General features: G+C 40.9%; 2 protein-coding genes across 4 annotated transcripts; both read right to left on the reverse strand.

Moving 5' to 3' along the window:
* Nucleotides 1-4,756: 4,756 nt before the first annotated feature.
* Nucleotides 4,757-28,737, reverse strand: LOC148034008 (uncharacterized). Of its 3 annotated transcripts, none has more exons than XM_087682024.1 (7): nt 28,451-28,737; nt 16,241-16,331; nt 15,503-15,840; nt 15,318-15,367; nt 14,787-15,218; nt 5,817-6,076; nt 4,757-5,679 (listed from the first exon to the last, which is right to left on the reverse strand). In XM_087682024.1, the coding sequence occupies exons 1-7, from the start codon at nt 28,554-28,556 to the stop codon at nt 5,448-5,450; spliced, it is 1,509 nt and encodes a 502-aa protein (XP_087538150.1). In that variant the 5' UTR covers nt 28,557-28,737; the 3' UTR covers nt 4,757-5,447. The 3 variants fall into 3 exon arrangements, with proteins under 3 accessions (XP_087538150.1, XP_087538151.1, XP_087538149.1); XM_087682025.1 differs by adding an exon at nt 17,298-17,438 and having other exon boundaries at nt 15,318-15,840; nt 28,451-28,735; XM_087682023.1 differs by having other exon boundaries at nt 15,318-15,840; nt 28,451-28,735.
* On the reverse strand, nt 23,190-27,232 carry LOC148034009 (uncharacterized). The gene is made up of 2 exons (XM_087682412.1): nt 25,165-27,232; nt 23,190-25,032 (listed from the first exon to the last, which is right to left on the reverse strand). Exon 2 carries the CDS (start codon nt 24,956-24,958, stop codon nt 24,446-24,448), a length of 513 nt encoding a protein of 170 aa, XP_087538538.1. The 5' UTR covers nt 24,959-25,032; nt 25,165-27,232; the 3' UTR covers nt 23,190-24,445.
* Nucleotides 28,738-72,089: the final 43,352 nt, after the last annotated feature.

The raw sequence follows: 72,089 nt of genomic DNA on the forward strand, positions 1-72,089 counted from the left end.
CTAAAGGTGTCAGTGCATTTAAGTCTTGAGAGTTTAAACTTCTCAAGCACAACCTCTTCCTTTAATTTCCTAATATCAAACTCCTTGACCTTTTTCAATTTTTGCATGGACTCATGTACCTAATGTGGGACACCCTCCCTAAATCTTTATGTCTCCATCCTATTAAGTTACCCTTGGTTTGCTTCTAGATTTGCTGGTTTCATTATCATATTGATGAGTTGGATGGGAATTTCTTGACTCCTAGTTGATCTTTTGAGTGTAGAAGTCTAAAAGACCTTGGAGTTGGAGCCTCCACTCCACTTCGTAAGTGTATCAACTAAAATGATAGCCTCTACCCAGCTAGATGAGTCACTTTTGTTCTTCCTACACATTTAAGTTTCTTGCATGTTCTAGGGTTTTTTTTTTTTTTGCTCTTGCATATGAGTTTTGATCTTGATGAGCTTGTTTGTGTGTGCTTAGGTTATGTGTTCAAATTCATTATATGTGTAGTCTTTTCCTTTTTGTTCTTAATTTTTCCTTTGAGGTTCCATAGGGCTTGGTAGTATTTCTTCCTTGTTTCCATCTTATACAACTATTGTGTCGCTTATCTAATTTTTTTCTTTCATAAGTTTTTCATTTTGGTTTTAAGAGTCTCAACTTGTTCCCTCACAATCCACTTTAAATTTCAACTATGATTTACCCACTTAAAGCACAACCAATCCTTGTTCTCTTTATGCTTAATGCACTACATGTTTGTGTGCTAGTGCCCTTATGCTCAATCATTCTTTTATCTTTTGAAAATAAAGTGTTTGAGTGTTCAATTAATTATTTTCAATAATATGTGAAGGAATATAGTCTCTTGATGACTTGGAGTTTTCAAGCTATTTAGTCACACAAGGTCCAGTGTAATCTATTGATTCCTTCTACCCTAATTTTAGTTGGTTCCACAACCTTTGAAGGAAGCTAAATTGGCTAGATAGCCAATTAGTTCTAAGCGAGTAAAGTTTAGGTGAAAATCTTTTTGCATTAGTCAAGCAAGTCAAGAAATCTTCAAGGTTCATTCATCATTGGATCCCTCTCCTACATGTGGTACCTCAAAGATCAAAGTGTGTTGCTCATCAAAGTCATTATCAAGGACTTATTATCTAAAAAGAACACAAAGACCCACCCTTAAACAATATTCATGCACTCTATAAGCAGCAGCAACGAGTCAATGATCTCACATAATACAACCTTGGATATACTACACCCACTTAGTGCCAAGGTCATGGGGAAAAAATCCTTGTATTATAAACAAAAACCTAGATTTTTTTTAAAAGAGGCCAATGTAAAAGGATATGCCCATGTATCTTTTTCATGTGAATTTTCATAAAGCTAGCTATAATCAAGGTCCAAAGTGCAAACATTTGACTATAATTCATGTGAGAGATCACCCCTCACTAAAATGCCGCTACAAGCTAAGATTTATTAGGTCCTTTATCATCAAGAGTCATCTAGATTGCAACATAAAGAGGAATACTAAAGTCCAACTTCATAACTTCCATACATATTTTGCTCACAATGCATCCATGTCATATGTTATTTAACATTTGATAAATATGAGTACATATATATGTGTTTTATGTATACGTTTCCATGTCTTAGCTAACTTGACAAGTTTAAATGATAAATGATCTTTGATCATTTTTAGTAGGGTCTCCAAAAATTATCCATTTGATATGCCTCAACTTAGCCTCTTTAATTTTCTAAAGGGGAAAATGTTGTTATACATTGTAGCTAGGATCGAAGCATTGTACAAGTGAACGGAGACATATGTAATATCTAATGCTAGGTGACATATCCTTATGTAGGTAGGAGTATACACTAGGTCCACAACTATCTACATACCTGATCTCCAATGGTACTTGTTTATAAATGTAGGCATTCTTTCTATGTAATGCCTGACCAACCTTGTCATTTTTTAACTTATCTATCTCATACTTTCTCTTGTAATATTCACATCTTGCCTCACAACCTTAATGGCTTCATATAACCTAGGATGAGATTGGTTCAAATAGCCCTCATCACATATGGTCATAGAACCACTTCTTCAACACTTTTCAATTCATGGGTCACTTTTCTATATGTTGTTTGAGTACCAATTCATCAATGATCAAAAAAACACATTGTTCTTTGAGTGTTTTAACAACTCGAATAGAGAATTGGAAAAGATTTTGTGATATCATGCTCATTTTGGCAAAATGTCAATCAAGGAACCTAATCCACCTATATTACACCCTTGGCAAAGACGAACATCACATTCCTTCTGCGTGTCTTTAGTGGATGTTACCTCTAATAACAATTCAAATCTTTTTCAAAGAATGTAATATACCTTGCTTCTCAACAAGTATATACAAATCACAAGTGGGATAGTTCAACCCACAAAGCTTGAGCTCCACAATGGTGTGAACCATTCATTATCCCACTTTGCCAAAAACCTAGACAATTACTAGAGAATCTAAAACACAACACACTTAATTGCTTCTTTAGTATAAATGTCATTTACAATGCTAATTAGCATCAACTTTGAGGAAAATAACCTACTACACAGCATATTTAGCCATCTTGTATAATTTAGATGTCAATGGAACTACTAACTTGAGATATTCTCAAGAAAAGAACCTCATCTAGAACTACTAGCTTGGTATATTCTCAAGAAAAGAACCTCATCCATCTCCAATATGAAAACTCTAATCACAATAGAGCCCTTTTCTTTTTATAATCTATTTTTACATGTTCAATGTTGCACTGCTCATATACTTGTTGAACATCTAGATAAGTCATATACTTATTGAACATCTAGATAAGTCATATGTTGATAAATAGATGCTAAAAGAAACAAATACTTAAGGATGTATTTGGGTTACATGTTAATGTAGCATTTCCTAGACAATTGATCACAAAATGGAATTGATAGATAAGCATCATCCACACACGAGAAATCAACAACCTTTAAGAATTATGTAAGTCTAGCAAAATTATTAGGTCTCATCTTTGGAAAAAGGAAAATAGTTCTAGGACACTTTTGAGTTTGTAGAATCTTTCCAATAGTATTTTGGTCAAGGTGTTGGTATTTTGACATGACCATTGTTTTCAAAGTGGCCAAATTCCTAAAACGACTTCTAAATTGAGCATTCAAAAGATAAATTGAACACTCAAAAGTTGCAATTAAAAGGAACCCTCAATGGCAAGATGCACCTTTAGGGTAGCCAACCAAGAGTAGCATATAATTATTGAAAAATGTGCAACGTGACGAGGGCAATAAAAGTTGAGAGCCACTTCAACAACTTATCATCAAATTCTCTTCATGATAGTATATGTCAATTGCACATTCAATGAAGGTATTTTTCTAAAGCACTTTCAACTTAGATACATGAAACAAACCAAGAATGAGGCTGATTGCCCCTACATTTAGGATTAAAAGTACTATAATTTTGTCATGTAACATGGGATTTACTAACTTTACAAAAAAGTTTAGGTGGACTCGTTAAATAAACATCCTACCATCATGATTTTGATTCTTCCCTTCTATCTAGATATGTAAACTCAAACCAATATGATTTGATGCAAATCTATCCGTCCAATGCTTTCGAAGAGCTCATCATTTGCACCTTCTCCATTATAGTGTAGGTTTCCCAAGCAAGCGACGAATGAACACCAACTATTCCTTCTAGAAGCATTAATATGTTATTCTATGTGTTTACAACTAATAAAATGCTTGAAATGTTTATTTTTCTTTTTTGAAGCACATTTAGGCTGATGGATTTCTACATAAGAACACATTCTTGTAATCATGTGTTGTATGCATAGGTTTTTAGTGTGGACTTTAAAGATTTGTTTACTCAAGCATGAATACATGATTTATAGCCACATTTGAAATCAAAGCCAACCTTTCAATGAGGTGTCCTACCCTATTCCCCAAAAGAGGTAAAACCTAGAGCCAACCATACAACCACAATGACGATTGCCTACCTAATCCTCTAAGTTCAATCACCAACACCTTGAATGAAGCAAACATTAATCAACTCTCCCTGCACTTCTACATTTTCACTCCATAAAAACTCTTAAAGGGAAAAAAGCTAATAGTTGTACAGAAGCATATGCATGCTTTTCACTGATAAATCTGTTATGATGAACTTGAAAATATGGCACATGTTCATGTTCTGCAGAAATCTGAACTACGATGCTCTTCTTTGAGCTACAAAGGCTCTGACCAAAGTAGATATGAAACCATGTGCTAACAGTGCAACTACCTCTTAAAATGCTTCATGGTATTTGACAAACCAGAAGTTCAACACCTCTTCGTGCCGAGTCTTTATACAATTGTATTAATTTGAATAGGCCTTTGCTTTGAAGTTAGTAGAGTTGTATTCGACCAAGTACTTAAACAATGGTGGCCACCACCAGGAGTTCAACACCTCTCCATGCCAAGTCTTTATACAATTGTATTAATTTGAATAGGCCTTTGCTTTGAAGCTAGTAGAGTTGTATTCGACCAAGTACTTAAACAATGGTGGCCACCACCGAAATAAATTCCAAAATTCATTCCCACTCGTGTTATATGTAGCTTCATGTTTGCCCCACACACAGCTTCAGGGGCGCACTCACTGTTCAAGACTGAATGATATATTTATTCTACGCACATCCCTCTACAAATCCATGCAGGCTACATTAGCAAACGGTGCAAACAAGCATTGTCAAAACTACCTGTTGTGACTGTGATCCAGACCAAATAGGGTGAATAACTTCCTAATGACTTCCCACATCTTCACTTCCCATATCACACACATTGAAGAAAGTTCACCAAAAAAACAGAACTCCAAACTTTGTCAGCTTTACAACTGTTAGCACCACAAGATGGCAAAATATTAGATAAAACACATGACCCATACTACATGGATGCGGGTATCATATGGTGCCAATTTGGCCTTTACCACAACAGTTATGTAACGAGTGGATCTAGGCATCAGAGAACCAAACAAAATGCAATCTCATAGCTGGAACTGAATTTTGTAGACTCGACCATGAAAGGACAAAATGCTTCCATTGACGGGAAACAGAGATCTACTCAGGGCCCACCGAACTTGATATGAATTCCTCCCAGCCTTCAGACATAGCTTGAACTGTTCATTCTGATCCACAGATGTCAATAACTGGGCCAGAGTAAGTAGCTCCCTAATGAAGAACCAAACATGTAAGGCAAGGACCCGTTTCTACTTTTGGCTGGGCAGACAATTTTCCATAGACAGAAGTCCCGTTCAAGAATAGAGAAGATCCCAATAGAAGCTTGCTTGAAAGTCAAGTAGAAGGCTAAGCTTGAACATTTCCAAACCATCAACATATTACCCGAAAATACAGGCTAAAAGCCCAGTAGACAGATAACGTCCATGCCTGCATAAAATTCAGATGGTGGTGGGCAGCAAATAAAGCTACTTATAATGTGGGCACCCCTCATCTATTGAATTCAGTACTTTCAAATCCTCAAATGCAATATATGCATTGTCTATTGACCACTCAATTTTTTGGAGAACACGGACCATTTGAGATACTTGCCATTCCTGCCCATCTCTTTTTTCCAGGAAATTCTTCTTTTCCTGAGGGTGAAGAAGTGGTGCAGGTAAAGCTGTCCATCTACGGTGGTTTGTGATCACCTCATTCAGACTGCATTAAATATGAAAGTTAGCCAACCACTTCCAAGAACCCTTGAAAAGAAAAAGAGCTTAACAGCAGAAAAAAGACTTCAAAGCCCATCTGGAACACACAGTCAGAAAATATGACCTTTCTCAGACTTCGCATACCTATTCAATATACTCGGAATATTTGGAAGCTCGCTGGGTTTGTAGTACACATCGAACACACAAGTACATCGTCTTCGGATACTATCAACACTTCCTAACTTTTCACAAGCAAACAAAATTTGATTATCAGTCGTTTCTGGGCTGACTTTGCTGATTCTAACAACAGTGGTTGCCGGTTGGTCTGCTCTAACAATTGGGAAAGATTTGCCCCCAATCTGCACCCATCGTGCCGTTAAGGCATCCACCATGCTTTCTTCATTCTGTACACCAAAAAAAAAAAGGAGGTGGTTGTCACACAAAGATACATAATACGTATGAGCAAATCAAGTTTTTAAAACACTACAAAAATGTCATCTTTGCTTTATATGATGCAGTTATGATCAAGTTTTCCCTGTTGATCCAAAGCACAGTAATATGCTGTGAAAACCCCCTAATTATAAACCTGTATAATCTCTAGAAGCAACTCATCACCTAGAAAGATATTATTGAGGTATATATATTGTCTGCAAACTTAACAGTGTACCAGAAAAATCAGAAGCCCATCATAACCATCAGATTTGGTAAGCATGCTAAATTGTGATGCTCAACTAATCCAATTAATCTCTCTCTCTTTTTTTTTTGTAATGGATGTTATATTTATAAAGTACTAAACAACAAAAGAGTTACAAAAGTCATGGCAAAGACGCAGGTCTCTCTCTCTCTCTCTCTCTCTCTCTCTCTCTCTCTCTCTCTCAACAAGGAGAAAAAAGTATCTCTATCGATAGATGCATGTCATCTACACGATCTCTTCCGATAGAACATGGTTGCAAACCTTTTGGGTAATATTGTACCTTAGGAGAAACATTTGGAATACCGTTCCCCATTCCATGTTACTATGGTTTTAGTTCAACCTTGAAATCTGCAATTTTATGCTCTTTTGGTCCAATGAGCAACATATCATCTACATGTAGAATGATAACCCACAAGGCCCCCCCCCCCCCTTCATTACTAGAATACAGAGTGGGTGCAATTGGACTATTTGTGAACCCAATGCTAGCCAAAAAAGCATCAATCTTAGCATACCATGCACGAGGAGCTTGTTTCAAACCATAAAGAGCTTTATGCAACTTGCAAACCAGGTGCTCTTTGCCTTTCACCACAAACCCTCGAGATTGTGATATATAAACATCCTCATGTAGGTTACCATCCAAGAATGCCATCTTAATGTCCAACTGATGTACCTTACATCCATAATTTGCAGCCATTGCAATAACATAGCTAGCTATACTCATACAAGATGTAGGAGCAAAATGTCTCCTCATAATCAATGCCCTTTTTCTCCGCATATCCCCTGGCTACCAAATGCGTTTTGTACATGTCTATAGTACCATCAACCCTGCACTTTAGTTTATAGACCCGTTTGATTCCAATGGCTTTCTTGCCATGGGGCGACTCAACAAGATCCCATGTATGATTGGTGGCAATAGAATCTCATTCTTCATGCATGCCCTACATCCTGTCAGAAGTGGAGCAGCGGTGGAAGCATAAACATGTGCTGAAATAAACTGCTGAAACACAAGACAAAAAGAGAAAAGAAAAGAACACGATACAGATGAGAACTCAGATGTATGCACGGGAAATGGAATCCATATATCTGAACACGAGACAGTCGCATACAACAGTGAGTCACTGGCTGCGTGGGCACTGGCACTGGCTCCTCTCTCCACAGAGTCTGCAGATGGTGAAATGAAGTGACTGACTGAGGAGGAGCCACTGAGTATAAATAGGCTGAAAAAGTGGGGAGCAACAATGCTGGTCGGACAGCATTAATGCTGGCCGACTGGTGCATAAAATGTCCCACTGGCATAAAATGCCACACCAGAAAAATACCTAAAATACCTAATAAAAATGTCCAGCCCAGATCAAGCTCAGACTCACACATGAGCTGACAAATACTCTGCTAACACATCCAATGTACATCCTCCTAGGCTTCCTCCAAGGAAATAGGCTCATCATCATCTAACAGTGAGCTCATAAGAATCTACTTCCTAAAAATCGGCCAAATGAGCTCCCCTTGCATGATGTGATCTAGCAACCCTACTAGTGTGCTATGGTAAGGGAGCATCCATTTTACTCTCCTCGAGAGTCTATAACAGCCACCTTGTGACTATTTTTGCTGCATTTACAGCAGCCCTTTCTTGCTATATTGCATGGTGCATTGTTGGGGCAGAGCATCATAATATCCCTGCTGTTTGGGAGTATGTGGTGCAGCAATAGCTTGCTGTAATAAATCTGTCCAGACATTTTCAGCATGCTCAAACCCTAAGGAAAGTGATAGGAGGCCTTCAAATACATCACCAAGTCAAAGGTGGCTGGCATTTCAAACTGATCATGCAAAAAGGTTGCATTTTCAGCAAATATCACATCCCTACTGACAAACACTTTCTTCACGCGTGGATCACAAAGCTTCTTCAGTACATGTGCATAAGCTATGCATCCAAACACTCCAAACTAATTAACCTTGGATTTCTTGCCATGCCAAGCCCTCTTGTGCCTTCACGTATAATGCGGCCGTTGAGGGCCACTTCAAAGTTATCACGGCACAGGTTATGGCATGTGCCATGCAAGCCAAGCGATTCAATGCTACACATTTGACAGTCCTACTTGCACCCCGTGCCTCAACACGAGAGCTGGCCACCAAGGACCCTAACATACATGTAGGCACAATATGGAAAGATCTGCCTAAGGGATGCCTACCGAACTCATGTCTGATAACTGTGTATCTAGGTGACAAAGGCCCAATGGTTTTTAAGGCAAGGGAGATGACCCTTGCATTGCAGGCGCGGCAATTTGATGTGACCCGTCAAGTCATCATGCTTTGGCCAGGTGCTCCAACTACCGAATCCATGCAGGAGAAGCTCACTCCTCACCTTTCGGCGTCCAAGTTGCTTCCACGGGAGGAAGGGTGCTCAATGCAGGAGAAATGGATCTCTCGTGACGCGCAAGGCGACGTGCAACATCGCATGTTCCTCCTCCAAGTGCTCTCGTCCCTCAAAGGTCCAAGTGAAATAAGACGAATGGTGCGGCATGCTGGGATCGCGCCTTCTGCGCAAGGAGACATGCCACCTTCACAAGATGGCAGTATGGGCTCTTCTTCAAGAAAATAGCTCGAAGTGCCGAACTAAAGATCTGGGCAACTAAAGCCCAACTCTTTTCAAGATGAGGTGCGATCTCACAACATACCTCTTGGAAGATGAGGCACGCGGCTACCCCATAGTGCTCCAATGTTGCCTCACGCAGGTGGGGAGATGCGACCACTCCAGCGTGGTCAAATGCTCTCTCCTTAATCGCGTATTGACAAATCTGACCAATCGAGGCCATCCTTCACAAGGCGCCTCATCATGGGCCCTTGCCTTCACGGCATGACATGCTCCCCATTGAGCTTCCCGCCTCACCTCCTAGTCCACTAGCATGTTCTACACACTCATGCTGCCAGGACTTCGTGCTAGGGCAAAGTGCACATGACTTGTCTTAGCAGGGTTACCCTCCACTTTATTCTTGTAAATATGGTCAGCAGGTGGACGAATTGAAGTGCACAATAAAATCTATCTTCTGTATGCTGAGGCCACTCCACACTTGTAATTGAGTCAGTGGGTGGTACCTTACTTGTAGTCTGAAAAGACCATGTTCCACACTTACAATCGAGCCAATAGGCATGGCACCTAGCGGGTAGACCGTAGCCAGCCTGAAGTCAAAGAGTCTAGCGCGTAGACACTCGCCGCCTTGATAGTGAGGCACGTTAAGACCCCCGAATTTTGAACCCATACTGCCACCCCTTGGGCAACTTGTTGGTTTTTGAGGACTCGATGAGGACATCGAGTTCTTTGGGGGGGGGGGGGCGGTTTTGTGGGGGGTGGTGGGGTATATATATGAGGGATGTGAGCCTCTTGAGCTAGTCCCTCACCCACAAGTCGAGTTCGTGTTGGAATGCATGTTGATAGCGCCAACCCTTGCACCTTTGGCGCCCTTGTAAATGCTTCCTTACCTTCATGCGATCGTGCAATATAACTTCGGACTCTTAAGACGGGCCCTCGTTTTTTAAGCCCCTCTCACTTGTATCCTCGTGCCGTGTTGTGTACACTTCCGCAAGCCTATGGGCATGCGGAGTGGTGGATAATACCCCATGAGGTAGGTTCCATGAGACAGGTCACCCCTGCCCCAAGACGGACCCCGAGTTCATCACACTTCTACACTCGGCGTGCCCACAGGCTCACGGAAGTGTAACACAACATGGCATGAGGATACAACAAGTGAAAGGGGCTAAAAAAACGAGCGCCCCTCTTAAAGGCTCAAAGTTATATTGCATGATGACACGAAGGTAAGGAAGCATTTACAAGGGCGCCAAAGGTGTGAGGGACAAGTTTCATAGGCGAGGGTTGGCACTATCAACATGAACTCAACATCGTGGGTGAGAGACTAGCTCAAGGGGCTCAAATCCCTCGTACACCCCCCCCCCCCCCCTTGAAAAACTTGACGTCCTCGTCAAGTCCCCAAAAACCAACAAGTTGCCCAAGGGGTGTAGCAGTATGAGTTCAAAATTCGAGCGTCTTAACACGCCTCACTATCAAGGCGGCCAAGTCTACCCACTAGACTCTTTGACTTAAAAATTTCAAGGATCTTTGTTGACTCGCTATCAAGCTCGCCAAGGTCTACCCATTAGGTGCCATGCCTATTGACTCGATTACAAGTGTGGAACATCGTCTTTTCAGACTACAAGTAAGGTACCACCCTCTGACTCAATTACAAGTGTGGAGTGGCCCCAACATACTAACTAGTAAGATAGATTTTATTGTGCACTTCAATCCGTCCACCTTCTGACCATATTTACAAGCATTGAGTGGAGGGTAACCTAGCTAAGACAAGTCACACACACTTTACCCAACACAAGGTCCTGGTAGTACGAGTGCGCAGAACATGCACTGGACTTGGAGGCAAGATGGAAAGCTCAACAGGAAACATGCCACGCCATGAAGGCAAGGGCCCATGATGAGGCACCCTGTGAAAAATGGCCTCGATTAGCCGAATCTGTCAGTCCGCAATCAAGGTAGGAGAGAGCATTTGACCACACTGAAGTGGCCGCATCTCCCCACCTGCGTGAGGTAGCATTTGACCTCCACGGGGTAGCCGCATGCCTCATCTTCCAAGAGGTGTGATGTGAGGTCGCACCTCATCTTGAAAAGAGTTGGGCCTTACTTGCCTAGATCTTCATTTTGGCACTAGCTTGCTTTGTTCTAAAGAATAGCCCATACCGCCATCTAGCAAAGGTGGCATGTCTCCTTGTGCGGAAGGCACGATCCCAGCACATTGCACCATCCCTCTTCTCTCGCTTGGACCTTTGAGGGACAAGAGCACCTAGAACATGAATGCGCGAAGGAACACGCAGTGCTGATGCATGTCCTTGCACGTCGCACGAGATCCATTGTTTCCACATGCAACATCCTTCGTCACGTGGGAGCACACCTGGACACCGAAAGGTGAGGAGGAAGCTCATGTTGCATGGACTAGGTAGTTAGAGCACTTGGGCAAAGCATGGCGACTTGACGGGTTGCATCAAATCACCACGCCTGCAATGCAAGGGTCATCTCCCTTGTCGTCAAAACCATTGGGCCTCTGTCACCTAGATGCACCATTATTAGACACGAGTTCAGTAGGCAACACTTAGGCAAATCTTTCCGTGCTATGCCTACATGTATGTTAGGGCCCTTGGTGGCCAGCTCTCGGGTTGAGGCCTAGTATGCGAGTAGGACCGTCAAATGCATGGCATCGAACTGCCTAACTTGCATGGCATAGGCTATAACATGCACCATGACAACTTTGAATTGGCCCTCAGCGGCCACATTATACATGAAGGCAGAGGAGATTAGGTGTGGACTCGCATTGTTCCCCAACACAAGTTTGCCCACATCTCGTTGGGACCTTGTCATGTCCAGATCTGTCTGAGGGGTGCATGCGCGAGCTAAGTCTCGCTCCATGCTGAGTTACATCCATCGTAAATGACCTGGGGGGTGGAGCCTCCTTGGAACCAACTCGGGTCAACAATCATGTAGCCAGCCAACTACCTTGATCTTGCCAAGAAGATTGCATCCTTTTGGTCTAGAGTTTGGAATGGGCTTGAATGCATGAGTAGGCCTTTTAGGCAAAGGAATCTCCTTGAAATTCACCTTCATGGTGAGCACGGACTCTCAATCGACGTGTAACTCAATCACTTGGGATCCATTGACAAAGACCCAATCACCATGATCAATCCACACAAGAGACACCCCAGCAGTTGCCTCTACTTTGCTGTGTGAGAGCTTGGTCCCCTCTAATTCAGCCAATATAGCACAAAGGGTTATCTCCTCATCGCGCTCATAGGAGTAGATGGTCACTTGCGTAGCAAATGTCACCCGATTTCTCCTAATCACAGACTCAAATTGAGATTCGGGAGTCGACATGGCAGTCTCATCCTTCACCTCTAGACAAGGAGTTAGAGTTATCTCATTTCACCTAGGCTTCGATCTTCTTTCTCTTCTTGGTGCTCAACTTGGCTCCTGTCCTTTCTACTGCTGCAAGGGCCGTTGCTTTATTCTACCAGCACAAGGAGATTGCTAGATAACCTTCATTTGCATAGGAGGTGGCCGTTACTTTAGTCTCGTGGCTCTGTGAGTCTTCTGCACGACTCTGAAGTCTTATGGCCTCAGGGGTGGTCGTTTCTTTAGACTCCTAGCTCAAGGAGTTATTTATCCTTGTGATATTCGATGGGGGCTCAGGGTGGGTGGTCTTTTGTTTATCCTCCCGAGGCAAGGAGCTTGCTAGGTATCCTTCATTGGCATGGGGGTTGCCCGTTTCTTTATTCTCCCGATGCAAGGAGTCTTCACGAGTCTCATCTTGGAATGTGGCCATTTGTTTATCCTCCTGGCTCAACGAGTCTTCATAGGTCTCGGCATGAGAGTTGGCCATTCATTTATCCTCTCTGCTTAAGGAGTCTTCTCGGGTGATCGCATCGGGGTAGGCCATTGGTTTACCCTCCCGGCTCAAGGAGACTCGTTCACCCTCCGCATCATGGGTAAGAGTTGTTTTAACGTGGACGTCATAACCACATGTCCGGCCTTGTCGACAAGGTTGCAGCGGGAGGGCAGCATTGCTAGAAGAGTAGTCACAAGAGTTCGAACCTGGCTCCGTGCCAAATTGGGGGTCACCTCCACATAAGCTCGAACCTTGCTCCATGCGTACTTGCTTCTTCATCTGTGCTTGGGCGTCAACCCACCGTAACATGGCCATGGCCCTTGCAGCCTTCTTGGAAAAAGTTGGGGCACTTGGCCCATCTTTATCTCCACTTGACTCCGTAGAGTCTCCTATGTAGTCATTGAAAAGATCGTCACTCGAGCTAAAATCCGGCTTAGTGCGATGGCGGGCAGCACGCTGCACTTTGTGGGAAGTCGAGGTCGACATGGTCGCATGTTTTTGAGTTGGAGGAAGCATGTTCACCTTTTGGGATGCTAGCTAGACTTGGCATGGCGCTGGCCGCAATCTCCACACTATAGTCTCTTGCAATCCCTCTCTTGAGGGTGCTCTCATAATCCAAGGTATCCGAATCATCACTTCGATGAGGTGGCTGCAACATTCCTCAATTCTAGCATTCGCATTTTTCAAATCAGCTCGGTTCCATGCGAGGTAGCTAGTAACCTTATCAATGTGTCAGTCCAGGTCTAACAACCCCGCCCAAGGGGCTTTTCACTACCTTTGAGCACATCCACCTCTTGGTTTGCCATATTTCCCTTCTTTTATATTCCAATGTCACGTGATCTACTAGGAGCTGCCTGTTTTCGGCATATATCGGTTCAATTTCTTCTTTCAGCACTGCAGCTTTAGACTTTAGCATAGGGGCCGTTTTCCTTGGACCAAGCTCTAGCTCCCGGGGGCCAACGTGCACCCACCACGGAGTTTGCTCTGATACCAAGTGTGATGAACCTGCCATGGGTCCATCTTGGGACAAGGGTGACCCGCCCCGTGGAACCTGCCTCATGGGGTATTACCCACCACTCGGCGTGCCCACAAGCTTGCAAAAGCGTAACACAACACGACACGAGGATACAACAAGTGAGAGGGGCTCAAAAAACGAGGGCCTCTCTTGAGGGCCCAAAGTTATATTGCATGATGGCATGAAGGCATGGAAGCATTTACAAGGGCGCCAAAGAAGCGAGAGACAAGTTTCACATGCGAGGTTGGCACTATAAACACGCATCCAACACGAACTCGACGCCATGGGGTGAGGGACTAGCTCAAGAGGCTCACATCCCTCATAGTAGGCAAACAGTGTGAAGGCTGTGCTCAGCCACAAAAACAATCACTCACCTGTAAACAAGGAGCAAAGACATAAAAAACACAAAGACCAGCAGCTCCAACACCATGCAAACACAAGGATCAGACACACCAAAGCAAACCAGTCAATCCAGCATGAAAATGCAGCTTATAAAGTCTTGCAATCAGCCCAACCACTAGCAGAAAAAACACCAAGAACTAGCAACCTAGACGTCCAATACCATGTGGGAGTGCACAACAGAAGCAGAAGCAATAAACTCAAGGCACGAACACAACACAATGAGCAATGAACTTGGAGAGAACTCATGAACAGATGATGGAATCCATAATTGAAAGCACGAGAGTAAAGTGCGCCGCCACCAGGGTAGCCAGCACCGAGATGATAGCTACAGTGCCTCCAATCTCCTTCTCTCCAAGGATGCCAGGCAATGCAATGATGATGTGAATAGGAGGAATGGAAGCCTATACAGGCAATGGTGGAAGAGACCTGAGAGGATCAGGTTGGCCAGTGTAAATAGATGCCCAATTGTCTAAATGCGGTGCCCAGAAAAGACCATGAAATGCACAATAAATCAATGCTATAACCATGAGAAGCATAAAACCATCAAAAACATTGGACATATATTATACCTGAAATGCCACATAACAACACCACAGACCATTAGGACTTGACCTCCTTGTCGAGCCTGTCACAACTCCAAAGGTCGCAACTGCATTTCTAACAAGATGAAAATTACTATCAGGAGGCAGATTCTGAACGCAGACCATGTAGCCTTTCAGCCTGCCAATCCTTGAACCCGGGTTATGCTGATCAAGGCTGTTCTCATTCATAGTAGCACTTTCCTCCATGTCATCCGATGTTTGACTGATACTATTCGCACTTTTGTGAGAACTTTGTTCTCGATAAGTGGAGCCTTGCCCTGTCATGTCTACTTTACTTTTTGCGTTATTTGCATCGAACAGACTTGAGTGTGGAATAAATGGCTTCTTTTCCCCAGGTGGTGTCCACACATGAGAGGCTGCCTTGTTGTTTGGTGGATTTCCAAAAGCATTCATAAGCAGCTGAAAACATAAAAACAAGAAGATAATAAAAAAGAATTGATTGGAACGACTTAAAACATGAGCAGCAGACAAAAATAAGACAAGATCATGGTTACTTACAGGACGCATATTCAAGTCATTTGAGTTTTTTGCATCAACAGATTTGGCACCTGCTTCAGGTAGATCTAGATCAGAAAAATCATCTTTCTTCTTTGAAGACATCGTCTCTTGCTTTTTTTGGCCAGAAATTTCACGTATGGATTCAATTACATGCTCCCAGCTTCTTCTATAATCGGTGCTTTCACCTGATGAGCTTTTTGGTTTTGATAGTGAGGATCCCGTGTTAATTATGCGCTCCAAGCTTCTTTTATCGGTGCTCTCGTCTGATGAGATATTCGGTCTTGATAATGATGAACCCATGTTCTTCACCGAGCTGTTGCTCTTTACATTTGTAGCAGTATGGTTTCTAAACCTGGAAAGAATGAACTCACTCAGCTTGGCAGTTCTTTCTGAGGAAGACTTATGTTCTGCTTCTGAACTCTTTGTGGTCGCCACAACTGGGGTCGAGCGAGATTTAAAAGCCTCCTTGATACCCTCCATGAGATTACTTGGCCTTTCTTCATCCTTTACAGTCTTATGTATCCTGAAAGAAAACACAGTAGCATAAATCATCTAGCCATACCTGGCATGATATTTTAACTCCTGCAGCCCAAATCCTAAACCGTGTAATGCTTAACAGATATGGCAACAAGACATCTCGACGGACGGCAGAGAAGGAGCAGAAAGTTGCAGCAAGGTGTCCAGAAACAGACAAGAAGTTTAAAACATCATGCAGCTAGCCAGGTTTCATCAAATTGGAGTCTTTGCTGGCCTTTTTAAGCACAATGCAGTGAGCTTTCTACAAAATCAAATGTTTAAAATCTTGAAATTCACTTCTCCAATTTGTTACTAATCACATAACACAGCTCCAACACATGCACTGCATGTAACCAAAGTTTTGAGACCAACTGAACATGTGCTAGAAAAAGTATAGATATTCATACCCATTAGATTCCATTGAAGTCTGATCACAGGTACCCAAGTCTTCCAGCATTGCATTTCCTCCATACAATCTCTTAACACTTTGACTTGCCTCTGCATGCCACAAGCCAACACCTTCACTTACATAAATCATAGCACTTCAACAAGGCCTTCTGAACATTTAATATCCAACAGCTGTTCAGAAAGCAGCTTGCATTGTAGGTGGCTAAAGAAATATAATATATGGTGTTCCTAGAACACTGCAATACAAGTCTCAGCTACTATTGTTTATTCACAATGGCTATCTACAACTAGCTTGTGACTACTAAAGCTTTCCTGTTGTAGTGATCCAAAATGGGAAAAGATTCTCCATCGCCACCATCGCCCAAGAAACAACCAAAACTTTTCACTGTTGAATTAAACTCATTTAAAATACAAATGACATAGTTGAATTGAAACTCATTTCCCAAGATAAGAAACATAGGATATGTTTCAAAAAAGCTATTTCATACAAAGCCCCTTTCTTATTTGATAAGAGTTAAAAAACCTTCAGAACCAAAAACTTTTCAAAACCTTCAAAGTTCCAACTCTAGTAGTGGGAGCAAGGATGAGGATCATGAAGAGATAGAGGACGTGGAGGATGAGGAGAATGAATCATGATTAACTTATTAAGATAAGTTTTTAGTGGTTAATATAAATATAATGGGATATTTGCCTATGTTCATGGGCACTGTTTGGTATTTTTACTATATATGTCCCTGTTGGACACTTTTATCACACGTCTTTGTTTGAAACTTGATGTTTGTGAGTTCTCTTTTAAATCGTTTACTTTTCATATTAAATCTTTTACCTTTCATTTCATAAACCACAATGTAGTTTACAGCTGGCAGGCAATGCCTTTATCCTTTAAGATTTAAAATTATTTAGAGGTTTATATAGTGCAATTTGATCATTCATCATTGCTTTGAATGTTTGATGTATCCAAGTCTTATGACTCATACTTTTTGAGATGATTGTAAGAAACGTTTTTCTGAGATTTCTTTAAAAAACCAATGTAGGAAACTTGTTTGAAACTCATACCTACTTTGTTGTTTCGAAACTTCTGGGTACTATGATCTCAACCCTCACAACAGCTCTAAACGTGCTGACATCATAAAAATACTCTTTTTCACAGCATTTTTCTATCAAGTGGAGATTTTCTCAACATGCAGGTTCATCATGCTGTACAAAATACAAACAATAAAAACACCAACTGATGAACGAGTTACACTAGCTTAAGACAACCATATCATAATGCATACAACTTTGCAACCTAAAAGTTGTATTATTCTCTACAGACATTAAACATCATCCCCTTACATTCTATTATTTTGTGATGAGCATGACAAAAGATTGAATGTGTGTCATTCTTTATACTACATATTTTGAGGCAAAATGCAATGGCTGAATCAACAGTTTCCACCTAACGTGCCCATGGTTATTGCATACCCAATCAATGTTCCCTTTGAATGATATTGTGAAATACCCTATTGTCTAATTATGTATTTCGCACATGAAATTTCTCCTCTCTCAACCATAAGAATGTAGACTATTGACATTCTTAGAGGTTAAACAGGAAGCAAGCTGGATTTGCAAAAGTTTGATTCACAAACTTGCTACCAATCTGAACTTTTCCAAAACTTCCATTGACTTTCAGAAATTCCATTCAGCATTTTGGCTGTAAGAAAGATTTAATAATATTAGGCTTACATGACAAGGAAAAGCATCCAATAATTCCAATCTGCCAAATTGCCTATGATTATTTAAGTCTAAGCACTGTGAAGCAAATAGATATAGTGGAAGCATTACTATACACATAGATGTGTGTATAGATGCACAGACACACATGTTAAGCATGATACAAAAGCAAGATGAAGGGAAATAAATACTCAAGAACGTGAAAAGAAATAAGCACAATGAGCAACCCCATGGTATGCAAACATAGCCAACCTCTTGGCTACTCAATAGTATCCTCCTGGTATTTCTAGCAATGAGAAGAAAAAGCTTCTGTTGGAATCAACCCACTACACCTTGTTAGGTGGTGCCCTATATAAGAAAGGTAAGAATAAAGTACTGCAAAGATGTATTGCAGGAGACAAGATTGGAACCAGTGGTAAAAGCATGACATGATGAGCCTTGCAAAGGCACTTTGCGAGAGAAGCGATAGCCAAAAAGGCCTTGCTCGTAGGACATTGGTGGCGGATCCTCACAAGAATGCCTATGACTACTATAAACATGATGCTTGTCAGCGGATGGGAAAGCCTACCAATGCTATACATGGTCTCCATAAAATGAGTATGCTCCTCCTGCTCCATCTCCCACTAGGTAAATGGATCGGCCTGTGATGTAACACTTCTGCAAAGCATTCTCAAGTTGGCACTAACAAAGACCAAAACATTTACTTTTTCTACTCCAAGGCGATTCCTCTTCAGTGAAGTAATATGATTGTAGGTGCTCCATAATTGCTCCAAGCAAGAGGAGCTCACTGCTTGACTTAAGATACGAACATCCAACTTCTGCAACTCTGGCCCATCTAATCCAAAATCCTCGCACCACAAAGATGCCCCAACCCCGCATCGGTCATGTAGAGCATCCGCACAGCCATAAGAGTTTTTTGCTCTCCTATAGAAAGCAAGCTAATCTCTAATTTTGCACCTAGTGTCAACATCGCGCACCATGCGCTTAAGAATTTGCCTCCAACGGAGATTGACCTCGGTATCATTTTCTTGATCCTTACCCTGAAACTTAGGGTCCAAAACAAATGCAGTTGAATGCAAAGGTGAGCTATAGGCATTCCACCTCTCAATACACAAATCATGTATCTCCTCATATTACTCAACATCGTGCACTAAATCCTTTAACTTTTCAATCATCCTATCCATTGCCTCGTACACTTTGCCAATACTATATGGCTGCATACCATCAATGAGTCTTAACAATTGTACAATAGGCACAACCATTGCATTAATTTTTTTTACATTATCCCAAAATTCATTGCTCTCTGCATTTTCTTTGCATATCATGCCCACGGGAGTGACTGCCAATGAAAAAGTACTAAACTCATCACTGACAAACAACTCTCACTGCACCCATCCACTCTCTGAGGCGTCCCAACATTAAAAAGTTGTAGGCAAACCGTGTGTATGAATACTTCAAGAACATCTTTTTTAATCTTTTTGTAAACTCATAACAAAGGTATTGGTGATTTAAAATAAAAGTAACCATTTGATTTGCATCATGTATCACAGGATGGACCCATGATAAATCACCAATATCATTCAAAAGGTTATTCAAGCAATGTGCCATGCAATAAGAAAATATGATATGCTTATATACTCCCTAAATATTGGCACCTGCTGCCCTATTTGTGGACTCACCATCAACCACAAAACCAACCGCCAAATGTGGCCCAACAATCTCAATGGCAAAGATCCACTTTGTTGCAAGCTGATCTGCGAACTTCCCAGTCCTTGAAGCATCATGGGATGACATAAAATACATCTCCCCTCGAGAATAAGCTACAATACCATGGATAGATCTCTTTCTCATATCACTCCACCCATCAGCAATAAGTATGACACCATTTTTCTCCCAATCTCTCTTTATGTTTACTATAGCTTGCTCCACAACACGCTTTTCCTTATCGAGCAAGGTAGTGCGTGAGTCTCAAAAGAGAGGGACACATAGTTAGACCCACACTCTCCAACCTTCTTCAACATGGCTCTAAAGTACTTTGACCTAGGGACATAAAATAATAAACACAATAATTATCATGATGACATGATTTTAGAATAAGTTATAAATTTATATTATATAAGCTATAACTAAGTTATAAATTTAAAAATTATATTATTCAAGGAAAAAAAATGTAAATAGTAAAAACTCAAGTATATCATTTTGTCAAGACTCAAAACCTGACTATATGAAAGGTAATATGGTCGTGGTAGAAAAAACAAGCCACTGCAAAATCTGTCTTCTCTTTTTTTATTGGGTTCCAACTTCCATCAAGAGTAGTCTGGCATCTAATGGTCAAGATGAAGGCACTGATGGTGAATATGGACTCAAACCAGCGACTCCATACGGTGTGGATGCCACACTCGCTATTGTAAATGAAGCTCTAGGCTTATCAACTATTGTTGCTACTGCCGCTACCGCAAGTGTAGTTGGATTGACAACCACTCTTACACGCCTCGATAGAAATAGAGCCTCTTGTCCAACCACACAATCTAGAAGCTCCCTTCTTTTCTCCGACGTCACATTGGGACAAAATTGCACTTTCAATCTTGGCTCGCGCAATAAATGGGCCCTTATTTTATTTGCGCCACTTGTACGCTGGTATGGATACAACTTGCATGACCAAGGGTGTGATTCGTCTCCGCTTGATGGACATTCAGCATTTACGGAGGGAACGACCGTCCCCTTGTGACACTCCTAAACAGGAACATTCCTCATTTCACCTACACATCCCGCATAAGTATCCCATCTCAAGACAGCATTCTAGCATCCTGGGGGCTTAGGACGGGCATCCCCTGTTACTATGATCTATACCAGACCACTTTAATTCCTGAAGCATATAGTCTCTGACACTACCAGCCTAATAGAGACAAAGCCACCCCGCCAGACACCTTACAAGCCACGTCGTGGAGTCACATTGGATAGAGCCATTTCCCTTCGTCGAGCACGATGACCCCGTCTACCAAGACCACGTCCGAGGAGACCACACCACAATCGAATTAGAGTCATTATCACGAGATACCGAAGATTCACCACCAAGCATATTAGTGAAGCAGCTAGGGACCGCATCATAGCTGAGATCATGTGTAGATCGTGAGATCAACTACAGTCCATAGTCTCCACCACACTTTTATACATGGTTCTATCAAATCCGGTTCTTCTTTTCTTTCCTTTTCTTTTCTATCGATGGAACAACACTACACATGGTTCAACCCTAGTATAGTTCCATCATATAGTAATTTTCAATATTGTTTCATAGACCACCTACTTACTTGTAATGTTATCTTTACCTTACTAATGAGATGACATTAGACATAGATGTACTCTGGATTTTGTCTCATAGGCCACATTGGCCTTATGTAGACGTTAATCTCTCTCTCTCTCTCTCTCTCTCTCTCTCTCTCTCTCTCTCTCTCTCTCTCTCTCTCTCGCAGTAAAAAAGTTTTTTCACTTATATGAGCAAGTTTTACCAAGTAATAGTCTTCTAATTTATTTTTCAACATTATTCAACTTATTAAATTAATATTTTAAAATATTAATTTTAAAAATAATCTAGTGATTATTTTAGTGCCTAAAAATTTAATTTCACCGACTAATAATTGAATTGTTTAAGCCACTTTGACTTTCAAGTATATCTAAGTAGTTATTGATTCTTGGACCGACATTAACTAATTAATTAATGTCTAGTTTCTATGTCGCCATTGACATTAGTGACTAACAAATTAGTCTAGGCCTAAATCTAATGCATTTCATTCTTAAATTCACAACTAAGCAAAGGTAATGAATTGCACTCTTTTGGATATAAGTGAAAGCTTACATTAGTGAACATAAATCACAATGAAAGAAGTATCTTCCATTGTTAGAGTTTGCTTACAACAATACAATATACTCGTCCATTAAAAAAGCTCGAAATGAGATAATGCATGTTAAGTAATTCCTCCTTTAATCATTTGATCTGAAGATAAGATTTTTCCTACAGATTGGTTTGCTTCAATTTTAAAAACAACAATGGATTAAGTTCAAGTCACTATCATCTACCAATTAGCTACAAAATAAGCAAGCAAATAAACGAAGAAAACATTTAGCTTTTCAAATTGGTTAATATATCTTATTGAAATTTGACAAAAGCAAGCTAAAATAAGCTTCTAACCAAAATTCATCTTTTTTAAAGCTCTTCGATAGATACTTTAAACCCTTCAAAGTAATTGACAAAATAAATAGAGTTTCTTCCTTCTCATTCAAAATTACACAATGTTTTTTTTTAAGTTTACTAAAGCTTTACACGTGACCAAAATCAAACAAACCCATTATTAAAGACCATTCAGAAGTCAAAGCAACAAATCAACTCTTGTAACCTGAACAAATTTTGTTTCACAAGGATTGAACTACAAAAAGTGACCTTAGGATGAAAAAATCCTTACTAAAATTCAAAATTTTATCCACAATAAATACGTAATGAATAGATCAAAAACTTATGAAAAATCATCCAAACATTCTCCAACCATATGAAGAAGCTTTTCAACTAAAAACAACTACATAAAAGTGAGAGAGCTATCATAGCACAATAAAAAAAGAATTTATATCATTTCTATTATTTTGTAGATTTAATTGTTTATTAAATTTGTTTCCTTTGCTATTATTAGAAAAAAAATACATTAGAGATGGCCGCTGATTAATAATCACAATTCAGATGTGGATTTTTTTTAAAATAAAACACACTTTCATCTATATGATTCAATTGAACGTGCTGCGCTTGTGTTTGGAACTCAAGCATATCAAAGTCAAACTTGCATACAAAATATATTAATGTCTGAAAGTACAAGCTAGATCCGTCATAACGAAGATTTACAATCAACAAGATGATATAATTATAAAATGTTTATACAATATTTATGTATAGATATGTAGACTAGAAGCTTAGAACACACTATCTTTGCATAAAAAACTTGTCTCAAGATTTTAATATTGTTTTTATAATGCACTCATAAAGAGCTTTTATATGACACCCATATTGAAAACCTGTAAATTTTAGAAAACCTCTCAAGTTTAAGAGATCCCTAAATTTTAAAATTCTCAAATTGGTCTAAAAATACCAATTCTAAAAAGCAAGAATAACATTCTAAAAATAGTAAGTTCCAAGTCTTAGCAATGCTTACTAAACTGAAATATTTCTATTATTCACAATTTCTACCCCAAAAAAGGAAAACCATCGAGAAGAGATAGCTATCAAGGCACTTATCACAAAAGTTTTCAAGTGTCCTACCACTTATTGCATCTCATAACATATAGTTAGCAACTTATGCTACTCTATTTTTTCTTTTTACACTAGCTTTCCCATTTCTTCTCTAAAGAGAGCTCATTTTTCCTCATTCTAAATCGATTTTCTTGGTTGTAAACTCTCTTGCAACAACTAAAAAATAGCCTGAACTTAGTCTCATCTATCTGTCAAAAGTGGAGCAGCGGTGGAAGCATAAACATGTGCTGAAATAAACTACTGAAACACAAGACAAAAAGAGAAAAGAAAAGAACACGATACAGATGAGAACTCAGATGTATGCACGGGAAATGGAATCCATATATCTGAACACGAGACAGTCGCATACAACAGTGAGTCACTGGCTGCGTGGGCACTGGCACTGGCTCCTCTCTCCACACAGTCTGCAGATGGTGAAATGAAGTGACTGACTGAGGAGGAGCCACTAAGTATAAATAGGCTGAAAAAGTGGGGAGCAATAATGCTGGTCGAACAGCATTTAATGTTGGCCGACTGGTGCATAAAATGCTCCACTGGCATAAAATGCCACACCAGAAAAATACCTAAAATACCTAATAAAAATGCCCAGCCCAGATCAAGCTCAGACTCACACATGAGCTGACAAATACTCTGCTAACACCCTCTCTCAGATCATGAGTGATCATATACATACAATAGTACAATGAATAGGGATCAGAAACTATAAAACATAGAACCACCAAGTAGAACCATGGATACCCAAGCAGTGGGTGATCAAGCCACCACCAAGGTGCCTCGTAGAGAACCTAATGTCGATGTCGATCGTACCAAACACTTGAAAATAGAGAAGATCATAGCATGTCTCTGTGTCCATCACCAATGTCTCGCAGGAGCATACAAGACCATCCTGTCAAAAATGCCTCTGAACATAGGTGACCATGAATTCCCGCCTTTGGCCAGACCGCCAAAGTGTCCCCTCATGTGAGCTCCAGACGAAAGCCTCCCGCTCTCTGTCAGATAACCAGCTCATCATGAACCTAGATGTCAATCCCAGCTCCAGGATTTGATTCCGCCAGACTGAAGTCGATGCGTCAGGGACGTCCCTCTCTGGAACCTGTGCACCTGTATAAAAATATAGATGAGGCGCGGCTACCCCATCTGAACACCCACTCACACTCCCTCTCTGGCACGAGAGTCGTGAGGGATGACCTCATCACCATCACTAGAAAGCAGCTGAGGAAGGGGCCACCAAGCCCTTCTCGCGATCCGAAGAAGAGGAGCCCTTCCGCACCTTGGACTTCACCTTGGTCGGAGGAGCGGAGTCGGAGTCTGATGAAGGAGAGGACTCATCGGTAGAGTCAACATCCCGCTTCGTCTTCTGCTCCTTCTTCCTGGAAGCCGCTAACTTCTTGCAGTCCTTTCGCAAATGTCCCTTCTTGCCACAGTGGTAACACTGGGCCTTCGACTTCTTCTTCCCGTCACCCCTCTCTGAAGCTACATAAGCCTCACCTCCATAATGTGCCGGAAGCCGCCCCTGTAATCTCAAGGATGTCTCATGGTTGTCCTCATCAAAGTCTTCAGGAAGAGGAGGAAAAGGACGGAGAGGACGAGGAGTAGCTCCACAGACGATGTACCATAACCGCTTTTGCATAAACCAAGCTTTCATGACAGCACTCCATGTGAGATAATCAGGTCCATGTAACTTATCATCAGTGGAAGTGTATGGAGGAGCCATAAGGAGAGGATAAGAAGAGAAGTAGAGAAGAGATGGAATTTAGAGAGGAAACACAGCCAAAACACAAGCACAGACTGCAGAAAATGAGAGTTCACATGCAATATAACCCAAAATCTGATCAATAGAAGACAAAATCTGTTGCAGAAAGTCAAAAAATCAGTCAAAAACTGCCAAAAACAGAGAAAACGGCCTGAAGTAATAGTCACCCAGCCATGAGAGACGCTGAATCAGCAAAACGTAGGCTGTAAACTGGAGAAAAGCAGGTAGAAAACTGTCGCCAGCAGCTGCTGATGAAAAACGCAGGCAGCAGAGGGTGCGTAGGCAGCAGGCGATGGCAAAATTGCAAAAAACGCAGGCTGAAAACAACCCCAAAACAGGTCGCCTGGCTGCGACAGCAATCATCTGATCAGCAGGGGTACAAAACAGTCCTGAAATCAGCAAGAAAACACAGCAGAAACACAAATCCTGAAAACAGATACCATGTCAAAAGTGGAGCAGCGGTGGAAGCATAAACATGTGCTGAAATAAACTACCGAAACACAAGACAAAAAGAGAAAAGAAAAGAACACGATACAGATGAGAGCTCAGATGTATGCACGGGAAATGGAATCTATATATCTGAACACGAGACAGTCGCATACAACAATGAGTCACTGGCTGCGTGGGCACTGGCACTGGCTCCTCTCTCTACAGAGTCTGCAGATGGTGAAATGAAGTGACTGACTGAGGAGGAGCCACTGAGTATAAATAGGCTGAAAAAGTGGGGAGCAATAATGCTGGTCGGATAGCATTTAATGTTGGCCGACTGGTGCATAAAATGCTCCACTGGCATAAAATGCCACACCAGAAAAATACCTAAAATACCTAATAAAAATGCCCAGCCCAGATCAAGCTCAGACTCACACATGAGCTGACAAATACTCTGCTAACACTATCTCCATCATTATCCTCTAATCCTCCATTATCAAATAGCTTCATATTTCCTCTTATAATTCTATTTCACTATTGTTTTACAGCACAACAAGCATATAAATTCATTGCAATACCTCCTTCTTAAGCTTTTTTTCTATTTCAAAAAACAATAAATAGCCATATTGATATATTATTGTTTATCAAACAACAAGAAATGCAAATTTTTTCTCATATATTCTCATCTTGTAAAAAAATCAATTGTTTTAGTGGTATACTAAGTGATATTGTTTCCTTAAGAACTAAAGTTGAGCGGAATTACACACCTTCGGTCTCCAAAACAAAGAAACATAATAATTGTTAAGCATACTATGTTGTTTGGGATACATATATACATACATACATACATATATACACACACACATATATATAAGTGGATTAGACATCTATTAGCTTTTTTCTTTTAGAAAATGCATTATCTCTATATCTCTATATTAAGGAAATGATTCATACAAGTGAGATTGACTCAGTGTGACTAAACAGAAAAGCATCGCAAATATGCTCTCAAAAGCCTCTTTCTAAGTCTAATTCTAGGTTTTGAGCTTGGTTCTCATTAGGGACTAACCTTTATATTATCCCTCAAGTTGTATTATTTACTCTTGAAGACATTGTTATATCCAAGTAGTCTCCTTTTAACGTCATTTCAATACAATTGCATCTACCAAACAAGAAATTTTAAAAAAAATTCTACTTGCTTAGGATGAATTTATACTTTTATTCCATGATTTCATGAGTCTAAGTCAAGGTAACATTTTAGCTATCTTGTCTTTATATACCCATACTCCCCTTGTATGTATGCTTAGTTATTGTGTCTAAGCATATGCCATTAATTCTACCAAGAATAACTAGTAGATATAAACTAGCCATTAAAAGATGGCTTTATTTTTTTTCGTATGTTTTTTTGTTACCAAAAAAAAACATTCAAGCTATATTTTGTGTATTATTAGATGATATAGTTTATTATCATTTTTATGTCTAAAGATCACTTCCCTTAATAAATTATAATATTATTGTTTGTAGCCCAATAATCACTAGATTTTTATAACCACCCCATTTTACGAATCTAAAAAACATGTTTGTATGTCATTTTAAAGTCATTGATCTAGCCAAATTTTGTTACTAACGCAAATATATTTACACATCTTTGGCAAATGGACGACTAGCTAGTTTCAAAACATATGGCAATATTGCACACAACAATGTCATAAAATGAGTTTTTTAATATACACATTTTTACTTATTTTTCTTCTTCTAATATTTATGGATTTTTTCCTATATGATTTTATCTAATTTTATCTATCAATATAAAATATCACAAGAGACAAGTGATCCATATGTCTTTATATATATGTCCAATATACACATGTATATATAACTTATACCCAAAAGATCTGTGTATAACTATGTATCAATCATCTCTTTCTTGTGAACTTGTGAACACTACACCACATCAATGGGGCTATCAATAGCAATGCATATATAGGTCATATTTTGAGCTTCATCTATCTGGTATACTTTTGATTTTGGTTGTCATTCTAAACTCACGTCTTTTGCCAATTCTCAGCCCACCTACCAAAATTCATTATGATAACTCATCTTCTTCACACTTAAGCCTAGCATCCTTCCAATCCTTCATCCTTATAACTAATGTGTACCACACCTCATGCACTTGTCTTTGCGTAACTTGACCAACTATACAGTCTTGTTTGGGCTTTTATCTCTTTCTACTTTTCCTAGTACTTCCATGTGCATTCTAACATGATACTAGTGCAATAACTATTCTAGTCTTGATATGCAGGGCACACACATGCATTTTGCTGCAGCATTTCTTAACTTTAGCTAGTGTAGAACAACTTTTTGCTATGAGTTGGATGTTTGATGTCAACTTGTCGTTGTGATTTCACCAGTGCATATCAGCAAATACAATGTCAGACCCAAACATGGGATTCTTAAGGTTAATAGCTTGTGCATGAGCATGCATGAAACTACTGGTTGGCCAATCTCCACCACAACCACTTCCATTCCACTCATGCAATTAAATATAGTGCTGTGCTCACTTCTGTATACCTTCAAATTGTCACTGTCGGCTTCAGATCAAGGGGAAACTAATGAGGGCACAAACACGAGATGCAACAGATATGAAGCAATGCATGTTGCCATTTGCACATGTTTTGCATCTGCGATCAACGCCTATGATGAGCTGATAGCCACCCCTATTGCATTGAAGCAACTAAGACGTATATAACCAGTTAAACTGTGAAACGTAACCATGATGTTGATATTTCTCCCTCTCGCAGCTGAGGCGCAAAAGACCACTTAAACTATGATGCACGGCTGTGACGATGATAGTCCTACCTCACGTTGGAGGCAGCTGAGGCGCACAGACTATGGAGTAAAACATGGCTATATGGTGACAATCCCCCCTCTCACATTGAAGCAGAGCTTGAATGTCCATGATGCAATCATATCGTTTTGATTTTTGGAGAATCTGAGGGAACGTTCACAAGTTCGAGAAGGGCTTACCTCCTGAGAACTTGAGGAGCCGGAGCTGTCGTACTGTCGGAGAAGAGAGGAGGTGCGAGCTGTGAAGAGACCAGAGGCTGCTCTTGATCTGCCGCGCCATCGCCATCAGCACCTGTTTCACGAGCGCGCTACCGCTTCCATTAACAAGGCTCGAAGCTCTTTCTTTCTATCTCACTGCCTGTCTGAAGAATCTATCTAGGGTTTTAGGAAGCTTAAACCTTCCCACCTGAATTGGATAGGCCTTTCATAGTTCAACTATCAAACGTGTAACAAAGTCCACAACTAGGACATACACTGGCAAGTGTAGAGATGTGGAGATGGTTTACTTAACCACACGTAACCTTAGTGTCAAAACTTTTGGAGTTGGTGGAGTACCTCCAAAAAATGGACGTACTCCGAGAACTAGTCAAAGTTCAACATATAGTGGTCATTCATTGGTATGTTTTGCATTCTCTCTCCTCGAGTCTCCTCTCAATGACTACCCATAGTCTCTCTCTCCTAATTGGCAAAGGTGGATTCTAGGTCAAGTTTAAGTTTGGAGCCATCTATGCTTACATGAGGTGTACACGAGGAAAGTCCATGGAAGAAAGCTCTTTCAGTGTGACAAAGGTAAGAATCATTCCACCTCCTTTGATGTGTTCCAATGGACATAGAGTCATTGCCCTCTACAAGAATTGGTTTGTTTATTTACCTCATTCTACTTCAAAACTTTGCCAATACCTGGTATAGAGAAGTATTTAGAACAAATATGCTTCTCTTAGGTACTATGAAGATTTCGTAAAGTTACACCTATACCTGAGTGTTGAGCATATCTATTTCATACCAATATTCTCCACAAAAAGAAGACTTCTACATGACAAGAGGCAAATTATGCAATTGACATGATCATATTGCATTGTCTAGTATTATCAAGGGCTAGCAACGCATGACATATTGATATGCATGAGACAATGAAGTATTATGGGTCATCTTTCATATCATCATGAGGTGTGAAAAAGATCATTTGTAGACAATAAGTATCCTAGTACCCTTTGTATGTAATCAAATGGACATCCAATTACAAAAATATGGATAATCCTAAGAGGACCCAAAATTGACTTGAATATCATACTTAGCATGGTTGGCACAAACTTTAGCTTGTGGCAACTTGTTGCTTTTTTTCAATAGTCTTTATGTTGTTAAGATCTTCCTAAAATTCTTCTCACAACTTTTTTCCTCATTGTTTAAGGGTAGATCCCTCAAAAGTCATATGAAAGTATTGCAAAGGTGATTGTGGTTGTGGGTGAAGGGATATTGGATATTGCAAATGTTTTTTTAAGAAGGGGAATGCTTGTTGCAAAAGTAGGTGCTATTTTTAACTCGATCGATGGTTGATTATGGGGTTGGTATCAAAATGGAAAAATGTATATATAAGTATAGCATATGCTATCGTAGTGATGGTGGGCACACTTAGGAGTCACTACAACCCATGTTTTTCCCCTCCTTAAGAGGTTTTTCTACCTTGGGCTTGTACAGAGCTTATATTGGCCTGATTCAAGATTATGTACTTGTCCTTCGTAACTTATTTTCTTTCATTATCTCGAGTAGTAGAGCTATGCACTTCCTCTTACTCCTCTATTACTCTTCCATCGACACTTGCATCCTTGCTTCATTATTTACCATTTTCTCGAAGAACCTGTATAAAAGCTTCATTCCACCCCCCTTTGCAAGGGTCTCTTTGCATAGTTGCAAAAGTCATAAAATTCTTGCATCGCTTGAGATGGACTTGGGCCTTGATAGTGTGTAGTCTCTTGATTTTGCAACTTGTTTCACAAAAAATGCACATTCTGGGCTCTACAACTAGTTTTTATACGTTTTCCCCTACCCCTAGAAAATTTGATATTTGTTCTATTGCAATTATTGCTCCTACGCACAATTTTTATCATAGCTTCTAGCTTTATCAAATTCACTTGTCTTACTCACACAACATGTGTTTTTCATGCTATATACAATTGTTAAAAATGTGAGAATACATGTACAACAACTCCATAGTAGTCATTCCCATGTTGGAAGCATAAGTACTGCTTTTGTGATTTATAGGTAATTTGCACTTCTACCTTGGATAGTTTATGGATGCCATTAATGAGAAGTTTAATGGGATCAACGATCTATTTGGGGGCAATTATGTGTTCAATAATTTGTTGCTTGATAATGAGATGTTGATGGGATGAATTATCAATTCTAGTATTGTATGATATATCATGTGTTGGTTACCAAAGAGATGTGAAATATTACTGCATGGATCGAGAAGTGGCATAAGTCTCCTATTGCAACTATTGCATTTGTAGGCATTGTAAAGGATGAGAGAGGGTCAAGTATTGTTGTGCCAAATGTATTGCATGTTGAACAACAATCGAGATGGGATGAAAATGATGCACAAGTTCATGTATTAATGGCCTTGTTTGTCATAATTGTAATTGTGCTCATGTAAAGCTACCAAGTAGCTCGGAATCCACATCTAGCTCTATCTAGTGCATAAAGAGGCATGTGTTGCCTACCTACCTAAGCAATCAAATTCATCATTTTGTTATTGTCCAACTAATCAAAGAAATTTGCACTTCAACTCATGGGAAAGGGAAACCCCAATGCCTTCACTTTTGATGAGTTGAATTCAATTTTACTACACCAAGAATAGTTGAGGTAAGATCATTATTTGATGCATTCAAGTGATTGGGCCTTTGTTGCAAGTCATCATAAAGGTAAGGTAAATGCCTCTTTTAGTGTTGGTTCTTCAAAGCTCAAGTTTGATTATTCATACATTTCTAGTAAACAAATGATCAAGGTGGTAAGAAGAATAATAAGTTTTTTTGTTGTTATCACAAGCATGAAGGTTACATTACTACGGATTGTCAAAAGTTGTAGGCCAAGGAAAAGAAGTTGAAGGTCACATTATTAAGATCTATCAAAAGTTGTAAGCCAAGGAAATGAAAAAGAAAGAAAAGGATTTGGTAGTCGCTTATGTATCAAATTATAGTTATAAGAAGAAGGATGTTGTACATTACATTCAAGAGGATTATGTTGAAAGGTGAGAAGGATCGAAGCTTACATGGGAGAGCTATGGCGAGAGCACGAGAGAGAGAGAGAGAGAGAGAGAGAGAGAGAGAGAGAGAGAGAGAGAGAGAGAGAGAGAGAGAGAGAGAGAGAGAGAGAGAGAGAGAGAGAGAGAGAGAGAGATGCAATGTGGGAACTCCAACAGTCACTATGTGTGACCGGCCTTCCCTTTATTCATCTGTTACTAAAAGAATAAAGAATAAAGTGACGGTGACGGGTGCCCGCCGCCTGCAGTGTGCATGTGTGGGTTCTATCAGTGTAGTAATACACGGGTGGCTATGCAGAGGTGCCTTTACCCCCAACAACCTCCCACTTAAAGGCGAATCTGCCCCAGTGAGGAGTGAAAAAGAAAAAGAAAAGGCAGTATATGTATACATGTACAACAGGATGAGGAAAGATGTCATCTCATCCCATGCCCATCAATCTCCTGAGGAAGGCAAAGTGCTTTGTAGAGAGGCTTTTGGTGAGTAGATCTACAGGATTCTGGTTAGTCGAAATCTTGACAAGGTCAGCAAACTTGCCCTCAATGGGGAAGTGATACCTTACCTCAATGTGTTTTGTCTTCGCATGGAAGACCAGATTCTTGGCAAACTGAATAGCACTCATAGAATGCAGTGTAGAGATAGAATCAATACTAAAGTCATGAACCAAACGGACTAACCATATGGCCTCCTTGCAAGCCCTAGTGGGGCTGCAATATACTCAGCCTCAGTGGTGGAAAGAGCCGTACACTTCTGTATCCTGGACATCCAATAGACAGCACCTCCAGCATAGGTGAACACATAGCTAGAAGTGGACTTCCTACTATCTACATGTCTTGCATAATCTGAGTCACTATATCCCACGACTCCTGTATCCTGGCTACCATAGCATATGCATATATCTCCAGTGCCCTTTAGGTACCTCATGATACCCTTCACGGCATCCCAATGCTTCTTGCTAGGTGTAGCCATATAGCATGCCACAACACCAACTGCAAAGGCAATATTTGGATGAGTGGCTATCATGGCATACATAAGACTACCCACCACTGCGGATGCATAGGGAATCTTGGCCATCTCGGCCCTCTGCTCATCTATCTCTGTGGACAATTGACCTATGATACCTTCACATAAGAAGGCAATGGACAGCTAATAGGCTTCGCGTCCTGCATGTGGAAGCGCTCAAGGACTTTATGAGTGTACTCCCTTTGTGACAAGTAGAGGATTCCTTGATGCCTATCGCATCTAATGCACATACCAAGTATATGAGAGGCATATCCCAAATCCTTCATCTCAAAGCTCTTATTGAGTTGAGCCTTAAGAGCATCTAGCTCATCATGAGCTTTCCCTGCTAATAGCATGTCATCCACATAGAGTACCAAAATAAGCAAAGAATCATCACGGGATTTCTTCATGTACAAGCACAAATCCATAGCACTACGGCTATAGCCATGTGACTGCATAAAGACATCGAACTTATGATATCATTCCCTAGGTGCCTGCTTCAAGCCATAAAGACTTTTCTTCAACTTGCACACTAGGTGCTCCCTGCCAGGCTCTGCAAAGCCCTTAGGCTGCTCCATATAAATCTCATCATGCAAGTCCCCATGTAAGAAAGCCGTCTTAACATCCATCTAGTACAAGTCCAAGCCAAGTTGTGCAATCAAAGCCAAGACTAAGCGTAGGATGGTTATCTTAACCACAAGAGAGAAGACCTCATCAAAGTCAACACCATGCTCCTGCTTAAAACTCTTTGCTACTAATCTAGCCTTGTATGCCAGCTTGGGATGTCTAGGGGTACTTTTCAGCTTATACACCCACTTGCATGGCAGAGCCTTCTTGCTAGTAGGCAAGGATGTTGGGGGTAAAGGTGCCTCCACCTAGTCGCCCGTGTATTACTACACTGACAGTACCTGCCATTGCACACTGCAGTGGCGGGTCCCCATCATAGTCACATTCTTTATTCTTTTAGTGACAATTTGAATAAAGGAAGGCCCGGCCACACATTGTGGTTGTTGGAGTTCCCACTTTTGAGTCCCTCACTCTCTTGGCTCTTGCTCTCCATCTGCCATAGCTCTCACCGCCAAGCTTCTTCCTCCTAGGTTCCACTTCTCTTTCAACTAGTATCAGAGCGAAGGCATTGGAGCTTACCCGGCATTCTCTTTAGCCCAGATTTGAAGAGCTTTAACCCGAGCTTCAATGGCAGCCATGGCACCTTCATTTGCAGGTATGTTTTGATCTCCTGCCTCCTCCTCGAGCTTCCAGACCTTCATCGGCTTCTTCCCGAGCTGCATTGGAGCCCCCTCGACATTGCCACATGCCCTCGAGGACTGTTGAAGACCCCCCAGTCCCCAGGAATAGCCAGCACAAATTTTGATGCATTTTTAGGGGGATGGGTTGACCTACTCCTAGCATTTCCATGCTCTTCCTCGGCTTTTCGGCACTCTTGGCAACCTTCCCGATCATTGTTGATGCCTATTGATGCCCAATGATGCCCTGATGTTATGGGATGCTATGTTTATGCTTTGGGACTGATTTGGGCACTGTTTGAGCTTCATTTGACAGTAAATATGCTGCTACAATATAGTGGGCTGAAGCTCATTTACTTAGTGTATGCATTGGTTCTTGGATACAGGGTGCTTACTGGAGATGTGAATGATCATACCGATACATTTGGAGACAGTCAAATGCTTCTTTCTGGTTCCGGAATGCTTTTGAGCTTGGAATAGGCTCCGCCTTGGTCGTCATTCACTGGCATTTGGCTCCAATTGGCATGCTTTGGACCGGTTTATGCCTATTGTCACTGCTTGACATTTAGGCTTCTTGCATTTATGCTTTGGTCAGATATGGATGCCACTTGGTTTGCCCATGCTTGACTATTACTTGAGCTTCGTTTTCAAATGTATTTGAGCATTTTGGATCTACTGGGCATTACATTTGGTTGTCAGTTACATATTCTTTGAATGCTTTCAGGCTTATGCTTTACGAGTCTGAGATAGCTTGGGATTTATGCTCTGGATGTACCCTATTGGGATTTGGCATGTCTGATGCTATGTATTCGATGTATTAGAGCGTCGCTTGCTCTCTTTGCATCTGACTTCACTTCCTGTGGGAGCCTCTTGGTATATTTGGATGTACACAGAGTCTTATTTACACTTGAGCTTGAGCTTGTGGGACATCTATATGCATTTGCTCTCTTGGGAGCTTTATGTTTGCAGTTAGTCTGTAGTGGGCTTATTTGATACACCTATTGGGACAGGCACCTATCTCTATCACAGGTTTGTCAATTTTGTATGCATCTTGGATGGTTGTGCATTGAGCTTATTGCTCTATCAGTTGTGCTTGTGCTTGGTCTCTTCTCTTACCCCGAGACCCATTACATGCGTGACTTCTAGACCTATGAGATGTCTCTTGCCTGATAGGTTATTGGTTTGATAGTTCTTGATACCTTCTTGCCCCTTGACACTCACTGTTGGATGTATCTTGCTACCTGGCAGTTGCAATGACATATGTATCAGTGATTGCTTCATTTTGGGATAGTTTTACATAGCTGCTGTCATTTATTACAACAAGCTGAAATTTGCAAATTTTGAGCACTTCTATGAGAGTAATGCTTACTATTTGATGTTATCTTGGTCATATTTGGTGGACAGGTGCTTCTCTTGGTGAAATCCACTCTTTCAGCCAATTTTAGCAATGGTTTTAGTGCATTTTTTGCTAATTACAGCAACCTGCAATTTTGCTTTTTTGCATTGATTTGGGACAGTATGGTTGGTCATCTGAAAGACATAGCTCTCTTTAATATTGCCAAGTTGAATGGCACCAAAAATGGGTATTGGAAGTCCCAAATATGATAGGTTTTGGTGTAGAAGTTGCAGATTAAACCCTTGCATTTCAAGGGTGTTAAACCTGAGGATATGGATGATGATGTTTGGATGGAAGTTGATGAGTTATGCAAGTCTATCATTATTTTGTCACTCTCAGAAGAGGTCCATCATAATGTTGTTGAATATAAGAATCAGAGTGCATGGGATTTATGGGAGAAGATTCAGGAGCTCTATGTGCAACAGAGTCCTGCGTCACAGACGTATTGGCTGAAGCAGTTAATGGGCCTTCGCATGAAGGAGGGGACCTCCCTTTCATCTTATTTCAATCAGTTTCATGCTATCATGAAGAGTCTGTTGTCATAGGGTATTGAGTTCAAAGACAACTTGCACCCGTTATTTTTGCTTGGCACCTTGCCTGAATCATGGGATGTCTTCCGTACTGCCATATGCACGAACAAGCTTGATGGGGTGAAAATCAAAGATATTGAGAGTGCTTTATTAATTGAGGAAATTAATAGGAAAAACAATGATGCTTCCTGCTCTTCACATGCATTGACCATTAGAGGTGGTAGACATGGTAGGCATGATAATGATCATAAGGGCAGGGACTCTCAGAAGTCCATGTCCAAGTCATGTGGTCGTAGTAAGTCCCGTGGATGGAAGTCTGATCTTACCTATCATTATTGTGGGAAAGCAGGACATATGAGGCCACAGTGCCATAAAATGCGCGATGATAAGTGCAAGGAAAAGGGAAAAGAAAAACCGTAGGAAAAGTCTTCTGAGCGCAGTATTGTACTTGCAAAGTCCAGTGTAAAGATAGAAGAGGTTAATGTCATACAGGCCACTGATTCAGATGATGATTACATACTTGCAGCTTCTTCATGCGATGCCTTACAGGCTTCTGAGATACATTCTATGTATGCGCAATGCTAGCTCTTGGATTCGGGCTCATCCTTTCATGTGACACCCTGTAGAGATTGGTTTCATACCTATCATACCATGTTTGGTTCTGTGCATCTTGGTGATGACAGGTCTCTTGACATTGTGGGCATTGGAGATGTTAGGTTGTAGTTTCCTTCTGGCAGTTCTTTTATTTTGCACGATGTACGCCATGTACCTACGTTGACTCGTAGCCTTATGTCAGCTGGATAGCTTGATGATGTAGGTTATTTTGTGTCTTTTGGAGACTTTGCATGAAAGATTACTCGTGGCATGCTTGTACTTGCAAGAGGTGCCAAGTCTGGCAGCCTCTATCCCTTACTTGTATCTGGAGCTACATTGGATTATGTTTTGTCTGTGGGTTCTATTCCCTATGTATCCCTTTTGGCATGCGCATTTGGGACATATGTCTCTTAAAGGAATGAAAATGCTCCGTGCTTTGCAATATCTTCTGCCTTTTGACTCTTCGCATTTTGATTCTTGTGCTCATTGTTTGTATGGCAGGCAGACTAGAAATACACATAAAAATTCTGGTAAGAAACGCATGGGTGAGCCCTTGGCTCTTGTGCACTCAGATATATGTGGGCCCATGCCCTGTCAGTCACTTGGTGGGGCAAAGTACTTTGTTACTTTCATAGATGATTACTCACGTAAGGTTTGGGCTTATCCCATAAAGAGAAAATCCAATGTCTTAGACACATTTCAGCGTTGGTTTGCATTGGCAAAGAACCAATCTGGAAAAAGGCTCAAATGCCTAAGGTCAGATAATGGGGGTGAGCATGTATCATGTGCTTTTGAGCAATTTTGTGATGAGTGGGGTATTAAGCGTCAGTTAATCGCCCCTAACACCCCTCCCCATAATGGTATGGCTGAACGCATGTAGGACCATTCAGAAAAGGGTCTGTAGCATGCTTAGCTAGGCTGGCTTACTGCGGGCCTTTTGAATAATTTGATTCTTTTCCTGCTACCGAAAGTTTGATGGATGTCCCATCCAGCTCATTTAATGCATAAGTAGCATTATCAAACACATGTCTTACCACATAGGGTCCAAACCATCTTTTGGAAACTTTACGCATGGCATTATGCTGGTTATCTAAACTGCTATCATAAACCAATACCCAATCCCCATCTTGTATGGTTATTGGTCTCAATCTATATCTTTTGTCAAACCGTTTCTTGTTATGTATCCTTGCTGCCCTTAACTTTGCAGTTGCTGCCTCTATGTCTTCTGACTTTTTTTCCAACTGTCTAATGTGTAAGGCCAACAACTCCTCTCGATTCAACTCCTCCTCCCAAGGTAACACACTCCATGTGACTGTCATCTCTTCTATTGGCATGATAGGTTTTTGACCATACATCAATTCTGCAGGCATATATCATGTAATAGCACTATGAGTTGTTCTGTCGGCCCACAAAGCATAAGGGAGCAATCGTGGCCCCTCTGACTTCTTTCACTTTTTCCATTTCCTTCAGGATTATAGGCTGAAGTTAAAGCAAGCTTTATCCCCAACCATGCAAAGAAATCATGAGCTTCATCTGCATCCAACTCACCCCTATATGTTGTAATTTTTCCCACACAGCCATACCGACAAAAGATATCTTCTAAGAGAAAAGTACACACATCATTTGTTGTCTTAGTACGTAAAGCTTTTCCTTCCACTTGATTAGTCAAGTCTTCACGAGCAAGCACAAGATACCTCATTTGCCAAAGACCTGTAGGCATTGTGACCAAATCCACCACCCACTTAAAATGAAGAGACAATGGATATGTGGGTTGCAATCCATCCCGATGTCTCACAGTTGAATACATTTGACATGTCGTACATGTTTCCACAAAGTGACAATATTCTTATACATACCTTGCCACCAATATCTTTCTTTGATCTTTGTAGAAGTACCCTAAACACCTTTACAAAGATTTGATATATGCAATCCACTAGAGCATAGCAATGTCCGAAGTAGCACAACTAGTAATCATATCCAATACCGGCAAACAATCGGTCTCAATGACTACATGAGCACCCATAAAGAAATCCTTATCACATTTAAGGGATGTCACAATTTTCCATAATTCTCTTTTAACCTATGGATATCTTCTCTGTTGTTCAGTTAATACTTTAGTACTAAAGCGAATTGCATACCTTTGTCCTTCCTCATCATCTTGCCCAATTGCCCATCCAATCCTGATTGGGCTTGTATCAACAGTAATAATGATAGCCTTTCCATGTGAATAGTCAGCCTTTCTCAATGTAGGAGCAGATTTTAAGAGTTGCTTCAATTTCTTCATTGCTTTCTGATGCTTCCTTACCCAATGAAATTTCTGACCTTTCCTTAGAAGCTGATAAAGAGCATCAGCTACATGTGCAAAGTGAGGAATCCATATCAAATAGAACACACATGCACCCAAGAATCTATGCACCTCTGATACATTCGTGCATACATCTCGCATTCTATCAATCCCATATATTTTGGCTGGTGATGGCCTTCACCCATAAGGCCCACATATATGCCCAACAAGCAAAACCTCTTCAACTCCAAAGACAGACTTTTGTCCAGAAAGAGTTAAATGCACCTCTTCTAGACGTGTCAAAATCCTCTCACAATCCACAATATGGTCTGCAACAAACTATCTACATCCATGAGCATCCATCTCTTCATTCTTTTCATCCACTGCACACCCTTTGATTGGAACATCATCCAAGAAGGGCATAGTCAATTGTGGTATAAAATCCCTGAGTACCCTATTCATAGCATTTGTCATGTGTGCCACTGAGTTTGTTGCACCCTGTGGGAGAGTACACATCCGTACTAACCCCAAAGGACTCTTCATGGTTGTGATATCCCTACTTTCAATTGCAAGCTGAAACTGATCATAACGCGAGTAAAGATCACCCAAAGAATAGATCGCTTTGCCTGTAAAAGCCTCTGCAATTCATCAACCACAGGACCTGCACCCACATTTCTTATGGTCACTTTATTGACTGGTTGCATGTCTTGAATAAATCTCAAAGCCCCATTCTTTTTGGGCACAGTAAACCAATGATTTGAGTACGGGGCTAAAGAAAGCTCCAAGATCTTCATGCGAATCTTTTCATTTAGCAAATCCATCAACTTTGGCAAGTAAGCTTTAGGCACTGGAATAGGCCTCAAGTTCCATGGTACATGTGGCACAATAAATATGACCATAGGAGAGACAACATTTGGATCCACACAACCTATTTCACTTGGCTGAAATGCAACCTATTTCACTTGGCTGAAATGCAAATGCCTTCCCATGTCTAGCCAACATCCACATAAAACAGTCTCTCTCAGTAGGAAAAGAAACCCTTCTGCACCAACTTTCAATTCCTCTAATGTTTCAAATGTAAAATGATGACCTATATCTTTAGGATCCCGTAAGCTTGGCTGCCTTGACGCTTTTTCATATATACCCTCACTCTCTGGTGGAAGTGGCAAAGCAATTGGTTTCACCTTTTTGTCAACTATCTTGTACTTTGTCTCCACAAGTGCTTCAGTCCATTGTAATCCTTCCTGCTAAGCAAACAATGCTATAACATCATACATATCCAAAGAACATACTGACAACACTCTGTTTTTAGCCTCATTTTCTGCATGTACAATTGCAAAAATTTCAGCCATAGTGTCAGTAATATTCAGCCCATAAAAGATGCCCAAAATGCCATCATTTTCAGGTAACAGCCCCAATGCTCTCAGTTTCTTAATAGCCCGTTTCATAGATCTACGTTCAGCGCTACACATAGCTTCCATAGGCTTAAACCAACATGAACTATTTGCTGTAAACTAAGAATTACCAATAGTAAATATATGCTTCATTTCATCAAGAGGCGAGTACACCCTCTGAACAACACTACTATAGCCCCGCATTACAGCAGTGCTTAATGAAAATCTAGGTCTTTGAATTCCCTTGCATTTGGAACCAAAGGAGACTCTCGAAGCATATCACGATTTCTAGGATGATTAACACAAATAGTAAGAAATTGGACTGCTTTTCTCCCATCCTTGCTTCTGACTCTTGTATAAGCAGAACCATCATCAAGCACCTTTGTTTCCATACGCACACCTGTAATATAGGGCTGTCCCAAAATCACTGCATATGAGGAATTATCTTGCACAAAGAAGTGTTGCTCTTTCTGTACATCACCAATAATCACTTTTACATTAGGACATGCAGCATAGAGCTCCCTTGAAGAATTATTTGCAGCCCTCATATGCCAACCATGATCAGGGTCCACAGGCCATGCACCATTTTCATACAATCCCCACTCAATGACATTTATCTCAGACCCATGGTCAAGTAAAGCAACACAAGGAGTTTCACGTTCCCCTATTTTCACTACCGTTTTAGTGGTAGCTCTAGCCCAATGATTTATTGTGTAGTGACTACGAGGAATAAATCCTAGAGTCTCTTCTCCATATTGTTGCATTTGCCTTACTCCACCATGCATATTGCTACAAGAAAATGCATTTTCAACCACTTTCTTATCTTTTCCACATGCTTTCACTGATTAGTAGCATCCTGCATAGATAATCCAGTACTTACTTCATGCTCATATTCAGCCCGAATACCCAACAAACCAGTTTCCTCTTTAAATTGTAGCAATGCACTAGTGGTATCACCAAGAAACTGACACTTCCTCTTAATTATGTCAATGATCTCATCATGAAATTCTTGCTTGGAAATGCCAAGCACCTCTCCCAAGGTGAATTCCACCCGACTTATTCAAGAACCTTCTTAAGATCTATGGCTGTCTCAATGTCAGATTGCAACTTATATCCTGGCTGCTTGCCCTTCTTTTTGCCCTCTTGTTTGTTATCCTATTTTTGCTCCTGACTGACCTCTTCCATAACATGCTCAGGAGATTGCTGATTTGCAGCTTTAGGCTGATTCATACTTCTTCTTGTCATTCTTTTAGATGTCCCTGCAATATCTTCATCTCTTTTTTGTTTTTCTTCCACAAGTACATTCGTGTTTTGTACCTTTGCTAAATATGCATATACTGAATATGCATCTACCGATGATTCCCAACCAGTTATGCCATGAATGTCTTGCCCTGCATGAGACATTTCACTATCAGTGACCTTTCTCTTTTCAGTTGCATGTGTCCATATTTCAGCCTTTGGATCAACCATCACTTGGCCATGCATTCTATCCAATTGTAAACCAAAAGTAGAAGCATGTATTGCCGCATAAGCATTTCAGACAGCCAAGTCTTCTTCCAACTTCTGCATACCTCCCTTTCCAAAATTCAAAGCAAGAGGCAATCCCATTTCTTGTGCATGTATTTTGCCATCTTTCCAAAAGATGAGCTGTCGTGCCAAGGCCTCCTGATAGGCAGCACAATCTTTTCTCTCATGTTGCAAACTGTCACACCACATATATCTTTTTCTAGGCTTAGGGGTTGCTGCTTGTCCCCTTTCCTCTTGTCCTTTTTCATCCAATTTTGCAACCTTCAATTGAAGATCCCACATCCCTTTGACCAGTCCAAGACATCTTCCCTAACAGAGGGAACAATAGCAGGTACAACCATAGGGTTAGCCACAGAAGTGGGTGGCTTATTAGATACTTCAACTGTTTTGCCCGTAACAGTGGGCAAGCTAGAGACATGCAATCTTTCTCTTCTTCTATGCTTCTTCACAAGTGCAGTAACAGCTTCCTTGACATGTGTCCACTCTATTTTCAAACCTGTCTCTGTAGTTTGATCCTCCAGCAAATCATCAAGCTTCTCTTGAAGCTCGGGATTAGCTGCCTGTAGAAACAATTCAATTTTCTGACTTGCAAGAACTTGCTGTTCTGTAAGATCCAACTACTCAAATAGGCTTTCAAATTCTCTTAACAATTCTGTAGCCACAAGACCCTTATTGGGTTGTAAAACCCACTCTTGAAAAGTCTTGCGCGTAATCAAACTGGTGTCCTCAATGTAAAATTCTTCCCTGAGTGTCTTCTTAAAGGCTACCCAGTCTCTGCATCCTGCAAGTATAATTCAGTAATCCATGCTTTCAGTTCATGAATAGTAACACGTACAAAATATCGGCTTCATGTAGATTGAGTCACTCCAAAGAATTCCATCTTTTGAGCATAGGTATGTACATATGCAATACATTCCTGCCATTGAATAACTTCACCTCACGCTCAACTGCTTGCAAAGCATTTATCACAACACTTTCTGTTTGAGTAGAAGCTTGCATCACCTGTTGTTGTTGTTGTACCTGCATAAGCATATTCATATTTTGCGCCAACTGTTGCAAAACATCATTGGAGATTGTATTCGAAGATTCTCCCATCTTGTCTTTCCTTCTTTTGACGACCTTTCACGTCGAGTTCACCAATGTCGGAGGGGTTTTTGTCGAAAGGTCGAATCCACTGCGAATCAGAAGTAGAAGGAAGTAGAGATAGGAGATGAAAGAGAAGATAGAGAATACCCAAGTGGCAAACACTACAAAAACAAATCACAATGAATTGAATCAATATGTATTGAATGAACCTAGAATCTTTGCACTACTCAGAAGCAATCTCCAGGCATTAGATCTCCTGGAGCTTCTTCGTAGAACAAAACGTGCATAAAAATTACAGCTCCTTCTCTGCTGCTCGGAACCCAAATCTGATGGCTCCATTGGCTCCGAAAGGGGGGTAAAACCGCAAGACACTTGCTCAAGGATCTCCGAGATCACTCCTTCTTCTTCTTTCAGTTCAATCTATAGTTTTCAGCCTGTTTACAGCAATCGCGACGTGCGCGATTTTGTCAATCTATCTTCCTTATGAAAAATCTCCTAACTGGATGAAAAAGTAACTTGCTTTTTGCATACCATCCTAATCTAGAATCTTTGACGAAGCAAGACCAAGCTAAGCTCCAAAATATCCAAAGTGAAGCCCAAACGAAGCTCCAATAGTATTCAAGCCCAAACAATGCAACTAGCATGTGTAGGTAACATAAGCATCAAGCATGTACCAACGGGTTATACTACATAGACCATAGGTATAAACTTTGTCACAAAGCATGCTAGTGTACACCAATTTCAAGTAAATACCAACCAATACGGAGCTCAAACAAGGCTCAAAATATATTCCATAACCATTCAAAGCATTTTCCAACCTTCATTTGCATCCCAATAGTCATATGAAACACCCGTGACCAATAGGCAAAGCATAAAGTGACTAAATAAGCTTCAGCCCTGGAGTGTACAATAGTGATTTACTATGTAAAACTGAGTATTTCAGGCCATTAATTCATCTCCAAATGCATGCATTCCCCTAACATTTGGGGACCATTTAGGACCAATCGGGCATCAAATGGCAATGCCAACCAAGCATAAACATAAAGTGTTGATGTAACACTATTTGTGGCTACTTGTAGATTGTGGAAAATAGTCCTAGACTGAGGTAAATCAGTCCACAAATCAATGCCAATGATAACCACCAATGCCGAGCATCAAGGGGGTGTTCCCAAGTGCCAAATGAAGTGTTTTCAAGTTGCCAATGAGTGCCAAGGGAGGTCTGAAGTAAAAAACGAATTTTTGTAAGTCTTCAAGCTGGCCCAAATAGGGCTGATGTTGCTGGGTATGCTGTTGGTCCACATGGCATTAGTGGGGTGGAAGGGGGGACTCAAGTAGGGCCTAAAGAAGGCCTAGACACAAAGCCTTGTCAAACCTAATCATGCAAGAGCCAAGATATGAAATGGGGGAGCTCCAATGGTTGGAGCTATGGCTGCCCCTTCCTGCTATACCCTACAAAGTGAAATAAACACTCAAAAGAATGCTTCAATAGCTCTGAAGGAATGCCTTGAGGGTGTCCAAATGGGCCAGGTAGGTGCTCGGGAAGCCGAGAGTGATCGGAGCTTAAAGGAGTCGGATATGGCTGCCAAGAGTGAGAACCAATGGTGTAGGGATTCGAATGAATGCTAAAGGAGTCAGGACCAAGCTCAAATGCTCAAGCAACCATGCTCTAATACTAGTTGAAAGGTGAGAAGGATCAAAGCTTACATGGGAGATCTATGGAGAGAGAGAGAGAGAGAGAGAGAGAGAGAGAGAGAGAGAGAGAGAGAGTGTGTGTGTGTGTGTGTGTGTGTCACAATGTGGGAACTCCAATAGTCACAATGTGTGATCGGCCTTCCCTTTATTCATCTATCACTTAAAGAATAAAGAATAAAGTGACGGTGATGGGCGCTCGCTGCCTGCAGTGTGCAGGTGTGAGTACTGTTAGTGTAGTAATATACGAGCGACTAGGCAGAGGCGCCTTTACCCCCAACATATCCTTCACCATACATTGTTGTTATAATATTTCAATGCATGACACACATGGCAGTTTATGAATTTGATGTTTGGTAACTTGACATTGGTGTTAACAAGCATATTACTCCTCATGAGGAATTCTTTTATTCTTTAGAATTTGCTTCACGTAAAAGTTGTATTTTACGTGCTAATAACACCTCATGACCTATTAAAGGTGTTAGTAAAATGTAGCTTATAACAACTGATAGAAGCACACTCACTCTCTCATTATTGATTTCTATACTCAACATGAAAATACCAATTAGTCTTCTTCCTCAACACTTTTTTGCTCTTTAAAACCTTATTTTCTTCAAAAAATGAACCGTAATAGTTATCTATATTTTATGCAAATCTCCTAAGCCCACTGGGAGTGAGAAGGAGGGAGGGAATGTGTGAGTATCAGGAGTGTGATTTTCTTCCCTTGTCTTTTATTACTTCTCCTTCTTTCCATACCTGTATGGGAGTTTGGACTTGCATGAAAGGATTTTGTTTGTGGATCGATTTCAATTAGGTAAGGGACTAAGAGTATAATATAGGAGTAGCTTATCCAAGGAGTTGGCTAGTAATTAGGGTGAGTCCACTAGTTTATAAGTTTGTGAATGAATAAACAAGTTATAATGTGGTGCACGGAAGTTCCAACAAGCTTCTCTCCCACCTAACTCTGGCAGAAGGTCAAACCACATGATTGGCAAGGTTTGTACCACAATTTGAAGTGCCAATGGATTGGCTTAATATTGTTTCTAGTGCACAATGATGATATTGATTAAACAAAGATTCAGGGCAAAACACTCTCCATTTTGATTTTATTGCCAAGGTAGGTGAAGCCTTAGAGAAGACCCATTAGAGGCTAAATCTATAGACATTGAGAAAGTAGAGTACAAATCGAGGAGAACTTGAACTCACAATTGAAACTCAACTCAATTATGGATCGTATTTAGAAAATGATTTTGAGGGAAAAAAGAACTCTATGTTCATATAGTGAATTTTTGTAATTTTCTTACTCGTTTACTCTAATGAATCCATGCACTATATATAAAGTGAGATATTTTATAAATAAAAGTTGATATTGCATTGAAAAGAAGTGAATTCATTCATTACAAGCAAGTCAATATATTTTATAAAGAAAATATGATATTGCATTGTAAATGAGATATCCATCTAAAAATTTGCTAGTCTTGAGAGGTTTGATTTTTTCTACATTTTTGAAAGTGCATACCTCTTCCATTTCTGTACATTTATGATAGTTTGCTATAATAGAAATGGGGACAACCATTAATTCATTTCTTGAGCTCCACTAATGTCGCATGCCTCTGTATTGATACTGGGATGGTCAGTACATGTGCTCCTTGGATAGGTTTGAGCTTGCTTTGCTCAATTTGGAGTAGGGATCTTTATTGTATACATAGTGGGCAGCAAGTATTTAACTTGAAAGACTTATGCATTAAAGGGTTACATGTTTCTTGGGTATGATATATACTTATGTGTATACTTGTCACTAAGGTATGGGCTTGGACATATCTATGGTGACATTTGAGGCTCCATTTTGAGCTACATTGGATGCTTTGGCATTTTGGTTTTATGCTTCAATGATTCGACTCACGAGCTTGAAGAAGATATTGGGTCTTATGCTCCTGGATGTATGTCACATGTATCTTGAATGTTTGGATGCTATACACATGATGTATTGAGCCTCTTTTCCTCATTTGGCATTCACTCTTTGTTCCAATGGGAGCTTTCATGACTTTTGGGTGTTACGTAGAGCTTTTGATATTTGTGATTAAACTTGAGCTTGTTTGTTTCAGTGACATCATGGGACTTGGTTGAGTTATTTACATGCTCTTTGGATGCAGCCATTGCCTAGTGGGCTGATTTGATTCATGCTTTGAGTTGGCACCTATCTTTGCCAATGCATTGTCAGTGATGTATTCATCTTGCTTGGCTATATATTGATATTCTTTACACTTGCTTAGTCAGTTGTGTACCTAGTAGTTCTCTTCTGTTATCTTTGAGACCTACTATATGCATGATAGTTATGCATATTGGATGTCTCCCCCTCTAACACATTAAGTTTGATAGTTCTCGGTACCAATCGCTACTCAATGAGTCTCCTAATGGTTTGTGTGACTATTGTCATTATTTTTAGCATGCTATAATTGTAGGTTATGCATCATCTATGAGGGTAGATGCTTAGACTTGACCCTCATTTATTAGCAGTTAGTGGACAACCCTATTCTTTGCTTATTTCATTTATTTAGACACCATCTTGGTCTTGTTTTTGGCCTATTTTTCTATCATTTACAGTAGCCTATTTGTCTTGGATTGTGCTTTCATTTATTGCATTATGGATAATGGATCGAATGACATTGCTGTCTTTAACATTGACAAACTAGATGTCACTAACTATAACTATTAAAAGGCACAAATATGGCAAGTTTTGGTGCAGAAATTGTAGATTAAGTCATTAAGACATGAGGGTATAAATCCCAAAAACTTTGATGCAGAGGATTGGTCTAAACGGGATGAGTTCTGTAATCTACAATCATTTTGTCACCTCTCTAAGCATGTTTTCTATAATATTGTCTTTAAAGGACAGACCGCCTAGGAGTTATGGGATAATTTTTTGTGACAAGTGTCTCTTATATATATTGGCTGAAGCAACTCATGGACCTTTGTATAAAGGAGGGGACTTCCATGTCCACCTACTTAAATGTGTTTCATTCTATTTTCAATCACTTGTCTTCACAAGGGATTGACTTTAATGGTGGGTAGTTTTATGTAAGCCATGATAGCCACTCATCATGGCACAACATTTGCAATGGGAGTTGTGGCATGCTATATGGCTACACTTGGTAGGTGACATTGGGATGCTATGAAAGGTATCATGAGGTACCTTAAATGCATTGTAGATATGTGCATATGTTATGGTAGCAAGGATACAAGAGTCATGTGGTACATCCACCTCCGGCTATGTCTTCATCCTTGTTAGAGGTGATATTTCTTGGATGTTCAACGTGTAGAAATGCATGACCTAATTTATTATAGAGGCAGAGTATGTTGCAGCCACTAAGGCTTACAAGAAGGCTCTCTAATTAGGCCATCTAGTTGCAGATTTTAGTATTACTAATGTGCTCCCTACATTGCATTCGGATCCTATGAGTGTTATTCAATTGAATCCAATCTTTTATGCAAAGACCAAGCACATTGAGGTGCGTTACCACTTTATCAGAGAGGTCATTGAGCTTATCAAGATCTCAATTGAACAAAATCTTATAGATTTACCCATTATAAGTCTTTGAGTAGAGCATTTTGCCTTCCTTCAAAAGGTAATGGGTGTAGGTACAAAACAAAAAGCAAGACACGACTTTTTGACAATAGTGACACTTGGGTTGCCTCAACTACACAATACCCATCACTCACTTGTCTATCCAAGTGGTGATGAGAACAAATGTCATTACATCTCTTTTCATTTTTCATAATATGGACATGCTACCCTATGACACTTGAGACTATCTAGAAAATAGCTCAAGCACACAATATACTATATGGCCATGTTTGATTGCGAAGCCTTATGACTGGCTATCGAACTTTTGTTCCATTCTAATGATCCATTTCTTTTTGTCGAATGTAGTTGGTAGCTTAAAACACATAGTCCCATTATATACAGGAGGAATTTCATCAACTTGGGCTAGATCTTTACACATATCCAATGGCTTTTTTAGTCGACCAGCTCTTGGACTTTTCTTAATCCAATTGATAATTGATTTGCTATCCAAAATGGTATTTTCTTGACTTTGACTGTCTAGATACATTATATTAATATCCTCCTCCCCATAAATTATCTCATAGGTCTCCAATTATTTCACATATTCCTTCATACAATCAAATCCCCCATTGACATACACTAGAGTTGACTTTCTCCCACTAGGCATGCTAGTTATTTTTGTGTTGATTTCCTCTTCAGGTGAATCCATACTTTTAGAGACATAAATGCATTCATTCAAATGCATAATCAAATAGGTTACTGATAGTGTTCTATCAAGTAAGTAATGCTTGTGACCTCATGATTCCATATAGGGAAAATACTAATTTGTGTTTGACTATCATCAGCTTGAATGATGCCTTTCAAACCCACCAACTTGCTGGACACAACAGACTTTGGAGGTCGTATGCACTGAGAAGAACTTCATCATTCCGCATTCAAACTTGGCATTGTCCACATGTTCCATCTACTCTCCTAGTCAAGATGGGAGTACTAGAGAGGATCATTTCTAGCTAGAGAGATGTGGTGCATTGGAGTACACACAAGAAGAAGTAGAAGATATGGGGTGAAACAATATGTAGATCTATCACACTAGTTAAGAATAACCAATTACTTTGCATATTTTTGTAGGCTTTGCTCCCATTGAAAAAGGCAAGACTACTCTCCCCATTCCATGACATTATGAGGCCCTTGTTATACACTCTGCTTTATAGCCAACCCATTTGCTCTTGCCTCATTTGACATGAAACCAATGAAGACAGGCTGGGCATGCCCACACTATTACATAAGATTGTTTAGATTCTTCCAAAATAATACTCAAGATCCACAATCCTCCTCTTTTGACTTGCATATTGGTATCACATGGAATGCTTTCATGATGCAAATAATTATAAATTAGTTTATAGGATATAATATTAATTCTACAATAATGTTGGTCAAAGTATCCTAAGGAATACTCACCAAGGATTAGATATTGAGCAAGACATTGTTGCCCAACCACAGGGTGAGTGTGATCAAAGTGCATCCCCCTTTTTTTTTGTAAATCCCCTATGCTTGTACATCGCATGCAAGTAACTAAATCCACCCTTGAAGCAGGACCTTTTGTAAATATCTTAAATAAATAACATTTTTCCTTAGGTCCTCATTGTTCTAGGAAATATGCTTCCATGGAAAAAGGGAAACATGCAATATCATTGCGATTGCAGTATATTGTCATACCCATCACCAACAAATGTACCTTGTTTGGCCTTTTCTTATGAGAGTATCCCCTTAAGACTATTTGGTAGTCAAAACAAATCTTGTTAGCGACCAACATCCAAAACAGAGTAGCAAACAAAAATGTAAAAAGCATTTGGATCTTACCCTTTGTTTTACACGTGGTAGCATTTCTTCAAGAAAGTGATTAAGATCTTTGTGAGTTGTAATTGAGTCATCTTCCTTGGTAAGAGATTGGAACAACATTTGATGTGCAACTAGCATCTGGACTCTACGAGGACCTTCCTTCTCAATCTTGAACACTGTCCGTACAAGGCTTTGTCCTTCCTCAATATAGTGGCCCTTTGTGTTCCTTGTTGGACATTGTGTGAATGCTCTCCAACATGTATGACAAAATGTGTCATGATGTCATCTAGTGGTAGGACACAGTAGATCATGCGCATACAAAATGCAAAGAAAGACACAACTTTTTGACATTAGTGGTGCTTCAGTTGCCTCAACTACAAGATACCCATTACTCACTTGTCCATTCAAGTAGCCATGAAAACAAATGTCATTATACCTCTTTTCATTTGCATAATATGGACATATCACCCTATGACACTTGAGACCACCTAGAAAATAGCTCAAGTGCACAATACACTATATGCCCATGTTTGATTTTGTGAAGATCTAGTCTAGACATGAACATCAAACTTTTGTTCCATTCCAATGTTCCTTTTTTTTTTTGCCAAATGTAGTTGATATCTGAAAACACATAGTCCCATTATATACAAGAGAAATCTCATCAACTTGGACTAGATGTTTACAAATATCTAATAGTTTATTTAGTTGACTAGCTCTCGAGCTTTTCTTAATACAATTAATAATTGATGTGCTATCCAAAATGGTATTTTCTACACTCAGACTATTCACATGCGTTCCTTGATATCCCTCTCCCTAAAAATTCTCTCATATGCCTCCAATTCTTTCACATCTTCCTCCATTCAATTGAATTCCCCATTGATATGCACAGAGTTGACTTACTCCCACTTGGTGTGCTAGTTACCATTGTGTCGATTTCATCTTCAAATGAATCCGAACCATTAGAGACATAAACACATTCAATTGCTAATAGTGTTCTATCATGCAAGTAATCTTTTGACCTTCATGGTCCCATTGAGGGAAAATACTAATTTGTGTTTGACTATCATCAGTTTGAACGATAGCTTTCAAACCTAGCAACTTGCAGTGTAGAGCCAACAAACTTTAGAGGTAGTTTCCACTCAGAAGAACTTCATCATTCTGCCTTGAAACCTTGTGTTATACACATATTCCATCTACTCTCCAAGTCAATGTGGTAGTACTAGAGAGGCTCATTTCTAGCAATAGAGATGTGGTACATTGGAGCACATGCTGACAGATGTAGAAAATATGAGGTTAAGGAGTATGCAGATCAGTCACACTAGTTCTGAAGAACTAATTTCTTAGTGTATTTCGATTGGCTTTGCTCCCATTGAAAAAGGCAGGACTACTATCCCCTTCCATTACATTGCAAGGCCCCTATTTATACACTCTCTTTATAACCAACCCATTTACTCATGCCTCATCTAACATGAAACCAGTGAAGGGTGATGGGCCATAAAGGAGTTTCATAATTATCTAATTACCTAGAATAATTAATTTAACATATAAAAAGGATTTTTAATTAGCTCATTAGGCATAAGGTTTATCCGTGTAATTTTAAGCACACATACAAAAACAATTTGAAGGCGACCTTTTAAGGAAACACTTTTATTAAATTTCAATTGGATAACATGACATTCTTGCCCAACCATATACATGGCGAGTGTGATCAAAATATAGCCACACATTTTGTAGATCCCCTATGCTCATATGTCACATGCAATTAGCTAAATCTACCCTTGAAGAAGGACCTTTTGTAAACATTTTAAACAAATAACCTTTTTGCTTAGCTCCTCCTTGTTCTAAGAGATTTTCTTCCATGGAAAAAGGGAAAGGTGCCACACCATTTCAATTGTAGTATGTTGTCATATCCATCATCAACTAATATAGCTTGTTTGGCCTTTTTTGTGAGAGTATCCCCTTAAGACTATTGGGTAGTCAAAATAAATCTTGTTAGTGATCAATATCCATAATAGACTAGCAAATAAAAATGTGAAAACCATTTGGATCTTATCCTTTGTTGTAGAAGAGTGGCATAATTTCTTCAACAAAGTGATTGAGATCTTTGTTAGTTGTCACTAAGTCATCTTCCTCGGTAAGAGATTGGAATAGCATTTGGTGTGCAATTAGTATTTGAAATTTACAAGGACCTACTCAATCTTCAATATTGTGCTTACAAGGCTTTGTACCTTCTCAATAACAACCCTTCGTGTTCCTTGTTGGACATTGTGTGAATGCTCTCCAATATGTACAACAAAATCCGACATGATGTCATCCAGTGGTAGGACATAGTAGATCATGTAGGTACAAAACCCAAAGAAAGACACAACTTTTTAACATTACTGATAAGTAATGCTCAAGTTGCCTTAGCTACAAGATACCCATTGTTCACTTTTTTATCCAAGTGGACATTGAAACAAATGTCATTATATATCTTTTCATTTGCATTATATGGATACATTACCCTGTGACACTTGAGACTACCTAGAAAATAGCTCAAGCGCATAGAACACTATATGGCCCTGTTTGATTGTGAAGGCCATGTCTAGACATGATCCTCAAACTTTTGTTCCATTTCAATGATCCATTTCTTTTTGCTAAATGTAGCTAGTATCTCAAAACACATAGTCCCATTATATACAAGAGGAATCTCATCAACTTGGATTAGATGTTTATATGTATCCAATAGCTTCTTTAGTCGACTAGCTCTTAGGCTTTTCTTAATACAATCAATAATTGATTTGCTATCCAAAATGGTATTTTTTGCACTTTGACTATCTACATGCATCACATCAATCTCCTTCTCCCCCAAAATTCTCTCACATGCCTCTAATTCTTTCACATCTTCTTCCATAGAATCAAGTTCCCCATTGACACACTGTGGAGTTGACTTGCTCCCACTAGGTGTGCTAGTTACCATTGTGTTGATTTTTTGTGAGAGACACAAATGCACTCGTTCGAATGCATAATCAAATAGGTTGCTAATATTGTTCTATCAAGCAAGTAATCTTGTGACCTTCATGGTCCCATAGAGAGGAAATACTAATTTTTATTTGACTATCATCGGTTTGAATGATGGCTTTCATACCTAGCAACTTGCAATGTGGAGGCAACAAACTTTGGAGTTAGTTTCCACTCAAAAGAACTTCATCATTCCACATTGAGAGTTGGTGTTGTACACATGTTCCACCTACTCTCCAAGTCAAGGTGGCAGCATTGTAGAGGCTCATTTCTAGCTACAAAGATGTGGTGCATTGGAGCACAGGCAAGCCGAAGTAGAAGATATAGGGTTTAAAAATATGTAGATCACTCACACTAGTTCAAAAGAATTTGTAGGTCAAATTGTTGTCTATTTATGATATACAATATCCAACATTCAAAACAATATCATATAATAGAGAGAGGTAGTTACATAACTAGTAGGTCATATAGCTATCCCTTTATGATATACCACAAACAATGTTTAGTAATGATGGCCAAATAACTCCAAAAAGCATAATAATGATTCTTGTGCACAATCAAGTTTTCTCTTTTCACAAAAAATTGTGGTTCAATGTGCTTAAGGTGACCATTGTGCTTGGCTGATCTTTCAATAATGTGCCCTTTTAGTTTCCCTTTTTGGGAGTTTCAATAACATGTCCTTTTAGTCTTGGCTTTTTAGCACTCTTGTTCTGATTATGCGATTATTTCCTTATGCCATGAGTGAATGCCTTAGTCCATCATTATTTAAGCAATTTGATGCAATTACGATTGCAACCCTAATCCATGTAAGTCCTAATGTGTAGATGATGTGAGTTACCCTTAACTATGTGATGAGAGCATGAATTGCAATCCTAACCAATGGTGAGCCCTGATGTGTAGATGATGTGAGTTACCCTAAACTATGTGATGAGGGAGTGGTGATTTATTCTAGGTGAGATAACTTAACTATGGTGATGCCATACATAAGTTGATGTCCTAGTGGTGCTCCTAATGTTATGAGCTTGTGTCCTTAAGGAAAAGCTAAGAAATTTTGTGTACTTAGTGCAGTGAAAGTTTGTGTGCAGGTTTAGGGGTGTGGTGTGTGTTTAATTACAACTTGGGCGAGTGAACCCTAAGTTAGCTCCTAGCTCATTACTAGGACTCTAAGTTAGGTCCTAGCGGATGAACTGACCCTAAGCTAGGTTCTAGCTTGTGGGTAGCGAATCCTAAGTTAGGTCCTAGCTCATGACAAGGAGTACCTAGTCTACTTGGAGTGCATTAGGGAACACTTACAAGTCATGCAATGTGCCCTTATCTTAGTTGGTGTGGTGCTCTTTCATCTTAACCTAATGTGTATGAGCACTAGAGGATGTATACTCATATGATGTATTGGTCTTAACTTCCTAAAGGATTTGAAGGGATCTAAACTAAGGCTTGCTTTTCCGAGCTTGCTTCATTGAGCTCCTCCAATCATTGAGTGTTGTGTGTCACATGCTCAATGATGGGACGTTCGACACCCACTCTCAATAATTCAAGAGTTTTGAGCACATGGTATGTCGACTAGTTCTCACATAGCCTCTTGCATATCACAAGAAAACAAAACATTGTAGTGTGCTCCTTTGGCCCTCCTTTGAAAATGAAGGTAGCTCTTGAAAAGCTCCATGACCCATATATGCACCCACTCTCCCTTCTCACGCCCTACGCTCTTCAAATGCAAGATAGGAGCATGAGAAAAGGCATGAAAGAGCACTCAAGAGAAGGGATGGAGGCTTCACCCGTGGTCCCTCACTCACACACTCTGTCTCTGTTTCTGTCTCTGTCTCTGTTTCTCTCTCTCTCTCTCTCTCTCTCTCTCTCTCTCTCTCTCTCTCTCTCTCTCTCTCTCTCTCTCTCATAATGGAAAGTAAGAAAGTGGCAACAAGAAATAAGCACACAAATGAATAGCCCTTTCCATTCTCTTTCGACCTATTCATACAACTTTTTAGGATTAGGGTCTTCCCATCCCCCTTGGGCATCCAACCCACTTTTTGTGCCAAAAATTGAGCTTCCCCCCTATGCATACACTTAATTCCATATTCCTATGATAAGTGCTACTAAATTTGATTACAACTTGGATGGGAGGGAGCTTAGGAGCCCATGGGAGGGAGCCCAGCCCTTGTTTATAAACAATTGATTTTATTTTTGAAGTCCTAATATTTCCAAAAAAATTTGTGTGGATTCCATATTCCTCTTTCTCTTCATGTCTTCATCTCTTCAACTAATTAATAATTGTCCTCCTCATGGTTGAGTTCCAATCCCATGGCACTTACTTTAGTGAGAGGATTCAGTTAGCAAATGGTGTTAGGATGGTCAATGTAATAGTCAATCAGATGGTGATGAAGGATAGGTGGGACTTGGTTAGAGGGGAGATGAGGAGGGTAGTGATTGTTATAGGTAGAGGAGGTCATAGAAAAAAAAGGTGTGGGCCATTGATTGTCAATGGAACTTAAAGGGGATGCTTGGATGTGATGGAGAATAGGTGGTATTGAGTTAGGGCAAAGAAAAAGAGAGCAATGGTTGTAGTAGGTGGAGGAGGTTATAGGAAGAAGGTGTGGGACACTAATTGTTGATGGGACTTCAAGCACTCAATGTACCTATCATGTTCATGTGTGCTCCTTGAAAGGTGTGTCTACCTATCTAGTGCCATGTAGAGTGTGCAAGGCATGCAACTAGAAGATGGGTTGAGTTTCAAGTATACTCAAAACATTGTCTCACTCTTGAGGACCTAGTTGGTGTAGGTTTGGTGTGATACTATACCAAGGGTGACAGGTCTATCGATCATGCTTGAGTTATGCTACCCTTGATGTGTCCCGACATTGTGGTGTAGTGACATGGGCTAGGTCATGGACCCTTAGGTGCTACGAGTGTGCCATTGTGCTTTTTATTTTTCTTCTTCTCTTTTTTTCCCTCCTTTTTTTGGGTGGTGAGTAAGTTTGACAAGTAGTCACACTACTCGTGGACTAGGCTAAGTGCATGGTGGAGGCATCCCATGCTAATTATATATATTTTTAGTGAATTGCACAACTATAGGTACGACTTAGGGAAGAAGGGATGTGTACATAGTGCTAACCAAAGGAGGTCATAGTGCAGCTCTAAAATAAAGCCATATCATTACCACTCGGTCAATCCCTATATTCACATCAAAAAATAGTGGTGGAAGTCATTTCTCATATGGTGGGATGGATTGCTAGAGTAATGTAATGAGAAGGCGGAGATAGTTGGATATCGTGATAAAGGCAGAATTGGAATAGTTAGTGAATCTTCCCACAAAAAGGGTAAAAGATGGGATGAGGTTAAAGGGCTGGAATAGGTATGCCTTTTTCTTGTCATTGGCTCTTACATTTGGAACTTTGGGAAAGTTATACCTACCATGTTTTTCTTGTATTCTTTGGTATGCTGATGGGGGTAGGGGCAATGGATTACGTTTATCTTTGTGATGTTGCTTGAGTAAACAAAGGCCTACCATGTTGTTCTGCCATTTTCTAGGATGGGATATCTCCACTCTGACTATCTTGACTAGGCTTCCCATGGTTTCATGGTAAGGTATTTGCTTTTGTTACATGTGGCTTCACAAGATTCCTTAAAGGCTTCTATATCAAGTTGCCCTACCCATTTCTCTACTGCGCCTTTGGCTACTCAGACAATTACTCGCACTATGTGTGGGGGTAAAGGTTCCTCAAACTTGTTTCCTTCATCCATCTTGAAGTTGAAAACTACTACACTACTAGATTCTTCCCATGCCTGATATTTTTGCACCACCTCTTCAAGGTTTACTCGCTCTTCTTCAATTAGGAGTTTAGGTGGGAGGGGAAAATCCATGACCTTCTACGGTTGTGCCCTCAACTTTCAATCATGGCTTCATATGCCCTCAACTTTTCTCTGTTGGTTGTTCTGTTGATTTTCCAAAATCAAAGTTTGGCATATCAAGTAGATATGTGGGTGGTGTCATGGTAGTTGGTGGCTTGAGGACAATAGGAGGCTCCATGGGATTTTTTTCTGGTGGGGCCTATTGCTTTTAACTCTCTCCTCGTACCCTTTTTGTTTCAGATGATAGATTAAATCTTTTGTGGTGTGCTCTATATCTAATAGTTTGAATCCTTGAATCTACCCCAATCCTTCTAAGATGCCATGCACCAAACCTAGTTGGGCTTTGAGTTCTTTGATGTCTTTTATTTGTGAAATTTGAGCCAACAAAGTAGCTTCTCTAAATACTTCTTGTTGCTTTGTCATAGCATGTGTATATGCTTCCTTCTTTACTTTATGTTGGCTTTCGTTGTATAGTGTTATGCCCAAGTCAGTGGACATCTTCATGAGAGTTTCTTCATAGAGTTTTTGAGTTTGATTTTCTACTGAACTCATAGCTCCAATAAGTTTGGTGGCTATAGTTTCTTGGAGGCTCACATATATGATCTTCCATTATCCTTGCATTTATTGATATTCCTATTTTTCTCTTTCTCACTGTGTTGTTTTTACTACTTCTTGTGATAGTCAAAGTGTGGCATTTGTAAGTTGGAAATTCATTTCTTATAATTGATGTCACAATTCTATCAACTTTGTGTTTTTTTTCTAAAGCATGAAATTACTTTGTTGGAGTTAATTTAGGAGGTCTTGCACTTATTCCTTCGATCGAATGATAAACTTCATATAATCTTCATGTGTCTCATTTAACTACTCTTGAAGTTCTTACATGCTCAAAGAGCTTCTAGTTTCTCCTTTGTGAGCTCCTCATTAAGTTTTCACAAGGCTTAAAAACCCCTTTTGTGCTCACTTTTGCAATCTAGCCTCGAATTTTGGTGAGCTCCTCTTTGTGAGCTTGCTCTTATTTGGTCTTCCTAGGAGTTCCTTCCATGGTCTTTGCCTTGGCCAAGTCTACAACCTCAGTTTACAACCCTTCTATGGCTATTATGAGGTTCTATATGTTGTTGTTTTGATAGTTTGTGAGCCCTCACCTATCTTCTCTTTGCCCTATTTTAGATTGTTCCTTCCTACTCTTTTCTGGTTAGGAGCTCTTTGACGGATTGTACTATTGTCTCCTCCATCTTCTTCATATCCTTCTTAGACTGCTTGTAAACCAATTGAATTGCAAATCCTTACCCACTTGTCTCCCCCTCATTAGGTGTTTTAGAGTATGAACGAGAATCTGCTTCTCTTTCCTTCCTTTTCTTGGTTTCTTCATTGTAATTGAAGAGTATCGACAAATCTATAGCCATTTTGTAGATCAATCAACATTGGTGTGGTCTCTTGATGGTGGATGGTGGTGGGGGTAGATATAGACTAATTTGATATGGAAGAGATGTTTAAAGATAAAAAAGAATAGCCTCTTTTGATGGTAGTGTATCCTTTCCCAAGTACATAGGCGGGGTGGGTGCTAACAAGTATGATGAGTGATGGGTTTGGTCCTCTTGAGGGGGTGGAGTAGGTGGAGAAGGACAAGGAAGAGGAGAGGTTGAGAGGAGGGAGTCCTATTCAATGATAGGAGTGTGAAGCTTTGGCTCTACATGAGTTGGATTGGAGGAGGTAGTTGAAGGGGTCAGGTATGGGTAGTTTAGGCAACCATATCCTACAACAACTCTCATAGTAGCTTGTGCTTTGAGGAGGATTTTAGAAACTTAATGATGTGTGATGCTGCGTGGCTGATAATGTCGATGGCAGGCTTGTGTTTCCATGATGTGCAAGATGTGGAGGTTCAAAATGAGGTTTTGGGTCACCACTACCATTGTGGTGGTGTGCCAATATGCACCTTTAAAGGCTAGGGCTGAGGAGTGTATTCAGTCACACCATACCTCCTTGGAGAAAAAGGTGGTGATTACATAGTAGCTAATTGGAGATGAATGTGCTTGTCAACATAGTTGACATTATAATTAGTCAAGTACTTGAAGATACACCCTAACAAAATTTGAGTACCTACTGTTAACCCCAACATGAAGAAAGCAAAAGGAAATAAAAATAAAAAATACACAGGGCAAAGGTGGAAAAAAAAGGTAGCCGAGTGAAGAAAGAAGAGGAGAAAATGTCCAAAGTGCAAGGACAACCTTAAAAAGTCCAAGGCAAATGCACAAGGGGAAAGGTGCATTTTAAAATACAAAGGCGCACCTTGGAATCTTGTAAAAGAGTGCTAGGCGGTGGAAAATCCGGAAAGCTAAAATAGAAGACAAAGACAAAGGCCAAGGCAAAGAGAAACTGAAGACAAAGGCGCACAAGAAAAAGCGCAAGTCAAAACTATTGTAAGAGAGCGCAAGCGCATCATGGTTTAATTCAAGGAGCACCGGGCTCTCACCCACTCTCACCTGTGCAGTTTGTAAATGTAGACGAGCAGTGGAAAGGAAGCTAGGGAGAGAGAAGGACAATGGGAAAAAGGGCCTAGCCCGGCCATGTAAGAAAGGGGAAAAGGGGATGACCGCCCAAAAGGGATTTAGGGTTTTTTATATAAAGTTGAAAAGTGAATGAGAAGCTCATTCTTTGGTGTGTGGCAAAAGGAGTCTTCATCTTCTTCTCTTCTTCTCCCCTTCTTGCTTGTGTGTGCTCTTGAGAGAGGGAGTGTGAGAGTGTGAGGGAGTGAGTGTGTGTGGAAGTGAGGGATCAAGAGGGTGAAGCTCTTCACCATCTCCTCTTCTCTTCTTCTCTTCTCTTGTCTTCTCTTCTCTTCTCTTGCACGCACGGCTATGGAGGATGGAGCTTGGAGATGGAGGAGGCTTGAGGATGCTTGAGCTAGCATCGAGAATCGTGGAGCTACCGAGGTGTGCAAGAGAGGAGGCTACTCACATTGGCATCAAGGTAAGCTCACTACACTCGTAGGATCAACGGCGCATCGGCTAGGTGAGAGATAGCCATTAGAGCTCGCTTGAAACGCTACTCGTAGGATCAACGGCGCATCGGCTAGGTGAGAGATAGCCATTAGAGCTCGCTTGAAACGCTTGAAGCAATAAGCGGTCCGTGGGTCTTGGCGGTTGAGGGAAAGCTCCCACATTTTGGTTCCGTTGCCGGGACCAATGGATTCAAGCTTGAGCACTTACGCGCCTCATATCAAGCATCGAAGTAGGGGATTCATCCCCGAAACGGAGCTTGAGATAGGTAGGAAGTTTGGGTGTTTTTGATCTTCAAAGACAAGTAAGTATTTTGGGACATTTTGTGTGTTTGATGATTGGAAAACATGGAGAAATTATTTCAGTTTTTTGCTTTCGATTCTTGTTGCATTTAGAGTAGGCTAACATTAGGAAATCGCACCCGAGAGACATAGGGTTTGCTGTTGTAAACAGAGAGAAAATAGGGGAAAATAAGTGGAAAATGGAGGAAATACTCATTTGAATGTGTAGGAATTGCAAGGAAAGTGATCGGTGACATTCGGGTAATGTCCAACAGGGGTTTAAGTTCTTGGAGGGCAAGGAAATCCTCATTGCAACTAGTAGAGAGAGAGAGAGAGAGAGAGAGAGAGAGAGAGAGAGAGAGAGAGAGAGAGAGAGAGAGAGAGAGAGAGAGAGAGAGAGAGAGCTTGGGTGACCCATTTCGATCGATCAGTGCGAGGGGTTACGTTGCTATCGGCGATCCCCAGGTATATAGATCTCTTCCCCATCACTCCAACATCATTCCTATTGAATCTTGTAGCTTGTAATAATCGATACCTTAAGATTTTTGACGATTTCATGCTCGAAAGTGCGTTCGGGTCGGCGGAATCGAACACTCGATCCAGTGTCCGATTCTCAGAATCGGACGTCCGACTCTGAGAATCAGACGCTCGGATGGTCCGATCGGACCATCCTGTCCGATTGGACCACTCGGACCAACCCATCCGATTTTGGAAATCGGACCACCTGTCCGATTGGACGCCTCATCCGATCGAGGCAATCGGACCCACCCCTGTCCGATTCATAGAATTGGGCCCACGGATTAGGACACGTCAGCAAATAATCGGACCACCCACCTGGTCCGATTGGACCACTTGTCTGATTTTCAAAAATCGGACACTTGACTCCTGTCCGATTCTGAGAATCGGATAGCTCAAAATTGGACCCACCTGGTTCGATTCTGAGAATCGGACCACTGCTAAATCGGACGTTCGATTCTCATAATCGGACACACCCTTAGGCAAAAAAAAGAAAAGATAAAAAATTGACCCCCGCGACCGATTGGAAGCACAACCCGCTCCAGGACAACATAGCGAACGCTTGTAGGCAGTTCCCGACATAGGAGTCACGACCAAGGGACAGGGGAACAGTGCTGGAGCACTCCCCAGTGACCTGACGCGTTGAGAACGGAAATCCAATTGTAGGACCTGTGATCGACCCTCGAGTGAACAGTAAGAAGCAACGCAGACCCTAGAATCCGCTAGAATGGCCAGGACTTGAGCGATGAAGCTTATCAGGCCCTCTAACTTAGACCCTCGGGCAGTAATGGCCCTACGCGAGCATGGAGGCTCCCTTGCAGAAGAGCAACCAGAAGCCCGTACTCGAATAGGGGCAAACAGAGACCCTAGAACCTTAACGGGCCAATCTAGCCATCAAGGGCAAAAGGCCACACCACGAGAACACAAAGACATTGTGTTCAGACCATGTCTAGTCAGAGCAAAATGCAACATCAGCAAGGTAAAAATGCCAAGATGACTAGACATGACACTCTTGACGAGAGATGGACCTTGAGCAACACTGCACAGACAACCCAAGACATTGTAGAGAATCCACGTCCGGTCATGCAAGTGGGGACTCAAGGGAATTTGTCAGAAGGCTTAAATTTACAAGCCAAGACCCGGAAGATAAAGACATAGTATCACCTGCTTATCTTAGGGTCAAACTCACCACCAAAAGAGAGCATACTATTGATGCTCTGATTGATGCAGGAGCAGATTTTAACATCTTGACCTATGAATCATGGACCCTACTAGGCCAACCAGAGCTCACACCGACTAGTGCAACTCTTAGCCCTTATGAGGGACACCCACAAGCACTTATAGGGAAGTGCAAAATCCTTGTGACAATTGAAACGGAAAGCTTGTCTATCCTATTTCATGTTCCTCCAAATAGTGCTAGATGCAGGAAAGAAACCCTCCTAGGAAGACCCTTCAAAAGGGCGACCAAGTGTGAGGCCGACTATGTAGGACAGAGGATAACCTGACACTACTGGATGTAAGGATAGTCACGACCTTTAGCGAGGGTGACCTCATCGAACCTCGAGGGAAAGGCAAGCAAGGTGCTGACACAACAGTCAAGCTTGCTGACGAGAGCAAGGACTTGTTGGAAGAGTTAATACAAGCACAAGTCGAACAACGAGAACCAGTGAGTGAGGCCATGCCTGAAACAAGAAGGTCAAGAGACAATGCCAAGGACGGGCTTTGGACTTACAAATATCTTAGAAGACCCCAAAAGAAGCCCAAGCCTCATAGACGCAGGCATCGATGGAGGGTTAGCACAACGCCACGATGGATATCCAAAGCGTTGCTTCGTGCTCAAGGGTATTATGCAGGCAACCAATGGATTTGGGTACCAAAACCCCCTGCTAAACCACCTCTGTTAGAAGCCCCAATTATGTCAAAAGCAGAGAGGCGTAGGAGGAAATCTAAACGAAAATCCAAGTCTCGAACCAAAAATATTGGAGTGATTGAGCCCCTCATGATTGAAATCAAGAAATCGAACATGACCTATCAAAAAGTAGATCCTCAGCTTAGCGTGTCAAGCGCGCACAAGGTCCACTAGTGCCCAAGGAGCCTTCGACTTCCTAAGAGGATAATGAGCACCACAGGTACAACATTGCTCATGATAAGGCCGATTGCTCAACAAAGCTAATGACAGAATCACCTAACAATCACGAGCAAATTCTCCAATTAGTGCCAAGCTCACGTAGGGGTCCCAAATCTCCTACATCATCTTCACCTAAATGGACGCGGGAAGCATGGCAGCAGGAACCTGTGCCGCTGCTCAACCTGCACAAGTGAATGCGCCGAGGGCAACAAAAGACACTACCACTTCTGAACTGCCTAAGGACTTGACACCGCAGTCTACCAATGGTAGCCAGTCCACTGTACTGGCCACCACTACTTCCAATCAGGGACCACAATAGTCACAACCTTTGGCTGTGACAACGCCCCTTGCGGAACGTGTCCTTAGTAGTTTGCTTGTGAAGGAGGTGTCGCAACCTACCTCCTTAACAACTCCAGCACTTCCAAAGCGCCTACAACCTGGATTGGAGGAGTTAAGCATAGGGGAACGGGCGAAAGAGCTAGACTCTCCCAAAAGGGAGACAGTTGTACCCATGCAACCTGGTAAGGCTACTCCGCAGGCCACGACTAGGTCCCATGAGGACCCACTAGAGAAGGGAAATGCTGAGGCCCAACCAAGCACATCAATGGTTGATATAGCCCAGGGTCCTGAGACATTAGATCCACCTGCACTGACCAAGAAAAAGAGGAGAAAATAGTGAAAACAACAACAGTTGCAGGTGGTTGCAGACCCCAAGGACATGGGGACGAAGAGTGCTGGAGAGCTAATGAATAAAGCATCGAGTCCATCCACCAATGAGCCCACTGATGCCTCTCCTAATAGCAGTGAAACCTCAGACACATCTGTGAGTTCCGACAAATCAAAGCAGTCGTTACCATCAATGGCTGCTTGCAATAGTCTATCCACTGACAATAGAACTCGCATTGACAAATCAAGAGTGGATACAACACTGTCATGATGGGGTGACGAATTCACACCAGTCACACCTAAGAAGAACCATGAAGCAATAACGAAGCCTCAAGAGAAACATGGAAACCCCAAGAGCACGAGCAATCCTAACGTTGACCAATCTTGCTCATATAGGCCTAAACCCCCAGCTATGCTAAAACCTAGGCAAATTCCTAGAACCTTGCATGAGATAGCAATCGAGCAAGCCCTCGTTGAATATAGAAGTGTCGGGAATGCTTAATTGAGTTGGATGCTAAGCTCAAGGTGTTCGCATGGATCTACGTCCTTGCGGACATGGGCGCATTTCCTAAGGAGCAGCTTGGAGATTACTTGCCCTTCCCTTTATCTTGGGAAGAGCAGGAACACCTTGATGAGCACTATAGCAGGCTCCTACATGAACGCTTGCGACTCATCTCGGGCGAGGAAGCTGACGAACTGTGCTTAACCATCACGTTCAATGAAGTGCTCTGCCGACCGAATCTCATAGACATAGAGCAACTAAAGCAACTGTCAGCAGGCCAGAGTCAATTTGAGCAGCGTTGGTGCAAAGGCCGCGTTGCAATGGCCGAACTAAGGGCTCAGATCATGACAGTCTCTGAGGAGAGATTGGCCAAATGGCGATCCCAAAGAGACCCAACCTATGTAGCACTAACTTCCCTTCGAGTGTTGACTGCCATTCGGGGCGAGGACTTGGCCGAACCAGGCCAAGAAAACCCTCTGTTTGATAAAGTTCTTGCTGAGGAGGAGTTACATGTTGCCAGTAGACTCGGACAAGGTTCCATGCTACTCGATGTGGCGAAATATTTATCAGTATTAAGTAAGCTACCACGTGTGCTAGATGTGTGTGCCACACTTTAGTACAATCCCGAGTTCTACCATTGGTTTCTATCCTAGTGAAGCGACAATGGCTCGAACAAATGTATGTGCACATATATATCCAATGATTTTCGTATCACCTTGTATAGACATTATCAACACACACAAGCCATAACAAGTCAAGCGCAGACAGACAAATCGGGGCTGCCAACCTATGCTAGGCCGGTTCCATGTTCACCAGATCATGCCCGCCTCTGGGCAAAGAGCATGTGCTCTGCATTACCACCATGGTAGCTCTATCCAACATCCCTAAGGATGTAAGTAGGGCGCAGTCTCTCTCTCTCTCTGTACATGATCCCCTCCCCGGCCTATCCTTCCGAGGAGGAGCCTTCCAAACATAGAACCACCAACCGATCCAACTCGGCGTGAGTCAAGACCTGCTCGTAGTCAGCAACTAGAGGGACACCACTACAAGAGTCCAGCATGTTCCGCACTTCCTCTTCTAATCACATACATTTGACAACCCACACCAAGTCCCTCCTATGGGAACACTCTTATCCTGTATCAAAGCCTAACTCTTGGATTGCATTTTGCAGGTTTCCAGAAGAAAAACATGGAGAACCACGGTCAGCTGGCGTGGAAGGATGCTCTTTGCACACGCCGGGAACATGCGGCACGTGCCTCTCCACCGGTGCGCTACGTGCCCACCCTCAAGAGGTATGCAAAGAAATGAGGCCCTAAGTGACACCGTCCCGGATGAAGGCCAAAGAATCCCCGGGCCAAGAAAGTCGAGACTCAAAGAAATGCATAGCATGTGGCAACACCAGTTGCATAGACCCCCAATGCACGCTCGGGCACCAGGCGCTCACGAAGTGACAAGGCGGCCCGTGATAGGAAAGAATTTAATGAATTATTTAAAGATATTCTGGAAATAGTAGCAGCTCGGGACTACACCATTCATGTCCCGGTCGACATGTTCCCTGCCCAGCCTCACGGGAACCCCGCACTAGCACCGCCCCGGTCACTAAGCCAACCAGACTCACCTCGCCTCGTATCTATCGACTAAACCCCTATGATGTACAAGTAGCTCGACAAGTCAGCATGCCATAAATTTTTGTTTTTGATGAGTAAAGGGGCAAGATCCCCACTTGTACACATTTTTGTTACCTCTCGTACTGTATGGGACCTTAACAAGCAATGAAATAGGCATCCCAATAGACATCATAGAATTTTGAAAAATTATGTCTTAACATGATTGCATTTGTTCGATGTACTTAACGCAATCGAGCATATACTCTCACGAAGTGACAAGTGGATGCAGGATGACATAGGTCTTCGCGCAAACGTGTCCAACAGCCAGGCCACTGCAAGACCACCAACCGCACACGAACTGCAACACAGCCATGATGCAGAACGCGAAAAATCACCCTTGCGAGTACCCACATCGCACGCACCAAAGCATAGTCATGGGCTCCACTCTCTTCTTGGGCCAAGCGATATAGTGAGCTCACGACGGGTGTCCCCGCAATCGCACCAATATCGCAACAACGGCTCCCCTAACAACGAGGCTTGGGCACAATCATCATTGTCATATCCATTTCCTAAACCTTCCAGGTTTGACATTTCCCAGCCAAAAAGGCTCATAGCCTCAGCATATTGTAGTGGTTGTACTTTGGCAAAAAAAAAAAATCACAGCACCGCACCTAGGGGTCCTTAAGTGAGGTGCGTCCAGTGCCCTTGGTCGGCTGGCTCCATCCCTAATCCCCTAGCCCTTTGTACATCCCCCACAATTGTTCAGGGCACATCAAGGGCAGTACATACCTCGGGAGCTCGCCTCCCCTATGGTTAGACCTGTCACCCTGAACCACTTGCACAATTCTTTTGCACTCCATCTCAATGGTATTACAATCAACAGTGGTAAGCAAGGCATGAAAGACAATGGAAAAGTACACCATACTTTTCAAGCACTACAAATAGCCACTAGCTACCAATAGCTAAGACATCAAGAAGCTCAATTATGCTACATTGCCTTGACAAGACCATAATGATGTCTCAAGCAATCTTCAAGTGTACTCCTCGTCTTCATCGATAATTTTTTCCATCAACTTAGCGTGCTTCACTGACCCATTGCTATACAAGGAACCAAACCGACAGTCTTCTAACTAAGTAATACCTAAATATGCACGTGTACTCACTTAATATTCACACTATAACCTATACATGGTTTGGGTCCTCAAGTGCAGGACAATACTCCAGGCTTGCTTAGAGTTTGACCTGTCTCCCAAACTAATCAAAATATGTCTTGTGCACGATAAAGAAGACTAGCACTACCCCTTAGGGAGAGACCACATGAGAGGTTTTTCAATTGTAGGTATTGCAGATCCAACGAAGGTGTTGTTCGCTCTTCATCCACACTCAACTCTGAATTCCTATCCTTATCACCCGGTAAGCTTGCCATGTATCATCATGTACAGAATCCTCACCAAACCGCCACTTGTACTCCATCAGTGCAACCCCCCCAAAGAATAGACCTACCACCAACTCCCATTTCCCTACCACCTACCACCACTTAATCCACCAACGTGCCCCCAACGACCTTCCTTCCCACCACTATCAACACTCCGCCATGACAACCACCGACATCCTTACCACCCATGTCTTCGGTGCATGCTAACGCCTGCTACCTATAACGATGAGTGCCATGGGACTGGCACACGTCTAGGAGGGGGGTAATGTTAACCCCAACACGAAGAAAGCAAAAGGAAATAAAAAAGACGCAGGGCAAAGGTGGAAAAAAAAGGGTAGCCTGACTGAAGAAAGAAGAGGAGAAAAGGTCAAAAGCGCAAGGACAACCTTAAAAAGTCCAAGGCAAATGCAAAAGGGGAAAGGTGCATTTTAAAATACAAAGGTGCACCCTGGAATCTTGTAAAAGAGTGCCAGGCGGTGGAAAATCCAGAAAGCTAAAACAGAAGACAAAGACAAAGACAAAGGCCAAGGCAAAGAGAAATTGAAGGCAAAGACGCACAAGGAAAAGCGCAAGTCAAAACTATTGCAAAAGAGCGCAAGCGCATCATGGTTTAATTCAAGGAGCGCCGGGCTCTCACCCATGCAATTTGTAAATGTAGACGGGCGGTGGAAAGGAAGCTAGGGAGAGAGAAGGACAATGGGAAAAAGGGCCTAGGCTACGGCCGGCCATGTAAGAAAGGGGAAAAGGGGATGACCGCCCAAAAGGGATTTAGGGTTTTGTATATAAAGTTGAAAAGTGAATGAGAAGCTCATTCTTTGGTGTGTGGCAAAAGGAGTCTTCATCTTCTTCTCTCCTTCTTGCTTGTGTGTGCTCTTGAGAGAGGGAGTGTGAGAGTGTGAGGGAGTGAGTGTGTGTGGGAGTGAGGGATCAAGAGGGTGAAGCTCTTCACCATCTCCTCTTCTCTTCTTCTCTTCTCTTCTCTTCTATTCTCTTGCGCGCACGGCTATGGAGGATGGAGCTTGGAGATGGAGGAGGCTTGAGGATGCTTGAGCTAGCGTCGAGAATCGTGCAGCTATCGAGGTGTGCAAGAGAGGAGGCTACTCACATTGGAGTCAAGGTAAGCTCACTACACTCATAGGATCGACAGCGCGTCGGCTAGGTGAGAGATAGCCATTAGAGCTCGCTTGAAACGCTTGAAGCAATAAGCGGTCCGTGGGTCTTGGTGGTTGAGCGAAAGCTCCCACACCTACTCCTTCAATGCTTGGGGGAACATAGAAGAGAAGTGAAATACTTTCAGTCTTGATTGTGATTGTCAATCTACAATGACCCAAGAATGTGTAAGGTCGTCCTCCATAGGGATTCAACTTTGCATTGGTTGATTGTAATGATGGTTGCCCTAGTTAACCCATGGTAGAGCATTGTAGTCTAATCCCTCATCAATGAGAGCATCAATTATTACTGAGCGAGTTGAGGTGAGAGGTGAATGCAAAGGTATGCACTTGTGATTAGAGGCTCATCCTAGCGAGGTCTATGTTGCTAATTGTGATAGCTCTAACATTTATTGTGGTGGAGTTAGGAGTGGAAAGCTGTAAGATTGAGTGTTGGCATTGCTCAAACTATTCATAGAACATGTATTTCATACACATCAAAAGACTCTCTACATTTTCCATTGGAGATTCATGTGATGGATGTCCAAGTGGATAGTATTTCTTAACTTGTCATTAAAATCACCGATGGATTAGCTATCTTGGGTTTCTAGCTCAACGTTTCCTATCTTGTTGATCACATGGATATAAAAAGGTTGGACGCCTCAAAATTTTAATTTCTGCTTATGGCCTTTAATCAAGTAGAGCAATATAAGATTTCCATGATTTAAGGATTGGGCCTTCTCACTAAGCAAAGCATGAATTGTTAGGAGTTTGATTTCAGTCAACATTCAAGTTTCTCTAGGTAGTGTGACAAGGGCTTGATACCTTCCCGTTGTTCCTGGACAACAATGTGCAAGTTGGGAGTCAAGAACTCTATAGAAATAATGGCATCAAGGCTGTATGTTAGGTGAAAACGGAGTTTGACTTGTAGCAGTCTTGCAGGGCATGTGATAGGCCCAAAGTGCTGTAATGAGTTTATTATTCTAATCTAATTATGAAATTAAAAATATTTTTATCAAGTCATTAATGAGGACTTTGTTTGTAGCTTTTGCCTAGCTAATTTGCCCAAGGTGAGTATAAAACAATGATAGTACCCAATATAGCTAAGAAAACACTAAACCTCCTTCAGATTTGGCTGGTGGTGGAGAGAGGTTCATAATAACTTCGATCTTAGTTGTGTCAGTGGGCAATTCCATTTTTGGATAAAACATGACCTAGGATGATGCCATGCTTTACCCAAAATTGGCATTTTAGAGAATTCAAGGATAAGTGGTACTACCAACATCTCTCAAAGATGAGCAACAACTTTTCAAGGTGCTCCTCCCACCTCAAATGGATGCAAAGATCATCCATGAACACCTCGAGCCATTCTCATAGCATGTCCTTAGATATAGTGTAGATGCATAACAACATTAAAAACCATCCTTAAGGGTATGAGCACTCATAGTAGTATGAAAGATGTCCCATGACTTGGGCACTGTAACAAGCAAGAAGAAAGACTTGAAATTATCTTTAAATTGAATGCCTTGGGAGAGAAGCTAGCTAAAAATTAAATAAAACTCATTCAAATGAGTAGACATAACTATATCCTCCTTCATATGAAGGTTTGAAAGCCTTTTCAACCAACACACCTGAGATATAAGACTTTGCTTATCATAAAGATCACAAATCTTTTTCCATAATGGATAAGCATTATCCTTAGTCTCAATGATATTAATAGACACCTGCTTTGATAATGATAGAATGATAGTGGACTTACATAGCTCATCAAGTTCTGTCCAATCCTATGGATCATAAAACTCATGCTTTATGCCCTCTAACTTCAATGGTTTAACTTGCCTCTTCTACACCAAGACTTACCATATTTGTGTATTGTAGTATTGGAAGTTATTGCCATCAAGCTTTTCAATATTGAAAATAATACTATCAGTCGATGAACATACCATAATGATTGCAAATGTTTGTAAATGATAAGAGAATACATTGCTATAAATTTAGCAAAATAGTTCCAAATCTAATCCAAAAGGGCATGCAAAAGGGTGGGAACAAATGAGGGTATAGCTATCCATATATTGCAATCAAAAGAGTGCCAAAACAAACTATATGCTCTTTAAATGAATGTTGAAAACTACAATTTCAGCAATGTTGAAATAAAGATAACAATATATGGCAATCCAATATGGGCAAGTAGTCAAGAAAGCATAGGGATATTCAGATAGCAACCAAGATACAAAAAATGCAACTAGCAACGTACAACCATGGACCATCGGTACCAAAGACTATTGCAACCTCAAAGTATTAGTAAATCATACATCCATAAGCATATACATCACACACATAGATGATTTCAAGAGTAGCTACTACTGTAAAGACTTTCCAAATACACAATTGACTAGGCAAAGAGAAATAAGACTTAGTATATCATCAATATGCATGTATACATCATTGAGACAAGAGTAAGTACCAGCGTCCAAAGTATATGAAATCAAATTAGCCCAGAAGCGAAGGTAACTATGTCCAATAGCATATAAGAGATCATGTACATAAACTAAGAGTGCCACTATCTTGAAGAGCCAAGCTCTACTAAGGAAGTACAAGTATCTCCCACTAGAAGAGAATCTTGAATACAAAGTGAGCAAGCAAAGCTCAATGCATATATATCAAAGCATTCGAGAAGCCAAAGCACATCACAAATACATCTTGAAGTATAAGTGTCCAATGAAGCTTAAATATCCATAAGTGAGTAATCATAGAAGCAAGTGGCAAGTTCTCAATTATATTCAATGTAGATTAAAGCTAAGCCTCAAATGTCACCATACGCATGTCCCAGCACCTACATTAGTTCCAAGCATCCACATAAGCATATGACATATGGAGAAGTATGTAAGCTTCAATACGTAGAGCTTTTCCAATTAACTACTTTTTATTGCCCAAACAATATATAATAAACCTTGCAAACATTGAGCTATTCAAGCTTAAATAAAGCCAATGAGTACCTCAATATATCCTCATGATTTCCACCAATGATTCGAGTACCAAATAGGCATCAATAGAAGCATGAATGAGCTCCAAAAACTGAAGGGAAACTGTCCCAAACGTGTATATTACAGGCAAAATTGTTGATGGACCTTCGCATGAAGGAAGGGACTTCTATGTGTGCACATTTGAATGAGTTCACTCTATCATTAGCGATCTAGCTTTGTAAGAGATTGAGTTTAAGGATACTTTGCATCCTTTATTTTTGCTTTGGTACACTATCTAAGTCATGGGACACTTTGCATATGGCTCTATATGCTAGCACCTCAAAGAATGGGCTAAAATTACAAGATATTGAGAGTGCCCTCTTGATAGAAGATATGAACAAAAAGAATGTGAATGCTTCCTATATGTCACATGCATTGAGTGTGAGAAGCCAACAAGACAAAAATGGTCATGGTCAAGATCTCAACGGTCTCAGTATAGGACACATGGACAATCTTGTAACAATAAGTCCCGTAATTGTAAGTCTGTCTTATTTGTCATGATTGTGGGAAATTAGATCATATTCAACCATAGTGCCATAAAATATGTAAAGATGAGCGCAAGGAAAATGATAAAAGAGAAAGTGGAAGAGAAGAATCATGACCACAACATTGTGCCTACCAGATTTAGTGTCAAGATTGAGGAGATTAATGTGGTGTAGCCTGATGTGTCTGATGATCTCATATTGGCAACCTCTTCCTTAGATACTTCACAATCGATTGATGCTTTGTTAAGATATACTCAGTGTTGGTTGCTAGATTTAGGGGCTTCCATTCATGTGACCCCTCATAGAGAGTGGTTTCACGCCTATCGTAGTATGACTAGATCTATATGTTTGGATAATGACTTGGCATTGGAGATAGTTCATATTGGTAATGTCTAGCTGCAGTTTAGTTCAGGAAGCATGTTCACTCTTCATGATGTACGTCATGTACCATATCTCATGAAGAGCATTATCTTTGCTAGCACCTTGGATGATGCATGTTATTTTGTCTCTTTTGGTGATTCCTCATGGAAGATGATCCATGGGAATCTTGTTATTGTAGGTTGGTGCTAAGTCTAGTACCCTCTATCCCTTGCTTGTATCTAGGTCAGTTGACTATGTTTTGGCCATGGCTATATTTTCACATGTATCTCTTTGGTATTGTTACCTTGGGCATATGTCTTTGGAAGGAATGAAAATCCTTACTAGCTTGCACTATCTTTTGCCCCTAGACCATAAGTGTTTTGATTCTTGTGATCATTGTTTATACGGTAGGTAGAAATATA

The sequence above is a fragment of the Lygodium microphyllum genome, chromosome 7, assembly GCF_053477565.2.
Source record: "Lygodium microphyllum isolate KBCC chromosome 7, Lygodium_microphyllum_v1.1.10, whole genome shotgun sequence".
Taxonomy (NCBI): Eukaryota; Viridiplantae; Streptophyta; class Polypodiopsida; order Schizaeales; family Lygodiaceae; genus Lygodium; species Lygodium microphyllum.

Excerpts from the sequence above, each read along its gene's own strand:
- LOC148034009 (XM_087682412.1), bottom strand. The coding sequence starts at position 24,958 with ATGGCTCCTCCATACACTTCCACTGATGATAAGTTACATGGACCTGAT.
- LOC148034008 (XM_087682023.1), bottom strand. The coding sequence starts at position 28,556 with ATGGCGATGGCGCGGCAGATCAAGAGCAGCCTCTGGTCTCTTCACAGC. Across the intron at positions 15,841-16,240 it reads ACTTCAATGGAATCTAATGG|GATACATAAGACTGTAAAGG; the intron begins GTATGAATATCT and ends GTTTTCTTTCAG. Across the intron at positions 6,077-14,786 it reads GTTGTTATGTGGCATTTCAG|AATGAAGAAAGCATGGTGGA; the intron begins GTATAATATATG and ends TTTGGTGTACAG.